The following is a 72,089-nucleotide window of genomic DNA, read 5'->3' as shown; positions in this document are numbered from 1 at the left end:
AACGCGCATCGCTCGGCACCCGACCACCCATCGTAACCAAGAACTCCCCCGATATTTTCCTTGCCCTCGCTTCTACCACGGTTTTCTCCGTCATGGATGGCCCAAAGAATGTCATGCAGGTGCGTCTCTGGCCCGCCCAGGACGAAAAGCCCCATTTTCTGTCATGATTTTTTGTCATAGAAGTAGGAGCCCACCACATCTATGATGATATCGGGTTTTGCCATGAGTAGCATCATGTAGCCTTGTCATGCATCATACTTGGTTGAGCATCTTGTCATGTTTATGTGCTTGTGTGTTTACCATGTTGTTTGCTTCTATCCGGTTGTGCTTCTTCTCGTTAGTTCCTGTTTTGTTGCAATCGTGAGGATTCGTCCAGCTACGCTTGGTTCGTCTTCGTGGCTTCGTCTTCTTCATGGACTCGTTCTTCTTCCTAGTGGGATTTCAGGCTAGATGACCGTCACCTTGGATCTCACTACTATCTTTTCTATGCTAGTTGTCTCGATGCTATCGTTATGTCATGCTGCCTACCACTTGTTTATCAAGCCTCCCAAATTGCCATGATAGCCTCTAACCTTTTTACCTTTCCTAGCAAACTGTTGTTTGGCTATGTTACCGCTTTGCTCAGCCCCTCTTATAGCGTTGCTAGTTGCAGGTGCAGTTGCAGGTTGTTCCATGTTGGGACATGGATATCATGGGATATCACAATATCTATTATTTAATTAATGCACATATATACTTGGTAAAGGGTGGAAGGCTCGGCCTTATGCTTGGTGTTTTGTTCCACTCTTGCCGCCCTAGTTTCCGTCATACCGATGTTATGTTCCTTGATTTTGCGTCCCTAACACGGTGAGGGTTTATGGGCCCCTCTTGACAGTTCGCTTTGAATAAAACTCTTCCAGCAAGGCCCAACATTGGTTTTCCATTTGCTCAACATAATAACTAAACTTGATATTAAATTTGACGCATAGGGAGTTAGCACTACCCGAGGAGTAATTCCACATAAATAGGGGGGCCAGTGCTTATGGTGTTGGTCCCAAACTAGAGCACTGTGCGGGGCCGCCCCGGGGCAACCTGGGTTATTTTCTTGGCACCTGTAGGCGTAGCTCATCCGGATGTGGCCTGAGACGAGATATGCGTGGCTACTATTAGGGTGTCGGCACACCAGGAGGTCTTGCTAGATTAGTTTTACCATTGTCGAAATGTCTTGTGCGCCGGGATTCCGAGTCTGAACGGAGGGTCCCATGATGGAGGATTGTCTCCGCTGATCATGAGCTTCTCATGGGCTAAGTTGGGACACCCCTGCAGGGTTTAAACTTTCGAGAGTCATGCCCACGGTTATGTGGTAGATGGGAATTTGTTAATATCGGTTGTAGTAGACTTGAAGTAAACCTGATTGAAATACACCAACCGCATGCGTAACCGTGACTGTCTCTTTTCAGGGAAGTTCGAGAGGAGAACACGGTTGGGTTATGTTTGAACGTAAGAAGTTCAGGATCACTTATTGATCATTACTAGTTTGCGACCGTTTGCGTAGTTTCTCATCTTACTCTTGTACTCGTAACTTAGCCACCATACATTGCTTAGTCGCTTGTTGCAACCTCACCACTTATCCTTTCCATACCCATTATGCTTTGCTAGTCTTGATACCCATGGTAATGGGATTGTTGAGTCCTCGTGGCTCACAGATTACTACAACAACAGTTGCAGGTACAGGTTATGCGATGTTCATGACGTGAGAGCAATGTTTACTTGTTTGGAGTTCTTCTTCTTCGTCAACCTTGGGTTACGTTCCTGGTCAGCAGCCTGGGCTAGCAGGGTGGATGTCGCTTGAGTTTCTGTTTATGGTTCATCCGTAGTCGTATGTTGGTCTCATGTATGATGTTTGATGTATTCATATGGCATTTGTATGCCTTTGTATGTATCCCCAACTATTATGTAATGGTACGATGTAATGGTATCCACCTTGCAAAAGCGTGTCATTATGCAGTTCTATCCTTGGTGGGACCTTCAAGTTCCTTTAGGATAGAGTCGCATATTGGGCGTGACATAAGTGTTATTGTGAATATGGTTAGTTCATAATCTTTGCTGAGAACCTGAACATTGGCTAGACATATTTGCAACAACAAGATCAAACAGAGTTTGTAAAAAAGTTTCTTTGTCACTTTCTGCTTGTCAACTGAATTGCTTGAGGACAAGCAATGGGTTAAGCTTGGGGAAGTTGATACGTCTCCATCGTATCTACTTTTCCAAACTCTTTTGCCCTTGTTTTGGACTCTAATTTGCATGATTTGAATGGAACTAACCCATACTGACGCTGTTTTCAGCAGAATTGCCATGGTGTTATTTTTGTGCAGAAATAAAAGTTCTCGGATTGACCTGAAAATTTACGGAGAATATTTCTGGAATATATAAAAAATACTGGCAGAAAAAGATACCAGAGGGGGGCCACCCAGGAGCAACAAGCCCTGGGGGAGTGCCTACCCCCTCCCCCCCTCCCCAATGCGCGCCCCCAGGGTTGTGGGCCCCCTGGACCGTCTACAACCCTAATTCCAACTCCATATATACCTATTCACGGACAAAAAAATCAAAGAGAAGGATTCATCGTGTTTTACGATACGGAGCCGCCGCCAGCTCCTGTTCTTCATCGGGAGGGCTGATCTGGAGTCCGTTCGGGGCTCCGGAGGGTGGAATCCGTCGCCGTTGTCATCATCAACCTTCCTCCATCACCAATTTCATGATGCTCACCGCCGGAAGTGAGTAATTCCATCATAGACTTGCTACGCGGTGATGGGTTCGATGAGATTTATTATGTAATCGAGTTAGTTTTGTTAAGGTTTGATCCCTAGTATCCACTATGTTTTGAGATTGATGTTGCTATGACTTTGCTATGCTTAATTCTTGTCACTAGGGCCCGAATGCCATGATTTCAGATCTGAACCTACTATGTTTTCATGAATATATGTGTGTTCTTGATCCTATCTTGCAAGTTGTAGACATCTATTACGAGTTATGATCTGCATACGCTAAGGTGACAATAATTGGGATTCTTTCCGGTGATTACCGTAGTTTGAGGAGTTCATGTATTCACTAAGTGCTAATGCTTTGTTCTGGTTCTCTATTAGAAGGAGGCCTTAATATCCCTTAGTTTCCTTATGGATCCCACTACCACGGGAGGGTAGGACAAAATATGTCATGCAAGTTCTTTTCCATAAGCACGTATGACTATATACGGAATATATGCCTACATTACATTGCTAAATTGGAGCTAGTTCTATGCCACCCTAGGTTATGACTGCTACATGATGAATATTATCCAACACAATTATCCATCATTGATCCAATGCCTACGAGCTTTTCACATATTGATCTTTGCTAAGTTACTTTTGTTACTTTTGCCACTGTTACCGTTACTTCCATACTAGTTTGCTACTAAAAACTTTGCTGAAGATATTAAGTCTTTCGGGTGTGGTTGAATTGACAACTCAACTGCTAACACTCGTGAATATTCTTTGCTCCCCTTGTGTCGAATCAATAAATTTGGGTTGAATACTCTACCCTCGAAAATGGTTATGATCCCCTATACTTGTGGGTTATCAGTCGGCGCCGCCAACAGATCGCGGCCGCTCCTCCCCTCCCCTACTCCCCTCCGTCGCCTCCCGCGTAGGCGACCGAGGGGCCCTAGCCCTAGCCGCCGGTCGTCCACGCCCTCCCCTCCCCCTCCTCCACCCTCGGTTGCCAATGCCGGCAAAGCCTGTGCGTCCGACGGTGGCGGCGGAGGTACTGCCTCCCCTCTCGGTTCTATGGGTGGCGCGGGACACCTCATCTCGAGGGTGTGATCCTGATCTGGATCATGGCGGCGATGATCTAGACGATGGCGCCCGGATGGACAACGACGGCGTGGCAGCCGGCCGACGTCTCGGCGGTGGCCTTGGCAATAGGGCTGGCGCAGTCGTTCCCGATCTGGGGTGGAGGGCTTGGGTTAGGGGCGGCGGCCCCTGGGATGGCCTCCCTATCCAGCGGCACAACGGAGCTGGAGGGCTGCCAGGGATCGGACCGGATGGTCGGAGATTCACCGGCGGGTTGGTGCTACGGCTTGTTGCACCGGTGGCCAATGGCGCCAAGCTGCTTCTTCCTCCAACCCATATTGCGTGCACTGCGTCTTACCGAACATGGTCGCGCTACTAGCCGGTTATCGGGTTGGCACGAAGCGGGAGGTGGGGATACGGATTGGGATAGTTCACATGTCCGTTCATGCCGGCCGCGATAGCGACGACACCTGATGGTGCCGCTTTTCTTCTTAGAGATGTCGTTCGGATTTGCCCTACCTTTTCCCACCTCAAGGTCTCTCGGGTGAAAACCCTAAGGTGGTGACGGCGCTCTTGGTGACGTGTCCTTCTTAAAGGCATCGTCTTGAGAGCTATGTGCTTGGGTGAGTCGGTAGTTGCAGATGGCGTGCCCCTCTTCCTCCAGGTGGTAGCTATTAGGAGGGAAACCCTAGGTCTAAGTCTCCCGGATCAAATGATGACGGAGACTTTGGTGTCGTTCTCTCTCCTGGGGGCATCATCTTGGAGTAGTGATTCACTAGAGAGGCCAATAGGTGGAGCAGTGTTACATCGACCGCAGTGAAGACGGTGGGTCTCAGTGGCATGGAGCAGTGGAGTCTCCGAGTTGGACGCGGCTTGATCGACACGTGTAGGTTGGTGGAGCTATCTGATGTCGTGCTGATGTCGATGGCAGATAGGACTATCAAGATCTATGCAGTGATTCCTCCTGTAGACGGGGTGGCGAAATATGGCGGTGGCGGATCCTTCAGCATGCGCAGGCGGTGGCCTGTTTATCATTCAACTTCTTAGAGTACCTTTGACCTTCAACAGCTTGCATGCCTACAACCAATTTGTAGGAAACACTGGACAAACGCTATTTAATTAAAACAGGAGGAATCATATAGTACCTCCATAGGCAAATATACAAGCCGAGAATCAATTCCAGATTGTAGTTGTATATGTCCTCGAAGTACTGAACGACTGTCATTCTTGTTCCTCTCTCATCAACAGGAAATCTAACAACAACAAAATAACATGAGTAAAATAACATTAGAGAGAGAAAGTAACCACCATGCATTAATGCTAAAAGGACACTATAGGGTAAACATGCATATGGGAAATTCTGCAGGTATCATTTTACACACTAAAGAAATATCTAAGATGTTGTAAGATCAATTAATACAGATAGACCATTGCTATGTTACAAAAATCAAATGCATGGGCCTCACGTAGAATGTTGTATCCAAAGCTATTCACCTACCTAATTCCTCACACACCAACATCAACAAACAAGCAACGAAGGCCCCAAGTCTACAAGCGACATCTTTCCATCAAGACAATGGGCTGATTTGTTGTTCTAGAACATAGAGAGTAATGACAAAATCGAAAATATAATATCATGCGAAAAACATTATTACTTCGGCTGGCTCTTTAGATGAGTAATCCCTGTTATCTTCTATTTTCTGATTTGGTCTTTCTGGTGGTTTGTTTCAACACGAACACCACGCGGGCTTTGTTTATCTGCATACGTTGTAGTCTACATAACATGGCTCCTTTTAAGTTGTTGAGTTTAAAGAAATAGTACCTTCGCATGGTCCATGTCCGTTAGCGGCCATGAGGCTTCACGTAAGTCGAGTTGCTCTTGCACAAATGGGATCATAGTCACATGCTTGAAACATGATGTAGCAAATATATCTAAATAACAAAGTGTGGATTAGACAAATAAGGCAAGAGTCCTCACGGTAGATAAAACCATGGTTTGTAAGGCGGTATGGCGACCTAAGGCGAGCACCACCCACTCTAGTACCTAGTCGACGCCTAAACGCCTAAGGCGGGAATATTTGTAAGGCGTTGCGCCTTATTGCCTAAGTGTCTAAGGCGGAACGAGCAATGTATAAAACCCTACAACTCTCCAAGTACTAACAGATGTGGCATTATAGTAGATAAAACCCTAGAAATCGCCATGTCTCAATGGCTAGCACACAGAAAAAATCACCATGGCTCGACACGTTGAGGCACACCCAGGAGTTGGTTTTGGGAGGGGCGAAGGGATCCGTACCTCCTGCCTGCTCAATCGCCATGGCCAAAGCAGGGCTAGGGTTGGGGTTGCTTCATGATCAGAGAGAGATGCTCTCCTGCAGCAGAGAAGAGAGGGAGCTTCACAAAAAGAGAACCAACTCTAAATCAAACACACAAACACAAAGTGAATGGGAACCAATGGATGGAAGAATGGGCACGGAGTATATTAGTACCAATTTTCAAGAACAAGGGGGGTTTTCAGAGTTGTACTAATTGTCGTGGAAGTAAGCTAATGAGCCATATAATGAAGCTATGGGACAGAGTCATTGAGCACCGTTTAAGAAGAATGACAAGCGTGACCAAAAATCAGTTTGGTTTCATGCCTGGGAGGTCGACCATGGAAGCCATTTTCTTGGCACGACAACTTATGGAAAGATACGGGGAGCAAAAGAAGGACTTACATATGGTGTTCATTGACTTGGAGAAGGCCTATGATAAGATACCGCGGAATCTCATGTGGTGGGCATTCGAGAAACACAAAGTCCCAGCAAAGTACATTACTCTCATTAAGGACATGTACGATAATATTGTGACAAGTGTTCAAACAAGTGATGTCGACACTGATGACTTCCCGATTAAGATAGAACTACATCAGGGGTCAGCTTTGAGCCCTTATCTTTTTGCCTTGGTGATGGATGAGGTCACAAGGGATATACAAGCAGATATCCCATGGTGTATGCTCTTTGCGGATGATGTGGTGCTAGTTGACGAAAGTCGGACGGGGGTAACTATGAAGTTAGAGTTATGGAGACAAACCTTGGAATCGAAAGGGTTTAGTCTTAGTAGAACTAAAACCGAGTACATGATGTGTGGTTTCAGTACTACTAGGTGTGAGGAGGAGCACTACCGGAATCGCCCCCTATGCCGACGGCCAGGGCCGTCGGCATAGCCCTGCTTCCCGTCGGGACAGACCTATGCCGATGGCCCCCGTCAGCATAGAGCCGTCGGCAACATATATGTCGGCACAGCCAGGGAGGCCGTCGGCATAGAAAAGTCGTCGGCATATATGCTACGCCGACGGGGGCCGTACATCTATGCCGACGGCCCCGGCCGTCGGCAACGATCGCGCCTAACGGCGGCCGCCGTCAAGTTTGCCCAATGACAGGTCGCCATGTGGCACCCCTATGCCGACGGCCTAGCTGTCGGCTTAGTCAAGAACTACGCCGACGGCGAGGCCGTCGGCATAGGTTTGCCACGTGGCGACTAGACGCTGCTCGTGGATCAGGGCTATGCTGACGGCTAGGCCATCGGCTTAGTTTGAAACTAAGCCGACGGCCTAGCTGTCGGCATACTCCTTCGTACAGAGCTCCCAGTAGCTGACACGTGGGACCTATGCCGACGGCCTAGCCGTCGGCTTAGTTAAAAAATTATGCCGACGGCTAGGCCGTCGGCATAGGTGCCACGTGTCAGCTACTCGGAGCTCACGCCAGCCCTATGCCGACGGCATAGCCGTCGACATAGTTTGCTTTTGAATTTTTTTTCTTTTTTCTGTTTGTTTTCAAATCAATTCAATTCAAATAATAGCACATATCAGCAGATATATGATGGAATAGACATATAGAACACAACGAACATAAGCATAAGCATCATCACAACAATAATTGCATAAGCGTCATCACACACAAGTCTCTAAATGATCATCATCACAACCAACATAAGCATAAGCATATAGAAAAGCACAGAAGTGATCTAAATGATCGTCACCACACACAAGTCATCTCAAGCATCATCACCACACACAAGGCTTAAGCGCCAGGACGTCAAGCACCGCGGAGGTCGTCACTGCCAAGATCGTCGAAGCCCAGGTCGTCACTGCTAGCGGCAGTGCTACTGCCAAGACCGCCTCCACCTCCGCCTCCGTGGATCGGAGTGGTCGGGCTCCGTGTCTCCGGAGTGCTCCGAAGACCACCGCCAACGGTAGATCCACCTGTTCCCTGGATGTTGAAAAGACATATTAACAGGATATATGACTATGTTGAAAGGCATGACATGCTTTGGGTGAATAGATTGGGGATGAACTAACCCGCGAGGGGCCAGCGTTCTGTGCCACAAACTCCTCAAAGGTCAGCAGCACTGGTTGTGCTGGAGGGCATTGTGCTAGAGGGAACTGAGGACACCTGCCGGCCGCCATTTCCTGAAAAGCCTGCTGCATCTGGCTATCCCTCTGCACTTGGCGTTCATAAAGCCTCTGATGCCACGCCATGGTCTCCTGGTGTGTGTACTCCAGGTAGGCCTACTGTATGCCATGATGGAACTCATAAAACTACTAAATGCGGAAAATAAAGTGAGCAATGAAGATAAAAGGGAAAATACTTACAGATTGTTGCTCCTGAAAGAGAGACTGTGCACTGGTCACTGGCTGGCTCGTGCGCTGGCTCAGGCTCGGGTCGATCCGACAAAGCTGTGTGTAGGAGATAGTAGGAGTGATCACAGCATCGAGAACCGCCTCCCGACCGTGCTCCTTGGGCCCCATGCTCACCACCGCCCTTTCATCCAGAGCCGTCGCAATGGGGTCAGGTGTGCCAGGATGTAACTTCAGATATGCTGTGGAGTAGGCCTTCATGTTCCCCGCGGTCTTCTTGCCGTAGTACTTGGGCTCGCCAGGCTTGGAGTCCTTTCGCGTATGGGCGATCTCCCACGCCTGCATGTCTGAGAGCGGCCGCTTCAGTTTCTCCTCCTGCACCACCAAACAGAGGTTAGTCATACATAAGAAAGTGATGGTAAATAGAAGAAGAAGAATGTTTAATGGGGTTAGTCATACATTAACTGCCTTGTGGAGATAGTGGTTTCAGTTTCCCTGAGCATGTACTCCCTCCGTCCCTCGGTTAGCCTTATTTTTGGTTCTCATAGCCGCCCAGGCTCCAGCCTCATCACACCAAAGATCCACCAATGCCGCCCAGGACTCGTCTTTTCCATAACACCAATTTGGACACACCTACATAATAAAAGCATAATGGCATGTAGGTGTGTCCAAATTGGTGTTATGGACGCATAAAGCATAAAGCATAATGTACCACAACGTAATGAAAGCATAATGAAAGCATAATATATGAAAGCATAATGAAAAATCTTTTATACTTACCGCCAAGAACTCGGGCCTCTCCAAGGTAATGCCCATCCTCCGCGCTTCTTCCTTGGTCATCTTCACACCAAGAACGTCGTGGTAGTATGTGGAGATGGCCACATAGCGCACCTCGTACTGCATCTGGCGGGCCTTCTTCTTGCATTGGCGCAGCACGATTTGGTCCGCTCTAGCCCTGTGCTCCGGAAGAACTCGATAGAATTTCTACAATCATGCATGAAACAAGAATGGAAGAAGCCATGAGTTAAATCATTCATGAAACTAGAATGGACTTGTGCTTCTGAAGAGAACTCGCCCAGAAAGTAGTGATCACGGCCTTGGCATGGGTCTCATGGTCCGCGTGGTGGGCCGCTTCCCAGTGGTCCCAGCTCGTGGCCAAAACCCGACGATCCGGCTGCCTGACTGGATCCGGAAAGTACAACCCCGACCAGTATAACTTCATCAAGACGGTGATGAGGCCGTTGGGAATACGGACCCCTTTAGAATATATCCAGTTGCTGCAAAAGAATGAACTATTAGCATGTGACAAGCAAAATAAATAACAACCGGAATAAGCATGTGACAAGCAAAATAATGAAATTATTACAAAGTGGCACTTACTCTTTTCCCGTGGGCTCAATGAGCCACTTCTGCTCCTCAGTAGCAGGAACCTGCTTTGGTAGCTTTGCGTTACCGCGCAGCCACCCCTTGTTGTCAACCCCCTTCCCGTCACCACCATCATCCCCGCCACCACCCTCCTCCTCGCCTGCCTCCCCCTCCCCAACCTCCTCCTCCTCGCCTGCCTCCTCCTCCACCTCCTCCTCCTCCTCGTCCTCCTCCTCCCTAGAGTGTACCTCACTAGAGGAGGGCCTCGAAGACAACACCCCTAAGTTGGTGTGGGTGCGCTCTTTCTGGTCGCGACCCCCTGTAGTGGCTCTCCCCCCACCACCTCGCCCTCTAGAGGCTCTCCCCCCGCCCCCTCCTCCTCTAGGGGCACCTCTCCCTCGACCTCCCTGTGAGGAGTTATCGTCAAGTAGCCAAGGGGGAGGATTACGTGCTCGACCACTCCGACTAGGCAGGCCGACGACCTTGTATAGGAAACCCACGTTGTCGGCCTTCCCCTTTCCCATGTTCCACGAACCTGCATTGAAAAGAGAATAAGCAATTAGTAAATTAATGAAATGAAGGAAAAGGCATGATAATAAACACATTAATAAAAATGCATAAAAAGGCATATTCCTAAACTATAGAAAAAAAGACTTGAAACGTACATCTGCTAGAACCCATATGAATCATCACTGTTGTAACCTCTTTCTCGGTCCGTCTCATCATCACTATCAATCATATCATCTTCGTTGTCCGAAGGAGGTGGAGGCTCTTCCTCGTCGTCAGTGTCTTCGTTTAACTTTTCTAGCATAAGTATGTCATTTTCATTGACAATGGTCTCACCATCATTCCGTGCATCATCGACGTTTGGATCCACATCATCATCACCCAATGGTCTAGCGTCATCGTTTCTAACCACATCATCATCATCATCAGGTTGCTCTTGATAGAACACTCCCTCGTATGTCATGGGGTTAATGTTGTAGTAATCGTCTTCATTCGGGTCTGGTAGCTTACCATGTGGCGACACCTTGAACACAACTTCCCAACCCTTTAGATACACTTTCTGGCATGGGTAAGGCAGATAATATACTTGTGTGGGTAGCCGCAATGAAGAGATCGGCTCCGGCATAGACGGTTGATGGTTTAACTTCGACCAAACCAATGGAAGGCGTATGTTTTACCCCCTCCCGCGGATCGAACCATCAGCATTTGAACACAGGTAGACATGGGGTCTCACGCCCCTGGCGGAATTTAACCTCGTATATATTTTGTACCCTTCCATAGTAGTCTACTGAATTTTGACCGGGGGTGTACACTCTGGTATTTATAGTTTTGGGGTCGGGCCGGCGGTTTTGGTGCTCCTCTGTATGGAAGCGATACCCATTCTGTCAGGACCCCGATCCTAAGTCACACCGATCTAGCATGTAACACATCATATCACTTTGCGGCCTCACGCACGGTATTCCCACGGGTGCCACCTTACCTGGCTTAGGACCGTTTGCGCCTTTTGGCTCACGTATATGATAGTGTCGCTAGCATCCATATGACAAAGAACCCGGGCCGACATGCCTAGTCGTGAACCCAAAGCGGCACTAATCCATGGGGACAGGCATACATGAATCAACTTCGAGCATGCCGGTCAACAGCGTGTGAATCCGGGCTGTAGCACTGGGCTAACAGGACTCCGGATGTCACCGCGTGACATTTCCCCGAAGGGACAGACACAGGAATGAAGTGAAACACACGCCGGCCAGTCAAGTGTCCTGAGCAGTAGTGCTGGGCTAGCAGGACTCTGGTGAACCAGGCTGTAGCGGACTACTATGGCTCATGGAAGCACTAGACTACATTTCCCATAAGAGAGGCTGCCAAGGATAAACAACAAGATTGTCGGATCCCACGCATACCAAGCATTTCAATCATACACACAATATGCTCGATATGTGTAAATACAACATGGCATCACAACATAACTCTACGACTCAAAGTATTTATTCATTAGGCTCCGAGGAGCGAGATATTACAAACATGGGTCTCATGACCCAAAAAACAGAGCATACAAGTCAAAGCACAGGTGGAAGCTTAACATGTCTGAGTACAGACATCTACAAATGAAAAGGCTGAGAAGCCTGACTATCTACCAGATCCTGCCGAGGGCACAAGATCGTAGCTGAGGTATCAAGCTAAACGTCGAAGTCCACACGGAACTACTAGCGAGACTGACGTCTCTCTGCAAAACATAAAATAGGCAAACATGAGTACAAATGTACCCAGCAAGACTTACATCAGAACTAGCTACATATGCATCAGTATCAACAAAGGGGCGGTGGAGTTTGACTGCAGCAAGCCAGCTTTGACTCAGTGGCTATCCTAAACTATGACTGCAAGTAACTCTTTTGAGGTGGCGCACACGAGTCCACATATTCGCCATATCAATATACCACTATGGATCCGCTCCCGTCTTCCTACGAGAACGCCATCCATAGCACTCACACTTATCTTGCGCATTTTAGAGTATCCACTTTCACTTGTCTATGAACTGTTATAGGCAACCCAGAAGTCCATTACCACGGACATGGCTATTCGAATAGATCATTTATAACCCTGCAGGGGTGTACTTCTTCACACATGTTTCCACCACTTAGCGCCTGCACACGACATGTGCTCGGCAGACTTCAAGCGAAAGCCGACGTGGGTGTAGACCATGACCTAACTAACCACACAAGTCTATAGTCCAGGTTTATCACCTATTCGGATTCCATCCATGAGGAGATCCGGCCGGAGTTTCGCTCACAGCCCCAAACGATGTGTGCAGGGTTCCCGGGACACCAAACGGGCGCCCGGTACACCGTGCCACGTGCCTACCACAACACATCCCACCCCTATGGTCAGCACTGCGTGCGGCCCCCAGCATACTACAAACACCAGAAACTACTTGCAACTCCTGGACAGAGGACGAGAGGGGTCAGTAAGTCGAGCGGGGTCATATTTCAGGGCCCAAGTGTGGTAGTAGTTGTTCCATGGATCACAAACACAGAACTCAGTTCCTGAGGATGGTTTCAATGAGACAACCCACCATGTACTCCTACATGGCCTCTCACCGCTACCTTTACCAAATCGTGTTCACACACTTAGCTTATACACAGTAGGACATGTTCAACACCATTCCAATTCATTCCCGATGAATCAGACCCGACTCAACTCTAAGCAGTAGCAGGCACGACAAACAAGCATGAATGAGTAGGCACATCAAGGCTCAAACAACTCCTACTCATGCTAGTGGATTTCATCTATTTACTGTGGCAATGACAGGTCATGCAAAGGATAAAGGGGTTCAGCTACTGCAGCAAGTAACAGATGAATCGCTGTTGTCCTAATGTAGTAAAAGAGAGCAGGAGCGAGAGAGTGGGACTGTATCGGAATGAATAAGGGGGTTTTGCTTGCCTGGCACTCCTGAAGATAATATAGTTCTTCATCGGTGTCATCGAATAATCGTCGGAACATCGTCTACTGAGAGGGGACAGTTATCGGCAACAGAGAAAGAACACAATCAATGCAATGCAACAATATGATGCATGGTCATGACATGTCAAAATGCTATGATTTGAGCTAATGTAGCTGGCAATGATTTAAATGGAGTTGGTTTGAACGCAAGATTCAAATTCAAACTCCACATAAGGCATTTCAAATGCCATTAATTCAAATTGTCATATACAGTAGCTTTAGGTTGCTCAAAAATGCATGCAAATGCCATAAAGAGATTCTTTGGATTTTTCTGATAATTTTTCATATATAAATCTTTTCAATCTGAGTTATAGATTAATTTCTATGATTTTTAGAAGTTTTAGCTATTTTCTGGAATTTCTTGAATTATTTAAATTCCAGAAAATCATTAACTGCGTCAGCATGATGTCGGTGTGACGTCAGCAAGTCAACATGGGCGGCCCAGGTCAAACTGACCAGTGGGTCCCGCGTGTCAGTAGCTAAACTAAACTAGCTAGGTTTAGTTAACCCTAATCTAGGTTAGTTAGCAGGGCGGCCCCACCTGTCATTGAGCCAGGGGAGGTCAAACCCCTGGTCAGCGGGGTCAAAGCCGCCGGACTTGGTCCACGGCTCGACGCCGGCGATGACAGACACGGCGGAGGGCGTCGGGTTTTGCCGTCCGGTGACCAAACAAGCGGCGGAGAGGCTCTACGTGTAGCTGGCGCTCTTCCGCATCCAACGGGACCGGAGTCAGCGGCTGGGGTGGCCGGAAACGGCGGCGGCGACCTCAACAGCGGCGGCCGGAGCTCGGGCGCCGACCGACTCAACGCTACGGTGCACTAGGGGAGGAACTGGTGGGTGCTACGTGCTCCTGGGGAAGTACTGAACACGGGGACATGCTCAGGCACGAGCTATGGCATCAGTAGCCGTGGTGGCGCCATGGCCGGCGATAGTGAGGTCTCGGGCTTGACGGAAGCGACAGCCAGAGGGGGCAAATGAGCACGGGGAGAGAGGGGTTCGGCGTAGTGGCTCACTGCGGTTGTAGGGGGCGTCGAAGTGGGCTCGGGGAAGCACGGACGGCATCATGGTGTTGCCGGCGATCTCGGCGACCGGAGGGAGAAGAAGGTGATGCAGGCGGTGATGCAGAGCGGCCGAGCTCACGTGACTCATCGAGGAGGAAGAGGGCATCGTGGCGGAGCTTCTTGGCGCGTCGGCGGGGCATGGGGTGGCCGCGGCAGCAGCAAGCGGCGGCGACGGGCTCGCTCGGCTTTGGGAGAGGGAGCGAGAGAGGCGAGGCAGGGAGAGAGAGGAGCGGTCGAGGGGGGTCCAGGGGTCTGCGTGGCGATGCCAGAGTCGTCCAGAGCATCGGAGGGTGCACGCAGGCAGGCAGGAGGTGGCCAGCGCGCGCGGCGACCACGTGCCCTGCCTACTGGCGTGAGGAGGAAGACGACAGAGGGCTGCGGTGCTGGTTGGGCTGCACAGTTGGGCCGCCAGGTGGGCTAGGTGAGCTCTTCTCTCTCTCTCTTTTCTAATTATTGATGTTTTCTATTATTCTGTAAACTTTAGGGCATTATTAAAAATGCCAGGGCATTACCAAAAATCATGAAACTAATCATGGCTACTGTTTAGAATATATCCAACAGTAAACATTTTAGTTTATGATTATTTGAGCATTTAAAATATTTTATACCATTTAAATGCCCAAATGCAAATACAATATGAATTAATTCAAAAATCCAGAATGGCCTAGAAATATGTGCATCATTTTTGGCAAAGGTTCTAGACCAATTCAAAAATGATGGACATTTATGAAGGGCATTTTGGGTTCATTGAAATATTTTTATTTTGATCCTAGTTGAAATTATTATCTACTAGGGCTTGAACAATCCCCAATTCAAATTTCAAACAAATATAGACATGATACATGGATGCTTATGCAACTAGTTGCAATTAGGTTCTAGGGCTGTGACACATTCACATCATACTTTTTACATGTCATGAGGGCAGGGTCAAAACCCATGGAAACCCATCTCAATTCATCATCCATAGATATGTTCGGATCTTTTCCCTACAAGTATAATGGAAATTGTTGCGTGCATTAGTTCGGTTAACTAATAAATGTTGAACTAGGTATTTAATAGGGGAGTGTGGAAAATTACTTTCTCCATGAACAAAGCAACAAAAATTTTACGTCCAGGGTTTCCATGACGGAGAAGAGTAAGTGTCTCTGCCTCAGTAGGAGGATTCACTCCCGTCCATTCCTCTTGAACGAAATCACTAAAAAAATAAAAGCGGTGTTAGACCGGGACTAAGTGAACATGGAACATGATGATGTGGAAGACATAAAGGAATGGTGTAGTGGTATTACCTCATCCACACTTCCTCAACTTCCTTGATGTTGTGCAAGATATAGAACATGAGGTCCTCCCACTCTTGTCATGGCATGTTATAAGATTTCGAGGCCCCGGCCCTCCCACCTTGCGCGTTGAATAGATCGAGCCTGGGTTGATACTTGGGCTCTTCTATATTGTATCGAGGCACCTTGTTATGCAGATGGGGAACGTGGTCTGGATAGTATGATGTCCTGAGGTCTGACACCTCCTCTAGGATAACTGCCTCAGCTATGGAAGCTTCAATCTTAGCTTTGTTTCCACATTTCCGTCGGAGATGCTTGTTCTGCCTCTCAGGGCCGTACTGCCAGCGATTCTGCACAGGCCCCCCCAACAATACCTCGTTCGCGAGGTGCAGAATGAGATGTGTCATCGGAGTAAAGAAGCCTGGCGGAAAGATCTTCTCTAGCTTGACTATCAACTCCGGTGCCTTCTTATGCAATTTTTCAATCACCTCTTTACTTACTTCTTTAGCACAAAGCGTGCGGAAGAAATGGCTAAGCTCGGCAAGCACTTGCCAGACATGCTCGGGGACATAGCCTCGCACCATCACCGGCATTATCCGCTCAATCCATACATGGTAGTCATGACTCTTCAGGCCGGTCACTTTTCCCGTTGAAAGATTGACTCCCTTACTTATATTTGATGCATAACCATCGGGGAACTTCAAAATTTGTTTCAGCCAGATAAGTACTTCTTTTTTTCCTGGCGGTTTAAGGACAAAGTCAGCATCTGGCTTGAACCAGTTTTTTCGACCGCCTGTGGGAGGCTTCATGTTCAACTGTGGTCTATCACAAATTCTCTATTGATCGGCTCTAGCTTTAACGTTATCCTTCGTCTTATCAGGAATGTTGAGGATCGTTTTGAAAAGGGACCCTGCCACATTCTTTTTGGTGTGCATCACATCAATATTGTAAGGAAGTTTGAGGTCCTTGAAATAGGGAAGCTGCGAGAAGGGGGTAATGTGAGTCCAGTTGTGCGTCTCACCATATCCCTCGAAGCCTTTGGCTTTGCCTTTGCCTTTGCCTTTGACTTTAGGCTTGAGAGCTTTTAGCTGAGCAAGAACATCTGCCCCTGAAAATGTTGGAATCTCGGTTACTTCATGAACAACCCGGCCTTTCGTGAAGTTCTTCTTGTCTTCCCTGTCTGGATGGTCTGGAGGGAGGAACTGTCGATGCAGGTCAAAGGCTACATACTTGCCACCCTTACTCAGCCAAATCATTCGCAGAGCCTGCATGCACACTAGGCATGGCATCTTCCCACTTGTACACCATCCGCAGAATAGAGCATAGCCGGGAAAATCATGCATGCAATAGTGCAAGCAAACTTTCATCAAGAAATTTCTCTGCAGATCCCGGTCATATGTCAACCTCGGAAAGTACCAAGAATGGTGCAAAGCATCCACAAGCGGCTGCATAAACACACCCAATTGCTTCCCCGGGTATTCAGGCCCCGGAATGATGAGCGACAAGAACATGGTCTTCCGTTGCATTAGGGCACCGGGAGGAAGATTGAGCGGAATTAGAAACACAGGCCAGCAGCTGTATGGATTGGACGACATACCATATGGATTCAACCCATCACCTGATATGGCTATTCTGACATTCCCAGCCTCGGCTACTTCCTCGGGGTATTCTTCATCGAACGACTTCCATGCTTCCCCTCCTGATGGATGTACGATTTGTTTTGGATTGTACCTTATACCTTCCTTGTGACACTTCATCATTTTGGCAGACTCCTTCGTGATGAAAAGGCGTTGCAGTCTTTTTATAAAATCAAGATACCGAAGAACCTTAATGGGGATGGTTAGCTGCTTTTTCTCACCATCCTCACCGACCACCTCAATGTACCGAGACGAACCGCACTTCCTACAGTACTTGTCATCCGCATACTCGTGCCTAAACAAAAGGCAATTCTTCGGGCAAACATCTATTTTCTCATAATCCATAGAGTGCCTTCATGATTTTCTTTGTATCGTACATGCTTTTCGGCAGTTCATGACCCTCAGGGAGGCTGTTAGCCCATACTCCCAGGAATGCTTCGAAGCATTTCTGGCTAGCCGTACTCAGCCTTGACTGCAATCAGTTGCGAGATGGCATCCAGCTGAGATATTTTCGCACCCACATAAAGAGGTTTCTTCGACGAGGCCAAGACCTCCAAGAAGGCCTTTGCGGTTGCCTCTGGCTCCTCCAGTTCATTCTCTGAAGGTGTCGTATTTGCCGTTTCTGCAACAATGACATCATCTAGCATGTCCCTGACCCCGTCGTCCTCATATCCATCGATGTGTTTTCGCATCACCTCCTCTCTACCACGGTCCTGCTCGGCTATGTTTATCAGCGGCATGTCAAAGTTTGGCATATATCCGTGCGTGCGAAGGTGCTCACTCATGTCCGTCTGATTTCTACGGTGATGTCTAGCACATCTCGCACAGGGGCATGGTGGGATAATTCTCATTGGACGATGGAATATCTCCTTCAACTATACATCGGTTTTCGCGATCCACTCTGATGTTACTCGATTCCGACGGATAAAACCACTGTACATCCACTGATTATCTGCCATCCTCTGCTTTTTTGCAAGCCACACAACATAATTAAGGATTCACTTAAATTAATCACATCAAATTTTCAGTTTCTACTGCGTTGAATCCACCTACATCTCTAATAGGTAAAGATGGGTCCTAATCCCACCCGAGGATGTGTAGATTGAGTACGTTCTCCATTCTACCCTGTTCCGAGACAAAATTTCAGCAGCACCTCCCCGTTGGTCTCCAAATACACGTCTCGGCAAATAGCCGAGAGAATGTGCTCCGGAGAACAATGGGGAGGCGCCGCCGAAATCCTGTCTCAGAACGGGGTAGAACAAGGAGAACATACCCAATCTACACATCCTCGGGCTATCCATGGAAAAAGCTGGACAATCTGAAAGAGCTGCGGTGATAAATATGCAATTGAATGCATATTTATCGATGCAACCCTTTCGGACGGGAGACGCCTAGGTTACGCCACTTGACTTGAGAATGAAATCTAGTAATATGAAAAAATGGAGGAGATGGACTTGTAGCTCACCCTCGGTTGTAGAGGAAGTAGTCGAACAGCAGAGGGATGCTCAGGGGGACCAACGCGTCAGACACCAGTCACTCCAATGAATGCAACACCACAAAGCCTGCAAATTCCATCGCGACAAATAATTAGAACATCACAACTCATAGAGCATATTTAAAACATTTAAACATGCATTCAATTATTTTTGCATCATGTAGGCAAAAAAACTAGAGGGACTCATCATCTATTCGTCACATATTCATCATCATCATCTATCCATCTATATATCATGATGTAGTATCCACTCATCTATCCATCTATATATCAACAACAATTTTTTTCTCAACTAACCTATCAACAAAATTTTTATATCTTATAATCCATCTATCTAACTATTTATATATCTAACTAATCTATCCATCTAAACCCTGAACTAACAAACCTAACGTAGCAGCAACAAGTAGCAAGCAGCGGCAGCAGCAGGAAGCAGCAACCAGCGGCTGCAGCAGGAAGCAGCAACCAGCGGCAGCAAGCAGCAAGCGACAGCGGTAGCAGCAAAGCAGCAGCAGGGGGCTCACTGGCGAAGCAGAGGCGGGGCAGCGACGAGGTCGGGGTGGAGAAGGGCGGCGACGGGCGGGGTAGTGGCGTCGGCCGCTGGCGCAGTCGGGGACGGGGCGGCCGCAGCCGGGGATGGGCCGCCGGGGACGGGCGGCCGAGGACGGGGACGGGCCGGCCCAGCGGTGTCGACGGCGGTCTTGGGGCGCCGCGGCCACTGGGGGCGGTGCGGCGGTGGTGGGGGAGGGGATGGGGAGCGCCGGAGTTGGGGGAGGGGATGGGGGTGACGGCGCGGCGAGGGTCGGGATAGGGCGGCGGCGGCAGCGAGGGTGAGGCAGCGGCGAGGGTCAGGATAGGGCGGCGGCGGCGGCGCGGGTGGGGATCGGGGTCGGGCGGGGGAGAGACGGTGCGGGGGAGGAAGAATGAGTGGAGGGGGTGGGTGCGGCTGTGGATAAGGTCAGCCTATGCCGACGGCTTAGCCGTCGGCATAGGTACTTTGCATTTTTTTTTATTACGGCATATTTTTATTTTTATTTTTTATTACGGCATATTTGTGAGCTCCGGTATTCATTAGACTTGTGCTAAGAAAATGGACAATTATGGTGAAACGTTCAGTTACCGGCCCGGTGCCCGGGTGTAAGCTGTGGTGGCCGTTTCCCCCCTCCGAGACATGGCGGCAGCGACGCCCGTGAGGGGGGCACACCCCGAAGCCACATGTCGGGTGCCTGAGCGTGCCACCATGCTTCCACAAGCATAGGAGGGCCCACTGCAACACCTGGTGGCATTGCTACCCCCCCTCCGGTACCCCGTCCCGTCTAACCCTGACACAGACGACCGCCGGATCTAACTCTTTGACTTCCGCCGGAATGGGTCTGACCGGTGGACCTTTTCACCTGGTTCTCATAGCCTAGCCCATAGCTGCACCCCCCAACACCATCCCGACCCAACCCACCCAAAGATACCCTCCGTGTCAGCCCGACGTGGCCGTGCACCTGGAGGGGGAAACGGACGCGTCGGGTCTACACGGAGGGGATCTTGTTGTGGGTCTGCCCCGGATGTTGCTCCAAAGTGTTCCTATGGGCTGACCTAACACAATCGGGTGGAGAGGTCCAGTGCTCAAAGCCCGTCCGTGCAAAGTCAAAGGGCTAGATCCCGTGGTCAAACGCCAGAGGGTTAGGCGGGACGGGGGCCCTGGGGGTAGCAATGCCACCGGAGCGTCGCACCGGGACCTCATACATGCGGGGTGGTGTGGTGGCATGTCCGAAGAGGCGGCATGCGTCTCCGGGGTGTGCCCCCCCTCACGGACGGCGATGACACGGTAGTAGACGTTCTGCGGTAACGATGCGACGTGAATATTATTAAATACTCGGAGCGCGATAAAATCATGAGTTTTTAACACGACATGGGCACATGTGCTATAGGACTGATGGTAATTTTTCATAATTTTTCATGATGGAGAAGTATCTGAACACTTCCCTCTACGCGGATTGCTCTTCGCGTGTCTACGACTGTGGCCAGTGGCCTCCGGGGGCTAGCATGCCGCCAAATGTTACGTAGGCGGCCTATCACAAGTCTGGAAGTGTTGTGGCGGGTGCAAACGCCCAGCACGCATCTCCGGGGTGTGCCCCCCCCCTCTCACAGACGGCGCCGCCGCCGGCACCTGGAGGGGGGAAACGGACGCGTCGGGTCTACACGGAGTGGATCTTGCTGTGGGTCTGGCCCGGATGTTGCTCCAAAGTGTTCCTATGGGCTGACCTAACACAACCGGGTGGAGAGGTCCAGTGCTCAAAGCCCGTCCGTGCAAAGTCAAAGGGCTAGATCCCGTGATCAAACGCCAGAGGGTTAGGCGGGACGGGGGCCCTGGGGTAGCAATGCCACCGGAGCGTCGCACCGGGACCTCATACATGCGGCGTGGTGTGGTGGCATGTCCGAAGAGGTGGCACGCGTCTCTGGGGTGTGCCCCCCTCACGGACGGCGATGACACGGTAGTAGACGTTCTGCGGTAACGATGCGACGTGAATATTATTAAATACTCGGAGCGCGATAAAATCATGAGTTTTTAACACGACATGGGCACATGTGCTATATGACTAATGGTAATTTTTCATAATTTTTCATGATGGAGAAGTATCTGAACACTTCCCTCTACGCGGATTGCTCTTCGCGTGTCTACGACTGTGGCCGGCGGCCTCCGGGGGCTAGCATGCCGCCAAATCTTGCGTAGGCGGCCTATCACAAGTCTGGAAGTGTTGTGGCGGGTGCAAACGCCCAGCACGCGTCTCCGGGGTGTGCCCCCCCTCACAGACGGCGCCGCTGCCGGCACCTGAAGGGGGGAAACGGACGCGTCGGGTCTACACATAGGGGATCTTGTTGTGGGGCTGGCCCGGATGTTGCTCCAAAGTGTTCATATGGGCTGACCTAACACAACCGGGTGGACAGGTCCACTGCTCAAAGCCCGTCCGTGCAAAGTCAAAGGGCTAGATCCCATGGTCAAACGCTACAGGGTTAGGCGGGACGGGGGCCCTTGGGGGTAGCAATGCCACCGGAGCGTCGCACCGGGACCTCATACATGCGGGGTGGTGTGGTGGCATGTCCGAAGAGGCGGCATGCATCTCCGGGGTGTGCCTCCCCTCACAGACGGCGATGACACGGTAGTAGACGTTCTGCGGTAACGATGCGGCGTGAATATTATTAAATACTCAGAGCGCGATAAAATCATGAGTTTTTTACACGACGTGGGCACATGTGCTGTAGGACTGATGGTAATTTTTCATAATTTTCCATGATGGAGAAGTATCTGAACACTTCCCTCTACGCGGATTGCTCTTCGCGTGTCTACGACTGTGGCCGGCGGCCTCCGGGGGCTAGCATGGCGCCAAATCTTGCGTAGGCGGCCTCTCACAAGTCTGGAAGTGTTGTGGCGGGTGCAAACGCCCGTCACACGTCTCCGGGGTGTGCCCCCCCCCTCACGGACGGCGCCGCCGCCGGCACCTGGAGGGGGGAAACGGACGCGTCGGGTCTACACGGAGGGGATCTTGCTGTGGGTCTGGCCCGGATGTTGCTCCAAAGTGTTCCTATGGGCTGACCTAACACAACCGGGTGGAGAGGTCCACTGCTCAAAGCCCGTCCGTGCAAAGTCAAAGGGTTAGATCCCGTGGTCAAACGCTACAGGTTTAGGCGGGACGGGGGCCCTGGGGGTAGCGATGGCACGGCAGCGTCGCACTGGGACCTCAACCGTGAGGGGGGAACTCCCCGGAGCCGTGTGCCGGGTGTCTGCGCCTGCCACCATGCTTCCACAACCGTAGGAGGGCCCACCGCAATGCCTGGCGGCATTGCTACCCCCCGGGTACCCCGTCCCGTCTAACCCTGACACAGACGACCGCTGGGTCTAGCCCTTTGACTTTCGCCGGAAGGGGTTTGACTGGTGGACCTTTTCACCTGGTTGTCATAGCCCAGCCCATAGCTAGACCCCCCAACACCGTCCCGGCCCAACCCACCCCAAGATTCCCTCCGTGTCGGCCCGACGTGGCCGTTTCCCCCCTCCGTGACACGGTGGCAGCGTCGCCCGTGAGGGGGGCACACCCCGGAGCCGCGTGTTGGGTGCCTAAGTCTGCCACTACGCTTCCACAACCGTAGGAGGGCCCACTGCGACACCTCGCAGCATTGCTACCCCCCAGGTACACCATCCCGTCTAACCTGACACAGACGACCGCCGGGTCTAGCCCTTTGACTTTCACCGCACGGGGTTTGACCGGTGGACCTTTTCACCTGGTTGTCATAGCCCAGCCCATAGCTACACCCCCAACACAGTCCCGGCCCAACCCACTCCAAGATTCCCTCTGTGTTGGCCCGATGTTGCCGTTTCCCCCCTCCGAGACACGGCGGCAGCGACGCCCATGAGGGGAGGGGCACACCCCGGAGCCGCGTGCCGGGTGCCTGCGCGTGCCACCACGCTTCCACAACCATAGGAGGGCCGACCGCAACACCTGGCGGCATTGCTACCCCCCCCCCAGGTACCCCGTTCCGTCTCCCCTCTCCGTAACATGACGGAAGCGACGCCCAAGAGGGGGCAATCGATATATAGTAACATTATTCTGATCCTGGGACCAGAATAGTTATTCTGATCACAACGTCGCTATATAGAGATCTCGAACGGAGGAAAATAGAGGTACATGTCGGCCCGTTGTGCACAACCCGAACGGCCCACTACCACAATCACGACCTTCTCCTCTCCCTCGACGACGCCTCACCGTCCCCCGATCCCTACCAACCAGACCACCACGCCGCCCCTCCCCTGCCTACCGCGCCGCGTCGCCCGTGCCTGCCGGACCACGCGGCCCCTCCCCACCGGCATCTCGTAGCCACTCCTCGCCGGCCTCGCGCCACCGTCCACCGGCGAACCCCCGCTGCCGCCCATTGTCCTTGCACGCCGTGCCGCCGCCCCAAATCTCCACCGCCCACAGGCCTCGCGCGCCGCCACGGGCCGTGGATCCGGGGCGCCGACGCCTAGATTTGGATCGCGCCCACCGCCGCCATGGTCCCCGACTGAAGACGAGCAAGCCCGCGGCCCCCTCACTCACGTAGCCTCCTCCCGATGGGGATCCACCGTCGCGGTGCTCATGCCGTTCGGCACCACTTCCGGACGTTCAACGACGGAGCTCCTGGATGTTCACCACTTCAGCGGCCAAAACCCAGCCATCCAGGGATCTCTGACACAACTACTCCACCCCTCTCCGCCCCTGCATCACCTCCTCCGCCAGCGTTGAAGCCGTCGTCGGCCCTGTGGAACAAACGCCAGCGCCGCCCCCCAAGAACCAGAGCCGCCGCCCGCCACCAAGATCCTGCACCGCCGCTAGTGGCTCCTCCCGAACCCAACGCCCTGCACCCCCATCTCCTCCATGTCATGGTCGTCGCGCACACGTGAGGATGGTGCTGGCCTCCATGCTTCGGACCTGGAGAGGAGCTGGCTGGCTCACACCTAGGACGGCTTGGCATCAGTCCAACTACACTGTTAGTCCCCATTCAGGTTCTGCCTTTTCTGTACATCCCCTCCTGTGATTGCTGCATGTGTGAGCGGCTACTCCCCTAGTCCCCTGTTTCTTTGGAGATTTTTTTGCACAAGTTTCATGAAAGTTGTGCTGATTTGATGCCCTCAACATGTTTGTGGTTATGTCTCTGATAACTAACATCAGCTTTTGTCCTTTGCCCAAATTATTGTGAGCAACGAATATTCATACATGTGTATTATATCAGTTCGTGTGGTAATACCTCTACAGAGCAAGTTCAGCTGGAATAAGATTCACTGGAATTCGAGAACCTTTATCCAGATTTCGTCCTTCGTTCGCCACAAACTTCCAAGCATGATAGCCCCGAAAGCTATTTCCATAGATATGGGTTGTGTGGTGTTTCCAGCGCCTTTTGTTCATGCAAACAACTCTGAATCTGAGCTCATAGCGAGCTCTACGACAGCTCTTTCGATTTTTGCTGTAACCAGTGGTGACGGTTTGTTTCTACCATTTGATGTTTCATCCAAACAGAGCCTTACAACAAGAAAAGGATTACTTTTGGATCCCTTTTGAATCTGGAACTAAACGAACTATGAAAATTTAGCGGAGTGTCCAACTATGAAAAAGGCATCCATTTCTGTTCTTTTCCCTATTGTAAACATATGTATCTCTCTTCTCTCATCAGTCCTCCATTCAGATTGTAGCTTTTGCTTTTGAGTGCAAAATTCTAGCTAGTATCAGCTAGTTAATTAGTGGGGAATCTGATCTAATATATAATATCAAGTAGTGTAATCTAAGGTATCACCTGGTGTTTTGTTTTTTCACATGACTGTTTTTTTTCAGACTGTATGTATTGGAAGGGATGCATGATGCATCACGTCGTTTCGCTATGTAGATTCATCACTTCACCATTGTAAGCAACTAAAAATACTGACATATATAGTAGGATGCATGCATACATATCTTGCTTAATTATAGTAGTAGTGATCAGCATGTTTCCTGAAACTGATCCTACTTCCTCCTTGACAGCATTAACAGTAGTTTTTCTGTTCAGGTAAAATTAAGATAGCTTTATTTTTTTTCTCTCATATATGGCGTTGGATTGTTAGATACTGGTTACATGAGATTGCCACAAACAAGCCAGAGCCACGTTTTTACATTTAAATTGTTGTTCGAATGGCAGATACTATATGTGAATTCAAAGAATAAAAATTATGGAGTTTCATGAAAAAAAATTAGTAGCACGCGAAGTTCATGTTTCAGAAAATTTCGAAGTTCACGTGTACGATGTACAGAAGAAAAATGACCAAATGAAAAAAGGGACCGCCTAACCCGTTTCACCGAAAAGCAAAAAATGCATAAAATGTCGCGACAAAATTCTATAAGAAGTTCAAATTTAAAAACCAAAGCAGGTCAACGTTAAAAAAATGAAGTTTTAATATCATAAAGACAAATTTGGAAGTTAAAAATAAATTGAGCGAGAAGTTAAAAAAAAGTAGTTCAAAAATCTTTATAACGGATTTTCCCCGTTTGTAAAAATATCAGAGAAGTTCAAATTAAAAAGAGGAGCATTTCAAAAGATTGTATAAAAACTGATTTTCCCCATTATATAAAAACTAGAAATTCAAAATTCAAGTAACCGCGCGGTATCATTGTTTTATATAAAAAAGCATTTTCCCCATTACTAACCAATAAAACTAAGAAGTTCAAATTTAAAAATGCTGAAGTTCGATGTCTATAAAACATTCGGATTTTTCACATTCTTAAAAAAACAAGAAGTTCAAAATTTTAAAACAAAGAGGTTAAAAACTCGAGTTTCCTCGTTACTAAATAATAAAACTAAGAAGTTCAAATTAAAATAACAGAGAAGATTTAATTTGATAAAAATCTCAGATTCTCATTCTAAAGAATAACTAATAATTTCAAATTAAAATAATAAAACAACAAAAAAAGTTTTAAAAAGATTTTCCCTGTTTTTTAAAAAAATTGGATTTTCCGCAATACTAAAGATTAAACCAAGAAGTTTAAAAATTAAATAACAAGAAGTTCAACTTTTAAAAATAGAGTGCTTCAAAATTTCATAAAAAAATTAAGAAATAAAACCAGGAAGTCCATATTAAAAAGATGGAGAAGTATAGAAAACTCATATTTTCCTCGTTATTAAAGAATGAAAACAAGAAGTTCAAAAATTAAATAACAAGAAGTTCAACTTTTAAAAATAGAGCGCTTCAAAATTTCTTAAAAAAGATTAAGAAATAAACCAGGAAGTCCATATTAAAAAGATAGAGGAGTTCGATGATTATAGAGAACTTAGATTTCGCTCGTTATTAAAGAATGGAAACAAGAAGTTCAACTTTTAAAAATAGAGCGCTTCAAAATTTCATAGAAAAAAATTAAGAAATAAAACAAGGAAGTCCAAATTAAAAAGATGCAGAAGTTTGATGATTATAGAAAACTCAGATTTATCTCGTTATTAAAGAATGGAAACAAGAAGTTCAAAAATAAAATAACTTCTAAAAAAGGTGTTGCTAGAAGTTCAAGTGCTCTGTCCGGGGAAGTTCAAAAATTCTTGTGAGAGAGGTTGAACAAAAATACATGACAGAAGTTCAAGATGAAAACAGCGGGAAGTTCAACTACTACACGAAATGTGTTTCAGATAGGAAAATAAGAATAGAAAACAAAAGGCTTAAAAGATTTTGTTGCTAGAAGTTCGCGTGCTACTCCCGGTGAAGTTCGAGATCTCTAGTGTGAGACGTCCGATCTTCAGTTACATGTAAAAAACAGGCAAAAACAACGTTGTTTTATGCATTCAAAAATATATTTTGAACCGTTGCGAGTATGAAGAACTCATCAACACAAAAAAGTTGCGTGGTTTTAATAGCTTTCCATCGGTATATCATTCGCTCAATTACGGTAAGTGGTTTGAGAACTGCGGGCGAAAAACATCACGTCAAAAAACAGAGTGAAGTTCAAACAGAAGTTCAAGTACTTCACGCGATTCATTTTCGACGAATCTGTTTCGCGATAAAGGCAGAACGAATGATCTCGCTGTTTTTGTAATTACTTGAAAACGGCTAGGAATTAGAGAAATTCGTCAACATGAAAAAGATTCGCATTTTCCGTAGCTTTTCAACGGTATATTATTTGCACCATTCCGATAAAGTTCGTAGAAATTAGTGCGAAAATACGTTTTTAGCTATTTTCAAAATCGACTTAAAACCGTAAAGAATTGGGAGAAACAATACATATAAAAAGTTTCACATTTGTTCAAGCTTTCCAACTCCATATCATTTGCTGCATTCGGACGCAAGGTTAAAAAATGAGCTCGAAAATACGAACTCGGTAGGACTTGTACTGTTTTCTAAATTACTCTTAAAATGTTCAAAATTAGCTAAAACTTTCAACATGAAAAAGTAGCGTATTTTCATAAGCTTTCCAACGCCATATCATATGCCTTAATTGGATTAGCCGTTTAGAAATGACATCGAAAATACGAACTCGGTTGTTCGGTTTGCGAAATTTTACGTTTTTCCATATTACTCTTTCACCATAGGGAATTAGGGAAAACTTTCAACATGTGGAAGGAGCGGTTTTGCAGCAGCTTTTCAATGCCATATTATATGCCTCATTCCGATAAACGGTTTAGAAATGCGATCGAAAATACGATTCACATTTTTTGTATGAAGAAAAAACGGTTTTCAAAACTGCTCTTAAACCGCTTACATTTTGCCAAAATTTTAACTTAGGTCATGATACGGGTGTCCATAGCTTTCCAACGGTATATAGCAAGCCCCACTTGGGCAATATTGGCAGAAGTTCAACCTAGCACAAGGGGAAGTTCAGGTCGAACAACTCAGGCAGTAAAATTGCAAAAAACGTGAGTTCATCACGACCCGAGTGCAAAATTCGCCTATGAGTGAGATTCCTATTTATAAGGTGTATTTAGTTGTTAAAAATTGTTTGTAGATTATACTAACATCATATAGAACACGACTAACAAGAATAATTCGCGGGGGAAGCCACGGTTGCGAAGATAGCCCGAAGGTCGGGTTCGTACAGAGGGATATGTTTTATGTACATAAGGCACATTTAAGTTAATCTAATTATTTTGGAAAAAAATAAAAAGGAAAAAGAGAAAACAAATAAAATATGAAAAAAAATATTAGAAATATATGCCTACGGCTATGCCGTCGGCATATCTACAGCCACAGAAGGGTAGACCATGGATCGATGACGTGGCGTATGGCGCGGATCGATGACGTGGCATCGTCCATGGGCCAAGCCTATGCCGACGGCAAGGCTGTCGGCATAGATATGCCACCCCACGGACTGGTGAGCATTTCGGATCATTGACGTGGCAGATCACGCGGATCGATGACGTGGCAGATATGCCGACGGCCACCGTTAGGCCCCGTCGGCGTAGGCTTCACGCCGTCAAAGGATGTCGCCGCCTGGGCAGTCGGGCCCACAGATATGCCGAAGGCAGCCTCTATGCCGCCGGCCGCCGTAGGCATATTTATTGGGATGCCGACGGCCCATCTGTGCTGACGGCCCCCGTCGACATAGGTGGATGTATGCCGACGGCTTTTCTACGCCGACGGCCTGACCTGGGCCGTCGAGATAGATCCGTCGATGCCGACGGGGGCCGTCGGCATAGATTTGGCCGTCGGCAATTGGGTAAATTCTGGTAGTGGAGGAGGTTAACCTTGATGGGCAGGTGGTGCCTCGGAAGGACACCTTTCGATATTTGGGGTCAATGCTGCAGGAGGACGGGGGTATTGATGAAGATGTGAACCATCGAATCAAAGTCGGATGAATAAAGTGGCGCCAAGCTTCTGGCATTCTCTGTGATAAGAGAGTGCCACAAAAGCTAAAAAGGCAAGTTCTACAGGATGGTTGTTCGACCCGCAATGTTGTATGGTGCTGAGTGTTGGTCGACTAAAAGGCGACATGTTCAACAGTTGGTGTGGCGGAGATGCGTATATTGAGATGGATGTGTGGCCATACGAGGAAGGATCAAGTCCGGAATGATGATATACGAGGTAGAGTTCGGGTGGCACTAATTGAAGAGAAGCTTGTCCAACATCGTCTGAGATGGTTTGGCATATTCAACGCATGCCTCCAGAAGCTCCAGTGCATAGCAGAAGGCTAAAGCGTGCAGAGAATGTCAAGAGAGGTCGGGTAAATCAAATTTGACATGAGAGAAGTCAGTTAAGAGAGACCTGAAGGATTGGAGTATCACCAAAGAACTAGCTATTGACAGGGTGTAGTTTCAGAATTCAGATCCATTGTGCACTCTTGATTGCAGTGATTTTGGTAGGTGTACTCCACAAACTAACAAAAAATGAGATGCAGTAGCAACGACATGTAGATACACAAACATTTCAGATCCTACTACTCCAGATGTACTCTAGAATCACAAGCACAAGCAACTTCAGTCAAAATCTTCAGTCAAGCAACCTTTTCAGAGTACAGTACAAATATTACTACAAGCACAAGCAGTACAAATATTACTAGAATTTGCTCTGAATTTTGACAGTAAGAATATGAATGAAAATGCAAGGAGTAAATAAAAATTATGTTTTTCTTAACTAAATATTCCCCCAGAAAACTAGATTCTCTTTCAAAATCTATCCTGAAGGCCATTTGACTTGGATGTACACTGAACCTGAATTCGAGAACATTTCAAGTGCAACAAGATTAAAACAAGAACCTTCCACCAATTGGTTGTACACTGAACAAGCTCTACTTCTGTCCCAAGTTGACAGCATACTGAACTTGCATGCTCAAGTTGATCAGCTCTACTTCTGAACTTGCATGTGTTGCTGCACACTTGTCTTTCAGTTCAATGTGCTCAAGCTCGGTTCTTCCTGAGACTGAGAACAGCACAGCAGTCCCTACTAGAATGCCACATTAATTCAGTCTTTCCTTTTTTTTATTCCCTACTAGAATGGTTATGGTTGGTGTTAAAAAATTCAAAGGTCTGTGTAGAGTTGCATTCCTATCTTAGTGAAGCTGCTGGGAGATGTTTTAAAGATGTTTATGTCACTGCAATGAAAGAGAACCGGGCAAGCTGGGATGGAAAGACTACTGTAAGTGGGCATCCATTGATTTCAATTCACTTGTTAGGTTGTTAGTTCTACTCCTGGGTAAATGTTCAATGTAAACTCTTACAAAAATTAGTTTTTGCAATCAGCACCCATTACATATCCTGTTGTTCACTAAGTCCTCTAGTGGATTTTGTTATTACTCCCATCTTATGCAGTACTCCTTGGGATACAATATGTTGTGAAGAAATCTTTGGATGGACAAAGTGGGGAAGAAGTGGTAACCTAGTGGTCGCAGTTCCCGCAGGCCAAGAGGAGCACTTTCTGGTCCATATTGTCATGACGGATACAATATGTTGTTGCGTCCCCAAAAAAGAGAGAATGAAACCAAGTTCCGGTGATCTGCACGACTGCACTAAGATCCATCACCCAAACAAAGCTGCTGATTCAATGGAGTAGAACTAACAAGGAAAACAGGGAAACATTTCCATTCACGACCACACTAAGTGGTTGTTTGGATAGCTAGTATTTGAGAGTAGTTTTAGGAAAACCAGTTTTAAGAGGATTTTTAGGAAAAACCAGTTTTAAGTTGTTGTTTTCGTAAAACTAGCTTATAAAATACTTTGTTTTGACGTGATTGATCATGCTGCAATATCACACAACCGAGGCTTTCATGCCAACGCTACTTCGCGTCATCCTCAACATTAAAGAACTAGGCAAATAGCCCAAGTGGTTCACGCGAGAGGTGAGGACTGAGGAGATCGAGGAAGGGAGGCACGATCACGCCTAAGACGCCTACAATGGCAGAGTTCGTGCTGCTCCTGATGGGCCTGTCACGGACACGGACCTGGGCGTGCTCGGCCTCGTCATGTCCGGCAACTTCCAGGGCGTGCGTGCATCCAGCAGGGAGATCGGGCACCACAGCGATGCGCGTCAACCTCATGTACCCAAGTGGCATCGCCATGCCGCTGAGCTGCCTCGTGGTGGGCATCAACGCCGAAGAGATGGTGGCCATGACAGAAGGTGTTGCGCGCGGCCAACCTGAGCAGCATGACGGTACATAGAACGGCTGAGACACAGACACGACGGCCACGGCGGCGCTTAGCACGCCAATGGTTAGGAGCAACGTGGGCGTCGTCCTGGCCGAGGAGCACAGCAGGGTACCTGGAACAACTGACATACAGACACAGCGGCCGTGGCGGCGCCTAGCATTCCAGCGGTCCGGAGGAACACGGCCGTCGTCCTCGTTGAGGAGCAACAGCCACGGCGGCCATGGCGGCGCCTAGCATGCCAGTGGTGCGCCTAGCATGCCAGTGGTCCGGAGGAACACGGCCGTCGTCCTCGTCGAGGAGCAGCAGCCACGGCGGCCGTGACGGCGCCTAGCATGCCAGCGGTCCGAAGGAACACGATCGTCGTCCTCGTCGAGGAGCAGCAGCCACGGTACCTGAGCGGCTGATGAAGGACTTGCGATCCAGCTACTGGTTTGTGGAAAAACGACTAATAGGCATTTTTCCATATACTCGTTTTTTGGTTTTTGGAAGACCAAGTTTTTCTTATCCTGAGATTTGTTGGGCTAAACAAACATGGTTTTAGGTGGTTAGACTCCTAAACGTGATTAGTGGAAACAGGTTTGGTATAAACTCCTTATCCAAACAACCCCTAAGATCCATCACCCAAACAAGGAAACAAGGAAAGCTACTCTATCAGGCTAAGAATACGACAGAAAGTAAAGAAATATTTTTGTCCCTATTCAGTTATACAGTGTGAAAGATAACTACAGCAAACGTTCTGAAGATTTCTGTTGCATTGAGATACAGTATGAAAGATAACTACAGCAAACGTTCTGAAGATTTCTGTTGCATTGAAATACTGTACAATGATCATCCAAGAAATTCAGAAACAGGATATATGCATTGTAACAGGGATAGTGTACGACGATCGTGCCAGGCTAGGAATATGACATAAAGTAAAGAAATACTTTTGTCCCTGTTCGGTTATACAGTATGAAAGATAACTACAACAAACTTTCTGAAGATTTCTATTGCATTGAGATATTGTAGAACGATCATCCCAGAAATTCAAAAACAGGATATATACATTGTGACAGGGATAGTCTACAACGATCATGTGCGTCTGCTGGAAGTACTTGAATTGATCAAAATTCTGCATTGTGACAGGGATAGTGATGATATGGTCAGATGAACTTCTTGAGAGCAACATAGATGAGGACTGTAACCCTGTGTCCTTGCCTGAGCAGCTAGCTGGACTGTCTACGACGGACTACTGCGTGCAAGAAATGCAAGTTCAAGCTGACCAGACCCGTGTGTGTTCAAGCTCAGTCACTAGTTGATTCCTTAGTTCCCGCGGCTGCAAGAAAGATATCAGCCGGTATACAATATCAGCAGGGTCCCAGAGGATCTTAGCTTGAAAGATCAAGTAATTGTGAATGGTTCATAAATGACAATAGCAACTCCCACCCAAACAACAGAAGAAGAAAAATTCAAACTCCCCACGTCCAGCAGTGAGGATTGGTCACCCACCCATCACATAAAACGCACATACCATTCACATAAAACTCCCAGGTAGGCAATCTATCCTCAACGACTTGTCATAGATTTTTTTTAGTTTTCATAAGAATCCTTAACTTCCAGATTTTCTGCAGCTTAAGGATTAGAAACTCCCTTATAAGCTAACCAACAACATTGATACAGTAGAGTACTCATTTTTATCAAATTCCCATATCACACAGATGACCATCAATGTGTAACTAACTAATTAAGAGATTCATATAAAGTGTTTTGACAATACCTCTCTCTTTCATTGAATTGAAACGATTTCTCGTCATCGGACCAACAAACGGCAGATCTTCAAGAATAGGAATGTCAACGTGTTGATTACGTATTGAATCATCTGCAGTTTGCCGTGCCTGCACGGTCACTCTGCGACCTAACTGAACTTCCTGAGTTTGAGGTCCAACTCTCCCAGCTTCTGCATAATTACTGCAACAGAAAAAAAAAGGCCACTGTTATGGTATATAAGTAGTTCTTCGCAAAGTAATTATTTCTCTACATGTATTTTTGTCATAGTATTCTGAATTAATCATGTACAATCTCATGTCAAAGAGCTATTACTATTTGCTTAAATAAAAGAATTACCTCTTCTTTTCTTCAGCTCAAGAGTACCCCAAAAAAGCAATCCTATTAGCACCACAGCCAGTAAGAGCACTAAAAGCCAACGAAGAGATTTGACATTCTTTGGTTTGCTAGCAATAATAGCCACTTCAGGTATCTTCTGGGTCGGAGCAACTTCAGTCACTGTCGCTGTTGGTGCCGATGAGCAATTCTGTGCATCTTCAAGTAATTCCGGATGTTGCCCTCCACACGACATATATTTCATGAGAAAGTTATCCAATTCTGTACCGTCATTCATCAATTTGCAAATACAGCCTTTAAAACTATTAAAAATTATAGGGACATTTACATTTTTTCCCTAATTTCCGCCCGGCCTCATCTTTACCCCAAAATAAAAACAGTGCTCAACTATACCACTCTTCCGTCTAGTGTTCGTATGGAAATACCCTCCGTGTCGTTTCAATCCGGTCAAAGGCCTTTGACCGTCTACTAGACGTTTTCTAGAGTCTAGACATAGTTGCCCTTGTGTGCATATGCCACTGACATGTGGGACCCACCCTGGAAACTCTCTCTCTCTCTCACACACCTCTCCCTGACATGTGGGCTACCCTGGAAACTCTCTGTGTCACCTCTATGTCTCTCTGACATGTGGGCCATAGGACCCACGGTCAGAGTCAATTGAGATTGAAGTTAGTTGGCCAATTAAACATGGGTCCCACATGACAAACTAATGGTTTAACTAAATGGGTAATTAACCTAAACTAGTGGGAGGTCATCGCCGAACTACGCCTATGTTGTCTCAACATAGCCAGTCCCAAGCCCAGGTAAAGGTGAAGGGTTGTGATAGGCTTGGCGAGCCAACATAAAAACTCAGCCACTCTTATGGAGATGAAACCCAAAAGATTTTCATCGGGGCGTAACCCTCTCAGCGACGCGCCACATCGGAACCCCCTGGTGGCGCGCCGTATCTTGATCTGGATACGGTGGCAAGTGAGCGAGGATCGGGTCGTCACATCCTTAGTGGCGCGCTACATCGGCGCACGGGTGTAGTGGAAAATGAGCAAGGGTCTTCGCATTTGACTCGACGAGTGCGAAGGGTAAGGAAGCTAGCCAAGCCTAGGAGGATTCGCTTAGGTAGCTGGAACGTAGGGTCTCTGACAAGGAAGCTTCGGGAGCTAGTTGATGCAATGGTGAGGAGAGGTGTTGACATCCTTTGCATCCAAGAAACCAAATGGAGGGGTCAGAAGGCGAAGGAGGTGGAGGATACCGGCTTCAAGCTGTGGTAGATGGGGACGGCTGTAAACAGAAATGGCGTAGGCATCTTGATCAACAAGATCCTGAGTGGTAGACGTCAAGAGACGTGGGGACCGGATTATCCTAGTCAAGCTGGTAGTTGGGGACTTAGTTCTCAATGTTATCAGCGCGTATGCCCCGCAAGTAGGCCATGATGAGAACACCAAGAGAGAGTTCTAGGAAGGTCTGGAAGACATGGTTAGGAGTGTACCGATTGGCGAAAAACTCTTCGTAGGAGGAGACCTCAATGGCCACGTGGGTACACCTAACACAGGTTTTGAAGGGGTGCATGGGAGCTTTGGCTATGGAATAAGGAATCAAGAAGAAGAAGATGTCTTAAGCTTTACTCTAGCCTATGACATGATTGTAGCTAACACCCTCTTTAGAAAGAGAGAATCACATTTTCGTAGTGATTTTTAACAATTGTTTTCGTGAACAGAAAGTTTCTGGCTTTTTCAGCAAGATCAAATAACTATCATCCAAGAAGATCCTATAGGTTTTACTTGGCACAAACACTAATTAAAACATAAAAACAAATCTTACCAGAGGCTAGATCAATTATTTATTACTAAATAGCAAGGATAAATATTGGGTTGTCTCCCAACAAGCGTTTTTCTTTAAAGCCTTTTTAGCTAGGCATTAAGATTTTAATGATGCTCACATAAAAGATAAGAATTAAAACGCAAAAAGAGCATCATAAAACACGTGACAAACAGATCTAAGTCTAACATACTTCCTATGCATAGGCATTTTATAAGAAAACAAATTATCATATCAAGCAAAAATTAGCATATGCAAGAAAGAAGAAAGAGACGATAGCAATCTCAACATGACGAGAGGTAATTTAGTAAAATAAAAATTTCTACAACCATATTTTCCTCTCTAATAATAATTACATGTAGGATCATAAGCAAATTCAACAATATAGCTATCACAAAACATATGCTTAACACGATCCACATGTATGCAAAGTTGACACTCTTCCAAAATAGTGGGATTATCATTAACTAAAGTCATGACCTCTCCAAACCCACTTTCAATATTATTGCAAACACTATTATAAATCTCATATTCATCATGGGACTTAAATAAATTTTCAAGATCATAAGAAGAATCACCCCAATCATGATCATTGCAACAAGTAGTAGATATAGCAAAGCTAGCATCCCCAAGCTTAGGGTTTTGCATATTATTAGCACAATTGACATCAAGAGAATTTATAGTAAAATCATTGCAGTCATGCTTTTTATTCAAGGAGCTATCGTGAATCTCTTCATAAATATCTTCATCATAATTTTCAGATTCACGAATTTCAAGCAAAACTTCATAAAGATAATCTAGTGCACAAAACTCACTAGCAATTGGTTCATCATAATTGGATCTCTTAAAAAGATTAGCAAGCGGATGAGGATCCATAGATCTTAGGTTCTCTATTTAGCAATAAATACTCAACTATTCCAACCAAACGAGCAAACGAGCCAAGTAAGACATCAAGGCAAACGAAAAGACGAACGAAAAAAGGGCGAATAAAACGGCAAGGGTGATGTGGGGGAGAGGAAAACGAGAGGCAGATGGCAAATAATGTAATGCGAGGGATAAGAGTTTCTGATGGGTACTTGGTATGTCTTGACTTGTGCGTAGACTCCCCGGCAACGGCGCCAGAAATCCTTCTTGCTACCTCTTGAGCACTGCGTTGGTTTTCCCTTGAAGAGGAAAGGGTGATGTAGTAAAGCAGCGTAAGTATTTCCCTCAGTTTTTGAGAACCAAGGTATCAATCCAGTAGGAGGCCACACGCAAGTCCCTCGTACCTACACAAACAAATAAGAACCTTGCAACCAACGCGATAAAGGGGTTGTCAATCCCTTCACGGCCACTTGCAAAAGTGAGATCTAATAGAGATGATAAGATAATATTTTTGGTATTTTTATGATAAAGAGTGAAAGTAAAGAACGCAAAGTAAAATAGATGTAAACTTGTATGATGGAGAATAGATCCGGGGGCCATAGGTTTCACTAGTGGCTTCTCTCAAGATAGAATAAGTATTACGGTGGGTGAAAAAATTCGAGCAATTGATAGAATTGAGCATAGTTATAAGAATATCTAGGCATGATCATATATATAGGCACCATGTCCGCGACAAGTAGACCGACTCCTGCCTGCATCTACTACTATTACTCCACACATCGACCGCTATCCAGCATGCATCTAGAGTATTAAGTTCATAAGAACGGAGTAACGCATTAGGCAAGATGACATGATGTAGAGGGATAAACTCAAGCAATATGATATAAACCCCATCTTTTTATCCTCAATGGCAACAATACAATACGTGTCGTTTCCCCTTCTGTCACCGGGATCAAGCACCGCGTGATTGAACCCAAAGCTAAGCACTTCTCCCGTTGCAAGAAAGATCAATCTAGTAGGCCAAACCAAAATAATAATTCGAAGAGACTTACAAAGATAACAAATCATACATAAAAGAATGCAGAGGAGATTCAAATATTGTTCATAGATAATCTTGATTATAAACCCACAATTCATCGGATCTCGACAAAAACACCACAAAAAGAGTTACATCAAATAGATCTCCAAAAGAATCGAGGAGAACTTTGTATTGAGATCCAAAGAGAGAGAAGAAGCCATCTAGATAATAACTATGGACCCGAAGGTCTGAGGTAAACTACTCACACATCATCAGAGAGGCTATGGTGTTGATGTCGAAGCCATCCGTGATCGGTGCCCCCTCCGGCGGAGCACCGAAAAAGGCCCCAAGATGGGATCTCACGGGTACAGAAAGTTGCGGCGGTGGAAATAGGGTTCATCGTGCTCTTTGATGTTTTTGGGGTATAAGAGTATATATAGGCGAAGGAAGTCGGTCAGGAGAGCCACGAGGGGCCCACGAGGGTGGGGGCACGCCCAGGGGGCAGACGCGCCTCCCTGCCTCGTGGCCTCCTCGGTTGTTTCTTGACGTCCACTCCAAGTCCTCTGGATCACGTTTGTTCCAAAAATCACGTTCCCGAAGATTTCATTCCGTTTGGATTCCGTTTGATATTCCTTTTCTACGAAACACAGAAATAGGCAAAAAAACAGCAATTTGCACTAGGCCTTTGGGTTAGTAGGTTAGTCCCAGAAAATAATATAAAAGTGCATAATAAAGCCCATTAAACATCCAAAACAGAATATATAATAGCATGGAACAATCAAAAATTATTGATACGTTGGAGACGTATCACGCCGCAAGCACTCTTGCAAGCGTCGTGGCTTTTAGTACGAGTATAATTTAGTTTCGTAAGGCGATCTCATTAGTTTTGGGACGCAAGTTATAAATCCCGAACGTTCAGGAATTATTAGCGTCCTTAATTAAGTATGTAAAAGGGAAAGTTTGGAAACCTTGTGTATCCGTACGCATTTTGTAAGTACGTGCATATAGCACAAACTTTACTATATACTATCGCACTACACGTCTCTCTCTATATATGCTTGCAGACTGTGCTACTCCCTCCGTCCAGGTGAATAAGTCATCTTTGGTTGTGCACCGTGACCAAGAAGGAGGGAAGACTTATACACCTAGATGGAGGGAGTACTACTATTACTTATGTACGTGCAAGTGCTCGTTTTAACATTACGATGCGGTTTTTGTAAAAGTAGAAAAACAACACTAGTCAAGCTTGTGAAACGGTTCAATGCAAAACAAATGCAAAAATGCTCGTTTGATTGTTTACTTTTAGCTTCCTTCTCTATGGTTATTTCTCTGTCGTACTTTGTACAGAGTATCTCACTGGTCAGAAAAGGCATGCAAATTCCCAAACCGCTTCCTACACCCTGTATTGAATTTTTTGCCTAACAAGTTGTGTCGTGCAATTGGAATCCCAACTTGAGTACTACTACTAGTAGGAGTATGAGGGGCCAGTTCTTTTAGGCTTCTAGATTAGTAATCCCATAACTACTACCTCCGTCCTGGTTTATTGGTCCCCATTGTAATCTGTGTCAAATTTTGATCATAAATTTAACTAATGAAATGTTAGTGCATGTCACATGCACTAACATTTTATCAGTTAAATCTTTGGTCAAAATTTAGCACAAATTACAATGGTGACGAATAAACCAGGACGGAGGTACTAGTGGTAGTTTAGAAGCCCAAATAAATGAGTGAGGCACCTTAATGTTACTCTCCACTGTGACTAGTCTTATGGGAAAAGCTGGGGAAGTGACTAGTCTTAGAGCAAGTATAATAAGTCCTACTCAGCAGGCTACAAGAATTGCCACATCATAAGAATCCTACATGGAAGAGAGAGAGAAGTGAGGATAGAGAGCAGAGCCGGCTCTTCACTAGTCGCTCGCCTATACGCACATTACGAGGTGCAATAGCTGGCTTGCAGCCCGGGCTGCTGCCTATAAACCAGCGCTTTGCCATTCCTCCCAATCCCAGCATGCAAAGATTAATACTTAAATCCAACCCAACAGCCAACCTATAGTCTGAGGTCAATCCTGGAGTCTGAGGTCAAAGAGGCTTTAAAAAGGATGAAAGGAGGCAAGGCGATGGCCCCTGATTGTATCCTCATTGAGGTGTGGAAAGGCCTCGGGGACATAGCGATAGTATGGCTAACTAAGCTTTTCAACCTCATTTTTGGGGCAAACAAGATGCCAGAAGAATGGAGACGGAGTATATTAGTACCAATCTTCAAGAACAAGGGGGTGTTCACAGTTGTACAAATTACCGTGGAATTAAGTTGATGAGCCATACAATGAAGCTATGGAAGAGAGTTATTGAGCACCGCTTAAGAAGAATGACAAGCGTGACCAAAGATCAGTTTGGTTTCATGCCTGGGAGGTCGACCATGGAAGCCATTTTCTTGGCACGACAACTTATGGAGAGATACAAGGAGCAAAAGAATGACTTGCATATGGTGTTCATTGATCTGGAGAAGGCAAGATACCGCGGAATGTCATGTGGTGGGCCTTTGAGAAACACAAAGTCCCAGCAAAATACATTACCCTCATCAAGGACATGTACGATAATTCTTAGACAAGTGTTCGAACAAGTGATGTCAGCCCTGATGACTGCCCGACGAAGATAGGACTGCATCAGGGGTTAGCTTTGAGCTCTTATCCTTTTGCCTTGGTGATGGATGAGGTCACAAGGGATATACGAGGGGATATCCCATGGTGTATGCTCTTTGCGGATGGATGTGGTGCTAGTTAACGATAGTCGGACTAGGGTAAATAGGAAGTTAAGAGTTATGGAGACAAACCTCGGAATCGAAAGGGTTTAGGCTTAGTAGAACTAAAACCGAGTACATGATGTGCGGTTTCAGTACTACAAGTTGTGAACCATCGAGTCAAAGCCGAATGGATGAAGTGGCGCCAAGCTTCTGGCATTCTCCGTGACAAGAGAGTGCCACAAAAGCTGAAAGGCAAGTTCTATAGGACGGCGGTTCGACGCGCAATGTTGTATGGCGCTGAGTTTTGGCCAACTAAAAGGCGACATGTTCAACAGTTAGGTGTGGTGGAGATGTGTATGTTGAGATGGATGTGTGGCCACACGAGGAAGGATCGAGTCCAGAATGATGACATACGAGATAGAGTTGGGGTAGCACCAATTGAAGAGAAGCTTGTCCAACATCGTCTGAGATGGTTTGGGCATATTCAGCATAGGCCTCCATGAGCTTCAATGCATAGCGGACGGCTAAAGCATGCGGAGAATGTCAAGAGAGGTCGGGGTAGACCAAATTTGACACAGGAGTCCGTTAAGAGAGACCTGAAGGATTGGAGTATCACCAAAGAACTAGCTATGGACAAGGGTGTGTGAAAACTTGTTATCCATGTTCCGGAGCCATGAGTTGGTCGCAAGATCTTATGGGTTTCACCTCTAGCTTATCCCAACTTGTTTGGGACTAAAGGCTTTGTTGTTGTTGTAGTAGGAGGTCATCGCCGACAACCAAACCACATGACGAACTCCGCATAGCAGGCCACAGGAGCATAGTATAAGCTCAAGCTCACGCGCATCCAGTGGCCACAAGGGGGGCGAAAGTGAGTTGGCGGCAGACCTAACTGGTGGTAGCTGGTCGGGCACGACGGCGGCAATGCTTCAAGGCACGGACGAGCCGGCTGAGGGTCTCATTAGCCTACTAGAGATGGCAGCAACACATCGACGGGGTCAGAGCCGACGAGCACGAGTTGCGCAACGCTGGCGCGCGGCATGGAAGGCGACAACAGAGCTCGGCCATCGTGGGGATCATAGGTCTGGGTTGAAATTGAGGAAGGGAGAGGGGAAAGATTCACGAGCTCAAAGCAAAGCTTCCGGTGCAGTTTGCGAGGCCGGGCAGGCTCTACACATGACGAATCAAGCGACGGTGACGCTCAGATAGCAGCGGCAAAGATGAAGTCGATTGTCTACTCTCGATGAAGCTCTGGATGCATACGTAGTCCTAGAAGCTCCTCAGTCCTCATGGTGTGGCGGTTCTATTGGACGTGATGGATAGGCAGAACGACAACAATGGATACACGGGCGCGGGACGGCGGCAATGGCTGCGCACTAGCTTCTCTCTGCTGGGCTAGAGATCGAGTGAGAGGAAGGGATAGTGAGCTAAGAGAGAGGGGAGTGGTCTATGGTTTGTGCTCATCTCCTAGGCTTGTCACGCTGGCTGGGGAAGCCGCAGGGAGGAGGTGGCCGCGACGCACGCACGCTCGCGAGGCAGAGTCCTCCTAGCGAGGGGTTGAAGACGGCCCCTTGTTGGGCTGGGCTGCTACATGGGTCGCCTACTCTCTGCCTTTTTTTCTTCTTTTGTTTTAGTTTTCTTGTATTTTCTTTAGAAGGGGTAAAAATGTCCAGAAAACGTCTGTAGACGGTCAAAGGCCTTTGACCAGACAGAAACAGCACGGAGGAGTATTTTCATAAGACACTAGACGAAAGAGGGGTATAGCTGAGCACTCTAGGACACTAGACGGAACAGGGCTATAGCAAAGCACTCTTTTTATTTAGGGGTAAAGATGAGGCCGGGCGGAAATTAGGGGGGAATAAAATTGGCCCAAAATTATATGAAAAGCTAACAAGGTCATATCATTCAAATGAAGAACCATACCTTATGAATCATTAATTTTTTTGTTGCCCAAGTGATACATAAGTGCCACTTGATAACTGAGTGCTTTCCACTTTTGATGATGAAAGATTCTGTGAAGAACATACATGATAAACTCAGATAATAGAAAAAACAATCACACCAAAACTGCAATACGAAAATCAACCCAAAACATAGAAGTATCCTTGGTTGTAACGAAGCTCTAACATAAACTTTGCCCCTTGTTTGTGTGGTTGTCAAATTTTGTCCATTTGCCTATGCTAGTTCATTTTTTCTTGCCTACATGAGCAAGCAAAACCTTGGCCAGCTTAAAAAATTGTAGAGTAGACTTAGGGATGTAAACGGATCGAATCGGATAACGCTTTTACCATATCCTTAACCATATTTTTTTGGTCGGATTCGGATCAGAGTGAATAATGATCGGATGCGGATTCGAATGCGGATTATATCAGATTACGGATTCGAAGCGGATTCGGACAAGAAACGGACAAAAAATATTGATGTAGATGTTTTTCGTAATATATTTCTACATGTGATCTATACAGAGAAGAACAATACGAATATATGTAACCAACCAGTTTTTATTTACTGCTTATAATGGGATTACTAGCTTACAAGCTGCAACAAGCATGACCGCCGGTTCTTGTACGTGCAGTTTTAGTACAGTACGTGTTCTTAATGGGATTAATAGCTTACATCACAGATTTATATAATTATGTTGTTCTCTAACCTGCAATAAAATTGGTTTAAATAATAGCTAAGTTAACTACTAAGTAGTACAGTATGATGTTCTTAAGTTTATTGGATGTGCTTGTACGTGCATGTAAGACTCTAATAAGGAATTAGTTATATTATATTTATATGTGATTCTAAAAAGTGGACTATTTGTGTATTTGGGCTAGACTTATCGGATAATCCTATTTGACAATGTCGGATAATCCTAAAAAAAATACCGGATAATCCTAAAAAAATACATGATACATGTAAAAGGTGGGTTATACCGAAGATACTGTTTTTGTGCCATCTTCAATGGTGCTTGCTTTTGCATCACTTGTTGCAGCAGCCTTTGTAGTAACACCTTCAGCGAAACCATATTCTTCACACTTTGAGATTATACATGCATATAAAGATGGTACACGACATTAAGGAATAACTCCAGAATTATTATAACTTTACTAATTGATAAATTGTAGGCGTTGATATTTTTCATATAAATATAGTCAAACTTTAAACTAAAAAGGACCGGAGGGAGTACCGTTTCATCTGAAGTGATGTCTGCTTCTATTTGATCAGACATAACTTTGAGAGCCTTGTCATTTTGTAACTCAGCTAATTTGGTGTACCTGGAGAATGGAACATAGCAAATGGACAAGTTAACTATAATTAAGTGTAGAAAGTGATAATAAAACAGAGAGAGATTAAGCTACCAACTTGCGAGGAAGCATGTCGAAGAGGCTAACCAGCCTTTGAGATGCATATGCACTCAGCCTATGCGCATGAGGACCCATGATTGCTAGAATTACAAGACAGTTTGTGTGAAGGTAGACATCCTGCAAGTACAGACAAGCTTGCCATTAGACAGTTATGAACCAGTAGTTTCACATGCAAAAGGGAACTTCTAGAGGTATGATCGGAAGTCCTCCTTGCAAATGGAAACTTCTACATAGGCAAGTGTGACATGCATCATGAAAGAATTCATTAAATAAACTAAACCTAGTTAATTTTGGTACCAATTTGTGCACATTAGCATTGAAGGTTGAATCTTGACTGGGTATCAGGAGAATTATCAACAGCATGTAGATCTGATTGGAAGTCTTCCTTGATGCATCATAGAGCATTTCAAAGGTAGGCATAAGCTGTCGACAAAATCAAAACTATAATAACTCACGATATTGGGGAAAAACAACTCAGGCAGTCGATAAATGGTATTTGCTAATATATGTAATCAAAGGCTACCTTACATGTATAGAGTATGTGTTGGATCATTACTTTAGATATTACTCCTAATAATGTTTCATGCTGACTGAGATAGTCACTGATTTACTATGTGTTTCACCAACAGATAGAATATGCCAATTCATGGAAGTATAGGAAAAATAAGTCATGGTGCAGCTCTTACTAATGAAAAACATATTAACCACTGATATATTCTCTCACTAAAAGGGGAAAATAGTTTAAATGCAACTGTCTTTTTAACTCAAAGCATATTTTGTTCGACTATTAAATGCCCACATGCTCCAATGCTCCAACAAGAAGGGTTGTAAAAGTAGTTACAAGAAAACATACCAAAGTATCCAAGTCTGTTCGAACCAGAACATACTCCTGAAAATCGCAGTTCCCATGGACCAGAGAATAGAGCAACAAAACTGAGCTCTCATCTTTTAAGCATCTGTATGGATAGTGGAAAAAAATGAATTACACACCACAAAGGTCTTTTGGTACATAGTAACTTACATCCTGAAACAAGATGAACATACATGATCCTCGATCTTGAATAAATAATGATAGGTCCTAGATAATGGGGTCAAAATATATAATTCTAAAACATTAGTTTCGAATTACTAACAGCAGTCTCATTACTACCATCAAACCCTGCTACATGACCCCATTTTGCAATGCAGCGTTAACTGTTCAGTGTTATTCATAATCTATAGATCACCAAAATCATCGCTGAGTGCACTGTTGTTTTTATCCATCAAATTTGATATTAGACCGGAATAATTGCTACATTTTCATTTGTTAAGAAAAAGGAAATAATCTCATTGTTTTCGGCCCCAGAAATATTTTGTGAAATTGTACAAATCTAATAAATAAAGTACGAGCATATCACTGAATTAGCATGATGATGTATTACTTACGTGCCAAGAGCATCAAACAGCGATGCAAAAGACAGCCTGACAACAGGTCCATTTTGAGCATTTCCCTCAACATCAGCACGATCAACTGCAGCATAATTCATTTCTGCAATTGTTTAGTGATACATATGAGTATATCAGTGCCATAATTTCTCTATATTGCAGGTGTATCTTACATTGAATATCCTTAGCATTGTTTAGCGCCTTACAGTAAGGGTTCTCATGAAAAGCTGGTGCATCCTTGACATTGGTAGGGCCTAGTTGGTTAGCATACTAAGGTTACCAGCATTTGCCACACTTATTTATGCCAAACATGACTAAGGTTAGGCGATCAAAATGGGTGCCACACTTTGCTAAACTTGGGACGATCAAAATGGGTGCCACACATTGACAGGCTAAGGTAAACTTGTCAGACCCGTGTTGCAGGAAAGGAATATTGTTACAAGTGTGGCTCTGAACCAAACATGTGATTAAGGGGTTCTGTTCCCAGCCTAAGCCTGCAATGCCTAATCCTAGGCACGCAACAATTGCTTATGTGGGTATTTTGGTTGGTGCCACGGTTGTGCCTTGCCACCTCACATTCAGTCAAAACTTACCGACTTGTGGTGTGGCAAAGTGTGGCATGGTTAGTCAATCAAACAACCAGGCCCTGAATTTTGGCATCACGTGAGTGAGTTGCATTCACATGATCACGTGAGTGAGTTGCATTCACATGACGTCAATCGTGAGGATACATAAACTATAAGCATGTTCTGTGGAAAATATAACCCGCACTACCAGCTGCTGAACCAATTCGTTGCATAACACCAGACCCACCATCATCAGAGAAAACAGGGTGTGAACCATTTGAAGGGATTTGTGGCCATCTTACAAAATTAAGTAGCAACTTTTGAACAACCGAAGCTACTATGGAAGCATCCTGCAGAAGACAGATGTGGCAAAGGAACACATCCCCAATTTAGCTCAATAATATCTGTAAATAAATCATCATGCATAATGCATCAGCAGATTCCATTTTTACCTGAAGCATAGCCACATCAATGAAAGGATGCACATCTTTTGGTTCTGGAGATGGTCCAGAACATAACTGAGTCGACAAAAGGACTAGCATCAAGTTTAGAAGCTCCTGATGTAGGTAGCATGACTCCGGACTGCATATAGAGATATTAAAGCAGTGGAATTCAAATGGCAAATAAGAATTCTAAAAATGAAAAACTAGATAGATATACACCATCCAACAAGATACCTTATATTACACTACCAATGTAGTTCCGCACCCCTTTCATCAGAAAATACTCCACACTTTGGTCTAGGAGGAGCATGGAAATATGAAATATCATTAGAGTTTACTATATCAGACATACAACAAACAATTGTAGAGCATTTGGAATTTGAATTATCATTTACCAGAAGGAAAATTATCCAGCCCCTTTTCATCTTTGTTCGTGTCAAGGCATAGCTCTTGCCAATTATCTGCCTTGGCGTTCTCAGTAATGAGCTTGAGAAAAATGGATGAGATGTAGGCAGCATTAATAGCCTTTCTATAGACGCTAGAAGATACAGAAGAAGCCGATGTGCACTCTTGCAAACACCAAACCAAATGAATCAAGATCTTTGCAAGATACTTCGTATGGTAGTTGTTTTGTGCTGCACATACACATAACCCAGACTGTCAGACCAATGAGCCAAAGACAATTATGATTTAAGTACAGGAACTAATAATACAAATTCTGTCAAAGCATTAGAACCATAAGGTTAACACTTAACAATTGGTATAATCAAGTAAAATATTTAGGGATGAACTATAGCGTGACGGCATGGCGTGATGCGCGCCATACCGCGTGATATGCCCGCATCACTTTGCGTCATTCACATCACAGCCATGCACTCAGCCGTGTGGGGCCTGATCGCACGTGCCGAGCACACCACACTGTGCAAAGGGGCAGCGAACATTCACGCCCTAAAAATATCAAAATATTTATATCATGCAAGTGGCTCCGATAACATGAAACTACTTAGAAAGATTGGGTTGGTGATCGTGGTATGACACGCCTTTCCCCTTTCAGCTTCCCAGAAAATATCTAACATGTTGCACTTCTATCCATATCAATGTACATAAAAGTGTTAAGTGGAAGGTAGGCATACCATACTAACAGGTAGTTAAACATACAACTCAAGCATCCATAGGATATGCCTACCTTCCATTTTAACATTCTGAACACAACAAACAGCAGATGGACAAAAATGTGAGTCATAATATACACATTTAACTACCAAAAATAACCTATGGGCAGATGTTGACAAAGGCCCACGTACATAAGTGATTCCTTCATACCATTTTTTTGTCCTGGTTTTTTTTCCTGTTTTTTGTTGCTGCATTATATATTTGTGGGAGTTTAGATGTGACATCCTTAAAAAACATCTAGATGTGAATTAGACAAACTGAATCTCATAACCCCCCCCCCCAACTGATTTCCAGCTGTGGGGCCCGTGACATCCAATAAAATCACAACACGTCAGCTTTTTTCTTAGAAGTCCCATAGGCTCTACTTAGGTGTAGCATTGCTCTTTAACTACCTATTAATATTCTATCTTGTTTACTACAAACCAGACTAAGTTAAAAAAATCATCGATTCCATCACACAGGCCAATTCACCAATGAAGTCCCTCACTGCTGGCAACATGAATCGCAAATGCAGGTCTCAAGCCCCTAGTTTACACATTGATGCTTCACCAGAGTTAAACTCTGGAACCAACAGGTCATTGCAATGTTCAATACACTATAACAAGCACTTAAATCCTTCGCCCTAACTACAATTAGCCAAATCATCTATTTGCATTGTCACCCACCATAAAGAATTTCAGGACAAGAATCCATAATTTGCCTTTCTTACTTAAAAGGTAAGATTTCTCTCTTGTTCAACAAAGTACCCAAGCACTAAATTAAAGTAGGCCCAGGAACTCTCATGGTATAAATTAAAATTACAAAAGTTTCATATATTGCAACGCACTAAGCTCAGTCATCCTTCCAATCTACTAAGCTCGCCACCTAAATTCCCATTCTAAGCACCAATGCAGGTCGCAGTCAGACAGAAATCAACGCCCCTAAAGACACAGTAAACACGGCAAAAGTGCCCGAAATGCCACATCAACCCTGCCATCTCACCTCAACGCAGCACATAACCGTGCGAGAGATCCACAGTCGCGCACGCATAAATCACATGATCCGCATTGCCCCCGCAGATCAAACCCCACAAAACAGAAAGTAATCACCACCCGAAGCAACAGCGAGAACGGGGGGAAACGGAAGCGATCAGAGCTAACGCAGGGAGGAGGCGTGGCGTGGATCTCGAGCCGTCGGTCCTTACCGAAGGGGTGGCAGGCCTGCAGCACGCGGTCCCGCGGCCCCTGCAGGGTGAGGGGCAGCTCGAGCAGCTGCCTCCAGAACTCGGAGGAGATCGGGTAGGCCTTGTCGCCGACGAGCGCGGCGAACATCTGCTCCGCCGCCCCCAGCGACGCGGAGCCCGCCTCGCGCAGCCTCAGCGTCGACGGCGCCTCCCCCGGCGACGCGGAGCCCGCCTCGCCCAGCCTCGGTGTCGACGGCGCCGCCCCCATTGGATCTGAGAGGGCGCCGCCGAGCGCGTTGGGCTCGGCGGGGGAACTAGGGTTTGAGGGCGGCGGGGATTGTGCGAGGGAAAATGGCAAAAGTGGAGGCGGGACGACGCGAAGGTTTTAGATGGAGACTTCGGGCGGAAGGAAGGGGAGGAGGAAGAGGGGAAGGGGCGCCGGTCGGGTTTGGGAGGTTTTGATGGGATTAAGGATGGACTGAACTGCCCATGGGTACTGGTGGAGACCCGGGAGGTGCGTGGCTTGGCATGCCTGGAACGGGAGGGGCCGAACGGTCTTTTGCCGGGGCTCGTGGGGGTGCCTGCCGTCGGTGGAGGTGGTGGAACATTCGGGAGGGTGGAGGCTGGAGGGAAGGGGACGGACGGGGGCGTGCGAGGTGCGACGCGTACCCCGACGCTTTGGCCGTGTCGCACTTCGTCGCTTCGTTCCAAACTTCTGGTTTGGCGCTTTTGTTTGCTGGCTCCAATTTTCGCTTTTGTAGGAGTAAATATTGGCGTTAAATACGTCGCGCAGTGCGAAAGACCATAGTTTTCATAAAAGTTTGCTGAAAGCACTAGACGCTCGCCGTTTAATGCAAAATATGACATGCTGGAACCGCTGTCAATGCTGAAGTGGCATCAAAATCAAACGCGTTTGCTGGATCGTTAAGTTACCAAAGGGCCCACCCGACAGTAGACTCCAAGTACACTTCACCGATGCATTTTATCGACAAAAATGTTACACTTACGGAAAGAAGTTACGGGACGACATGTGCCAATGCAATCGACCGCCTCCCCTGCATTTAACTGTGGAGACCGGCCCGTGATTAATCCTTGCGCCTCCACCTCAGCCCCGTAAGTGTTTACTGTAGAAAATTCCCGTAAGTGTAGCATCACTGTTTTATCGAGCATGTTGTGGGCAGCACGTCCACCGCAGCACACTCGACCGCTCGGGCTGCTCCCGCCGGCGTGCTTGCCATCGGAGCACCGCCCCACCGCTGACCCTCCCTCTCATCCTTGCTCCGAGCCTGAGCCCTGCTTTGCTGGATTCGGTCGTCCACCCGGCCGCTGCCACATCTCCTAGTGTGGACGATACCGAAGACCGTCGCCGTCGCGAGCTTTTGAGCTGGTTGTCGACGGCTCAGGGCGGCTTTTTGACGTTTCTCCTCCGCCCTATATGCGCTTCGGGGCGATCGAGTTCGCTTTTTAATGAGCAGCGAGAGACCGAAGGCGGTCTTCCTCGACTCATACTGCATCGGGGAAGATATGCACGGATCATCACACGGAGGGAGAGGGCTGGGACTTCCTCGACCTACAAGCCCTCCAACGAGTCCACGGTAGACATGATCTTTCCAGCGACCAAAACACACCGAAAATCATAAGCTCACACACTGTGCGATCTATGCGGCGGAGAAAGCAATCAGCGAGCCCCTCGCTTGGTCTGAGGAGACGGTGACGTTCAGCATCAACGATCTCACCGAAAACATTGCTCACCCAAGCAAACATGCCTTGATGGTAGATCCAATCGTCGGGGGCCGCCGTCGCCCACGTGTCCTTATGGACGGGGGAAGTGGTCTCAACCTCGAGCATTCTTCGCCGACACTTTGAGCAAGATGGGAGTCTTCCTATTCGGCCTGCAAAGGTTGGATGCGGGCTTCCACGGCAACGTACCAGGACGTCCAGTCCGCCCTCTGGGGTGGATTGAGCTCGAGGTCGTCTTCGGTGACGAGGACAACTTTCACATCGAGTCACTCCAAATCAAGGTCAACCCTTTCCACAACGGCTACAACGCCATCTTCGCGAGGCCGGCGTACATAAAATTCATGGTGGTACCATCATATGCATACGGCGCGATTGTTGCCCACAGGAGCCTAGAGAGAGCTTTCAAAGCAAAGGTTGCCAATGTGGATCTCGCAGAGGCCGCCTTTGCCTCCATGAAACTTGGAAGGATTAAGCGACATGTAAACCTGTCACACACAGAGCTCCCAGTAAAACCCAGACCAGGACCAGTGTTCTAGCCGGCTCGAGATACGAAAAAATTTCAAGTCCACCCGGAGGACGCCAAGAAAACAGTGACGATCGGAGGAGACCTCTTAGAAGAACAAGAAGCAGAGCTTTTGGCCTTTCTTCGAGCAAATTGGGACATATCCACCCGGAAGCCCGTCGATATGCCAGGAGTACAAGCCGAAAAAGTTGAACAATCGCACGACTAGTAAAGCAAGCCCTATGTCGCTTTGCCACAGAAAAGCGGATGACTATAGGAGAAGAAATAGCCCGGCTACTAGCCGCCGGATTCATCAGAGAGGTCGCGCACCCAGAATGGTTGGCCGACCCAAGCATGGTACGCAAAAAAACATGCCATGGTGTATGTGCATGGACTACACCGACCTCAACATAGCCTGCCCCTAGGACCCATTCCCACTTCCAAGTATCAACCAAATCATCGACTCTCCCCCGTGCTGCGAACGTCTATGCTTCATCAACGCATACTCCAGATACCATCAGATACGAATGAAGGTCTCTGAATCAAGAGGCGACCTCCTTCATCACATCTTACGGGCCTTTCTGTTACATAATGATGCCTTTTGGACTCGAGAACGTCGAGGCTACATACCAGCGAACGATGCAGAAGTGCTTTAACAAGCAGATCGGCGTCAACTCGGAGGTCTACATCAATTATATTGTAGTCAAGTCACGACAGGGCTTCAGCCTCCTTGGATAACTCCAGTAGATCTTTGATAACCTTCGCAACTTCAACATGAAGTCGAACCCTGAAATATGTGTCTTCGGGGTCTCTGCAAGACAACTCTTGGATTTCATAGTATCTCAAGGAGGGATCGAAGCAAACCCAGAAAAGATCCAAGAAATACTCAACATAAAACCCCCAAAGACAGTACGAGATGTATCGAAGCCCGCGGAATGCGATCAGCAGGTTTATCTCTCGTTTGGGAGAGAAAGCACTTCCCATGTACCGCCTCTTACAGCGTGTTTGGCAAAAAATGGAAAGGGGAATGGGAGTTTAATGTAGGGAGTTGTATTGAGATTAGACATGGGATGAGTCGTTTTATTCCCAATCCTCTGTTTGGCGCATGATGAAAATTATGTGTGAGAGTTTGATGAGAAATTGTATTCCCGTGTTTGGTTCGTGGGAATTGACAAGGAAATAGACAAGGAAAATTAACGTAAGTTATGATGAAGGGTTAAGATTGACTCACTAAAACAATTCCCTTCCAACTCCCACCCCCTCCCCTGTTAATAAAACGGTGGGAGTTGGAGTCTCAAGTCCCATGACTATTCCCTTATCAATTCCCAATCCCCTTAACCAAACAATAGATTTGAAATCTCGTACCCCTTCAATTCCCATTCCCTAGCTCTAACTACCCCCAACCAAACATGCTGTTAAGGAAAGGAGGCAACTTTTACTCGAGCGACGAGGCCAAGGCAGCTTTCGAAGACCTTAAGAGGCTACTACAGTCCAACCTGCTCCTCGCTTCCCCGGCCCAGTCCAAACCAATGTTGTTGTACATATCGGCGACCACCCAAGTGGTAAGTGTGGTCATTGCGGTGGAAAAAGAGGAGGCCGAAAAGACACAATAGGTGCAACACCCGGTGCAGTATGTCAGTGAGGTACTAATGTCATGCAAAGCGTGATACGCGCACTACCAGAAGATAACCTACGGAGTGTTTATGGACGCGAGAAAGCTATGACACTACTTCCAGGCCAACCCGATCATGGTGGTCAGCAGCTCTCCGACATCATCAATGACAAAGGCGCAACAAGTCACGTGGCTAAGTGGGCAATCGAGCTTTTGTCGTTTGAGATCTCCTACAAACCACGCTCGACAGTCAAGTCGCAGGCGATCGCCGACTTTTTGGTTGAATGGACCGAGGCCTAGTAGGTCCCTGATATATCTCCGACGTATCTATATTTTTTTATTACTTCATGCTATTATATTATCAATTTTATATGCTTTATATGCAATTTTATATTATTTTTGTGAACTAACCTAACCGAGTGTTTAATGCCAATTTTTGTTTTCTGTATGTTTTGGGTTTTACAGAAAATCCCTACCAAACAAAGTTCAAACGTGATGATTTTTTTTTGATTTTTTCTGTACCAGGAGAGACCCTAGAAGCTTTCGGGGAGGACTAGAAGCGCGACGAGGAGACGACAAGGCAACAGGACGCACCCTGGGGGTAGGCACTCCCTGATGTCTTTTGGCCCCCACTTGGCTCCGTCTGACCTAATTTTAACCCTATAAATTTCCTAAAATCCCAAAACCCACATAGCAATACCTAAAACTTTTATTCCGGCGCCGCAAGTCTCTATTCTTCCACTATCCCATCTGGAGCTCCGTTCCTGCGCCCTGTCGAAGGGGGAATTGATCACGAAGGGTCTCTACATCAACCTTAGTGCCTCTCTGATGATGTGTGAGTAATTCCTCACAGGAACTATGGGTCCATAGCAGTAGCTAGATGCCTCTCTCTCTCTACACACACACACTTTTTGTGATATGTTTCTTAGGATCCAATGAATTGTGGGTTTTATGATCAGATTGTTCATTGAAAGTAATTGAGCTATTTGTGAACTTTATTATGTCTGATTGTTATAGTTATGTAATGATTTCCGATCTATGAGTTTTCTTTGGCCAAGTCGATGATTAGATCTTTAGTGGAATATGATACGTCTTCGTCGTATCTATAATTTTTTATTGTTTCATGCCAATATTATACAACTTTCACATATTTTTGGCAACATTTTTTATGATTTATTGGACTAACATATTGATCCAGTACCCAGTGGCAGTTCCTATTTTTTGTTTCGCAGAATATTCATATTAAACGAAGTCCAAATGTAATAAAATTTTACGGAGAATTATTTTGGAATGTTTATGATTTTTGGGAGGTGGAATCAACGCAAACGGAGGCCCACAGCCACCACAAGACACCTGGGCGCGCCAGGTAGCCCTGGCGCATGGTGGTGGGCTGTGCCCTCCTCCTAAGTCAGTTGGAGCTCTACTTAGAATGCAAGAAAGCTTATATCCGGAAAAAAATCGTGTTAAAATCTCAACGCAATCGGAGTTATGGATCTCCGGATATTTAAGAGACGGTTTCCGGTCAGATGTGGGAACACAAACACATAAGAGAACAGAGAGGGAGATCCAAGGGCTCCCGCCCCTCCGCCGCCATGGAGGCCATGGACCAGAGGGGGAACTCTCCTCCCATCTAGAGGGAGGCTAAGGAAGAAGAAGGAGGGGGGCTCTCTCCCCCTCTCTCCCGGTGGCGCCGGAGTCCCGCCGGGGCAAGGATCATAACGATGATCTACATCAAAAATCTTGCTACCGTCACCACCAACTTTCCCCCCTCTATGCAGCGGTGTAACACCTCATCTCCCCGCTGTAATCTCTACTTAAACATGATGCTCAACACAATATATTATTTTCTAATGATATATGATTATCCTATCATGTTCGAGTAGATCCGTTTTGTCCTATGTGTTGATAGATGATCATGATCGGTTTGAGTTGTATATTTTATTTTGGTGTTGTCCTACGGTGCCCTCCGTGTCGCGCAAATGGAGGGATCCCCGATGCAGGGTGTTGCAGTACATTCATAGTTCTCTTATGATAGGTGACGTGAGTGACAGAATCACAGACCCGAGTTTGGGGGTTATTGCGTATGGGATATAGAGGACTTGATACTTAATGCTATGGTTGAGTTTCACGATCTTAATGATCTTTAGTAGTTGCGGATGCTTGCTAGAGTTCTAATCATAAGTGCATATGATCCAAGTAGAGAAAGTATGTTAGCTCATGCCTCTTCTAGTCATATAAAATTGCAACAATGATTGCCGGTTTAGTTATCGATCACCTAGGGACAAATGACTTTCTTTTGTGACAAAAGCTATCTACTTTAATTATCTTGCATTTATTCATAGTTTTATTCTCGCAAAGTACTTCTAGTTTTATTCGTGTTATAGGTAAAGCAAACATCAAGTGTGCGTAGAATTGTATCGGTGGTCGATAGAACCTAAGGGAATATTTGTTCTACCTTTAGCTCCTCGTTGGTTTCGACACTCTTATTTGTCGGAAAAGGCGACAAACAATCCCCTATACTTGTGGGTTATCAGAATAATACTGCAGGAATGCCTAGCAGTGGTGGGTGCAAAAAACCTAGTAGCTAGTGTCGGGCCAGGCTCTCAGGGCCGCCTGCTACCGACCTCCTGCCACTGTATTATGGCATCAGTGGCGGGCGGACGGCCCGCCACCGGTCGATCACTGAAGTGGCGGGCACGCGAACTTGCATCCGAGTCGAGATGAATGGCATCCGAGTCGTTCGGATCTATTGCAAACGTCCAACCAGTCGGATTTTAGCTTTGTTGTTTTCTGAATTATCTGAATATGTTTCTGACATTGTATAACACTAGCAAAAAGTTCCCGTGCGTTGCAATGGGAAAAAATCATTTCATATCTCTAGCTTGATAAGTTGGACAAACTGTGTGTGGCCGGTTTGCAGGTTATGAGATTGAACCCTCTTATCGGCTTTTTTTTGCCAGCTCCCTGGACCTGGACCTCAGTGCGCCGCCAGTGGGCTTTTTCCATTTGGCCGAAAACGGATGGCAAGTAAGGAAGCTAAATAGCGTACGTGAAATTAACTGAAGCAGGACTAAACCAATAATATCACCTCCCTTTAATAATACGAAATAGCAAAAAGGCCCGTGCGTTGCAACGAAAAAAATCATTTCATATCTCTAGCTGGGTCAATTAGATAAACTATGCGTGGCCGATTAGCAAGTTATGAGATCGAACCCTCCCATCGCTATTTTAGTTTTTGTCAGCTCTCCGAACCTGAGCCACAGTGTGCCGTCAGGTGGGCTTCTTTCGTTGGGCCAAAACGGATGGCAATTAACGAAACAAAATTATCTCCAGCTGGGTCAGTTAGATAAACTGTGCGTGGCCGGGTTTGCAGGTTATGAGATCGAACCCTCCCATCGCTATTTTAGTTTTTGCCAGCTCTCCAGACCCGAGTCATAGTGCACCGTCAGGTGGGCTTCTTTCGTTGGGCCAAAACGGGTGGCAAGTAATGAAACAAAATAAGGTACGCGAAATTAATTAAAGCGGGACCAAAGCAAGCTGGACGAAACCAAAAATATCATCTCTCTTTAATAGTAGGTATAAATATAGATATAGATATAGATAAAAGTATAGACATAGATTTTTCAGAAAATGTCAGGTAGACATTTGTGAAACGTGCGAACATTTTTAAATGGTAGAAACAATTTTTAAAAGTAGGGCGAACATTTTTTACATTGCATTTATTTTTTAATGCGCAATGTACAATTTTTAGAAAAATATTAAATTATTATTTTCATATATATGTATTTTGTATTTTCCAAAGTACTCCCTTTGTTCCGAAATATTTGTTTTTTTAGAGATTTCAAATGAACTACCACATAGGAATGTATATAGATATATTTTACAGTGTAGTTTAACCTATTTTGCTTCATATGTAATTACTTGTTGAAATATATAGAAAGACAAATACTCCCTCCGTTTCAAAATAGATGACTCAATTTTGTAATAAATTTATAAAGTTAGTACAAAGTTGAGTCAACTATTTTGGAACGGAGAAGTATAATAATAAATAAAGAAGAGTAAAAGAAACACGTGGCGTCTGTATGACGTCAACGTGGCGATACTGCGTGGTAACTGGGCCAGGCGACGGCCGGTTGGTTGCGGGATTGGCCCATTATAGTCTCTCCCGCAAAGTTATGGATTGGCCCATTATCCGATGCCTGAACCGCTAGGAATGGGCCAGCTGAAGGGGACCAGCTTCGCGCCGTCGCGGGAAAAAAGAGGGCGGGAGAACCGAATCCGGCGGCGGCGGCGAGGCGCGGGTCCAGGGAGCGGAGCTGCGGGGATGAGCTCGTCGACGACGTCCGGCCAGGGCCAGGGCGACGACGCGCCGGACCTGGTCTGCGTGGCGGACTGCGTCCACGGCATGGTCGACGCCCTCTCCTGCGTCCGCTGGAACAAGCATCAGGTCAGCACCCGCCCCCCTCTCCTCTCCTCCGCACGCTGGCCGCCCGATCCCAAGCGAAAATCCTTGCCTCGTCCCGCAGGGCGCGGTGGTGGAGCTGTCGGAGCACGGCATCGTGGTCACCGTGGAGGAGAGCGGCTGCCTCCAGGCAAAGGTCTACCTCAAGACCGAGGTTCGTGCCCACCAGGTGTTTGCGTCTATTCCTACCCGCGCCTGGTTGTTAAGTTCTTGTGGGGATTGACCGTTGCAGCTGTTTGCGGAGTACGACTATGGTGCGGAGGGGCGTCCACGGTTCGGCCTCAGCCTGGGGCTCCTCGTCGACTGCCTCAACATGTTTACGGTCCCCGGGTTCGCCTCCCCTGTCGAGATCCGGTACCCTGGTCCCGACATGCAGCTTCTCCTCAGGTATGTATCTTCTCTGTCTACTAGGTTCTCTGTTTGTCTTTGCTTCTTAATGCTGTCAATTGATATCGTAACCCATTAGACATTTGCATAATCGTGATACTGTGACTGCGGTGGATAAAATATAAATAGCTATTTGTTCATCTTTATATTGAGCATGTAACTCACTAGGCATTTGCATAGTCCTGGGGGATAAATTGCATATCTGATTTATGATATTTGGAAAGTTGATCTAGTGACTCACTTAGCGTTTGGATACTGTGGTGGATAATACTAAATAGCTATTTGTTCATACTTCGGATTGACTCTACCCTCTTCTTTATATTTAACCTTGATGAGATCAATAAATAGTGCTCCTAAAGTTCACTTTACTACATTCCCACCATCGCCCAAAACAAATAAACATTTCAGCTTCATGTTTAGCTCAAAATTTAAGTTAATTCTGGAGATGGATGTAACTTAGTAATGTACTAATGTGAAACAAATAAAAAGGTTAACTACCAGGAGGTTCTCGTGGGACTTTTGTGTTAAGTGTATGCATCATTACATTGATTCAGTGCTGTACTGCAAGGGGCTGTTAATTGTATACATTGATTCAGTGCTGCACTGTTACGTTAGCTTGTCATGTTCAGTTATTCCGTGACTTAGTCCTAGCCTGTACTAGCCCACGATGCATGATTCATTACACGTCTGGTTCTGTAACTGCTACAAGCAGAGCTATATGTATCCCTCTTCTGAACTTCAATGAAAGCAAGTCAATCATTTTGCTCATGTTTTTCATCCTGGTAACACAAGTGCAGGTCAGTGGGGTCTCCAGATGCATGTATACATGCAGAAATCAGAACCAGAATTCCTGATACTGTCGCCTGGGATTACCATTTTGAGCATGCAGGGAACACTCCAGTCACTTTTACTGTTAAGGTACCTGCAATACTTCATCCATTCTTTTCTCGTTGCACTCGTCGCTACGAGTTCTAACGTTTAATTCCTCAGAACTAATCTTTCACCTTTTACAATGCCAGTCTGCCATCCTGAAAGAATCAATTGATGATCTTGAGTGGCCAGGCTCCAGCATTCAGATTCATTTTCATCCAGACCCCCCTTCAGTAATATTTAAAGGCGAAGGGCATGGTGACTTGGAGGTGTGTCATGAATTGCTTTCTGTCATTCAGATAGCTTCTGTTGGTCTCCATATCTAAATGCTACTTAATCCATTTGGCAGATCGAATTCTCCTACTATGCAAATACTGATCTTCTAATTGCATTCCAGTGTGACCAAGAATTATCCTACAGGTAATACTCTTGCGCCTAAAATCTACAGCATGCTTCTTTGTGCTGAACTTACGGTTCTCTGCAAGGTATAAGTACAAGTTTCTTCGTGCCACTACCTCGAATGTTCCAAGTAGCGTCCTGAAGGAGAATCGTGGGAGTAAAGTGACGATTGGGAGGGGAGGGATGCTCAAAATCCAGCACTTGGTTTCAGTTGCAAGGCTAGGTACGCAATCTTACCATAATTTTGCTGGAGGGGCTCAACAGCCAAGCCGGATTGCTTTTATCGAATTCTTTGTCAAGCCGGAGGAGGATGATTAAAGGACAAATGATTCCTAGCATGTATTGTGTATAGGTTATTTTGCTGGGCCTGTGTCATCTATGAGGCCTGGCTGTATCTTCAGTACTTATGGAACTGAAGGTCATGGTATTCTTTTCCTTTCAGATGACTTGTCGTAACCTACTAGTCTTAGCTCTGGATCTTTCTTTTATGCTGATTAGTTAAATTATATGGAAATGAAGAAAGTCCATGCCATCGTTCTTCTTCCTTCCAAATCAGCTTCATTTAAATTGTTACCATTTTAACTTTTTGCAAAGTGGCAAGGACATACAAAGCAAAAATATGTGGATTACAAAAACTATTGACACGAACTGAATTTGAGCCCCAAATATGTGGATTATTTCTAGATGTTTATCCATGGCTAGGTTAATGACTATGAATACTATTTCATGAAACATTTGATTTATCAATGGACTATTTGGGCATTAAGGACTGGTGGTCCAAGTTTGGGAGCAAATGGTCTTGTTACACCGCAACTACATCGTATGTTGCCCGAAAATAATCCAGAGTTGGTACTGCAAGCTAGTTGAGCTCATTATGTCTCTGTCTCGTCGTAGCCTCGTACTGCTCTCAACAGGCCACCAATTAATCTAGCTTAGTGCTGCAAATAACCAGGCCACTATTGAGTGGCCCATTGTTCAATTGCTAGCCATTCCCAAGCAAGGCTTGTGTACGGTACGTTTTCGCTCCTGTTTATTCTGCACCCTGTACATAATGTGCTTGCTGAAGTTGATAAACTTGCACATCACACCAACTTCTTACCACGACAAACACTTAAAATAGACAAAACGTGTGGATTGGCTGTACATTAACTTTGAGAGGAATGCCAGCTAAGGGAAGTTCTTTTTATCTGCAACGGTGAGGGCAGAAGAGATATATTTTCCATTCATTTATCACCAACGAATCTTCAACAAATAAAAAGTACAGGAAAAAAGACTGCATCCTGTTGGAACTATGTTTCTTTGTGGTCAATTATAAGAATGTGTCCAGTCAAGACCTTAACTTAGCAACAAAGAAGGGGAGCCCCCCAGAAATAAAAATGGATTGATGGCAAAAGTATGTAAACCCTAGTTTTGCTAAACCCTAGTTTGCTTTACCTTGAGACTGCAAGGACCTTACCAAATCTCCATTGTTTTTAGCAAGCCATTCTCCTGATGGAAGGTAAAATCTTCTGTATCTGTCCAGACAACTCTACTGCATAAAAGAAATTGGCTATGCTAGCTAAGCGAAGAGAGGTGTGTTTTGTGCTTACTTGTGAATGTGACATTGCCCATTGAGTACCATTAGATGACTAGAAGGGCCTGAACGCGATATATATTATTATCATTGTTTGCTGTACCTAATGTTGTTTGCCCATTCTTATGACTGCGAAATGGCGTCTTAATGCACCCAATGTCCTCTGCTGCCCATTCTCGTGACTGCGAAATCGCGCTTAGATGTTTACAAGATATCCACCCTTGAGTGAGGCGCGTGCATATCCGGTGCGGTAAGCAGCCCCTATTCTATGCAATGAAGGTGATGTGGCTCTTTTTCAAACCGCAATTAACGAGACATGACGGTGAACGCCGTACTAACATAAACCGCCGGTTGGTTACCGTTGTATAATTTTAGAATCAAAGTGTGCCCTTTCCATTTCAAAACTTCTTGTTAGTGGTCTCCACTACAGATCATCCTATCCTTTTCCAAAAAAAAACAGATCATCCTATCCTTTTCCAAAAAAAAAGATCATCCTAGTGTATAATAAGTACTGGTGAGAGCAGAATCTGCATTTGGTAGGACTTGAGCATATAGTACAATGCTCTGTTGTCAAACTTTCCTTTTCCCTGCCAGCTTCTTTAGAAAGAAACATGACAGGATGAACAGAGAGTTGGGTGAAGAAATGGCCACCTTCTCTGCATTTGTCATTGCCCCTTATGAGAAAAATACTACTCTGAACTAAAACCACGACACTTGTTATTGATCGGAGGGAGTAATTATTATGTGTGGTTCTAACTGAAGAGTATTTTCTAAAAGAAAAATATTTGTGTTGCTAACTAAAGGGGTCTAGGTCCTGAGCATATGTTATATGGAGTATAAACTAGGAGACAGTAGGTCGCTGTCGCCCTATAAATATCTAGTTTCAGTGACCACACAGTTAGGTTCCGGTGGGCTCCTGTATTTAGACCAGAAACCAATAGTCGTCGTCTCATAGATGAAGACAAGCACGGACTGCCGTTAACCTGTCAGGATTACCACAACAACCATCGTCTGTTAACTAGGTCCTCAACTAACCATCCGATTGTACCAACCGTTGCGATGTAACTTTAAAAGGCACTTTTCATCTCTTTTGTTAGCATATTTGTAATTTGTTGAAAGACTGTAAACAACAAAATATTACCAGCACTTGTGAAGCACTCTCCCCCGGAGTAACTAACTGGATTCCCTTTCTCGAATGGAAATAAACTTACTCCCTCCATCCATATTACTTGTCCTTGAACCCCTCAAATTTGATAGTTTGGTAGTCGCAAACTAAACTTTATTATACTACTCGGAGAGAGCATCGTGGTACTATTTTTTTTTGTTGGTGAAACGCATCAATAATCGGAGTAGAAACAAACTTGAAAAGCAGCACCATTTGGAATATCGAAAGTTTGTGTGCTTCCTGCATGATCTGAACATGCAAGATCCACCGCTTTTCAAGGAGTGACGTCTACATCCACAACTCAATGCCCACCCTTTTTTTTAAGGACAACCGGTGTTCATTCATTTTGGTGACGAAGGAAGGTGCAGGCCTACGTGCTCGTGGGATCGTGCGGTTCATGCAATGCAATGCAGTGGGGGGAGTGAGTGAGGTCCTGTGCCTACTTATCACCTCCATAGTTTGCTAGGGCATCTCCAACGGCAACCTGCAAATTTTCTCCCGCATCCGTCCGTGGAGGGAGATCAGTCCACGGGTACAGATGCGGGAAATCGTCATCCAACCATAGCCGTATATATTTTGACAACAAATCAAACTAATAGGACGAAATTCATCCAAACACGACCGGATTTCGCGTAAACATGATGGATTTCATACAAACACGATGAATTTTCATTACATTTTGAACATCTAGAACAAAAAATAAAAGACCCGACCCTAAACCTATCCTACGGCAGCGGAGCCCGGTGTTCAAGCCCGTGTCGTCCCCCATCCGCCGTATCCGTGAGCACCGGCGATAAGACCAATGAAGTGAAGGTGCGGTCTTCGACGAGGAAGAGTAGAACACGGGAGACGGACTGACCCACATAGGACACAAGGTACCACCGCCTCCCGTGGCCTACTCATCCTCGGAGGAATCTGCGACCTGTCCGTCACCGGTGAATGTGAGGTTCACGGTGAAAATGGTGGCGCTGACGTTGTCTTCATCCAACCGGGCCGGCTGATGGTTCGTCGACAGGGTGTAGCAGGCGCGACTGCCGTTGTTCTCCTCCGCGATCGCTTGCAACTGAGCTTCCGCGAACGGCCTTTTCCTGGCGAGTGGCGGCTAGAGCGCGGACGCCAGGCACGCTACTCTGCGACGAAGTTGGGGTTCGCCGCAGGTGACGGCGGAGGGATTTTAGTGGGTCAGGACGGCCAGAAGAGGGCGTAGGATCGTTCCGGACTCCCGTAAAGCCCCCCCCCCCCCCCCCCCCCCCACACACACACACATTTGTAGAAGAAATCGCGTCTGGACCACTCTGCGGACCGATAAAGTACCGAGTTGAATGAATTACGCGACCCTTGCCGGAACTTTGCCGGTCCGCCTTGAAGATGCCCTTAGTACAAGAGATTGACGCGTCGAGCTGTGCAGCCGTGCAGGAGTACAAGTGAAACGCATCAATAATCGGAGTAGAAACAGCATTTGGAGTACAGAAATTTTATGTGCTTCCTGCAGGAACTGAAGATACAAGATCCACCGCTTTTCAGGCAGAGTAACGTCTACGTCGAGAACTCAATGCCCACCCTTTTTTTTAGGACAACCGGTGTTCATTCATTTAGGTGACGTACTCGTGGTCATGGGCTCGTGTGGTTCATGCAATGCAATGCAGTGGGGGAGTGGAGTGAGGTCCTGTACGTGCCTACTTGTCACCCCCACGTGCAGTTTGTCAGTACAAGTGATTGACACGTCGAGCTGTGTAAGGGTACAAGTGATTGACACGTCGTGCTGTGTAGGGCAAGCTAGCTCCTACTCCGGACGAGACCCCATTCGTGTGTCCAAGTGCTTGCTTGTTAATAAGGTCAGAGTCGGACCGGGCGGTCCCAGGCCAGCAAACCCTAGTTAACCAACCTATTCGGGTGCCATTAACTAGTGCACACATGACCGACGACGCCATCGCCAGGCAAATATAGTACGTACTAGGTGCTGCGGTCCAAGGTGCACAGCGCGTAACCGAGTAATTAGCCGCCCCTAAGTCTTTATGCTAGTATCAATGTCGCACATTTCCGGAAGAAAAAAACCCCCCTTCTTTGCTTATTCTTAATATATACAGTGACATGCTAGTCTTTTGCATGTTCTGAAGGAACAAAACATCGCACATTTCTGGCATTGTCTTGTTGCAGAGACCCGAATAGTACAACATTTCCTTTCAAAAATGTTTTAGCCAATGCTTTGGGCTTTGGGCTTTGGATGGAGTGGCGTGCTCGATTTCTATAGTCGTTGTAGTGTTCTGACTGAGTTTATGCAATAATGTCAAAAATAGCACAAAGCTCTTTCCATCCATCTTTCCTCGCATGCATTCACCGGCTGCTGCCCGACGTACGCCGATCGATCGACCCGTCTTTGCTCACGGACGGACAGGTTGGTTGGACGTCGGTGGGCGGCGAGCCATGTGTTGCATTGCATGTAGTATTATCCATGGAGCCATCGCCATCGCTCACCCACAATTCTGTTTCGGCAAATCAGCGGCCGAACATTGCGCCCAGTATAGCTACAACGATGAAGCACGGCCCGGCCATTGATTCGTCGCCGTCTGCTCCTCCATATTAGCGTAAAGGTCACTGTTGTTAGCCTCCTTCATTGCCCTCAATAATGGTGCAAATAGTACCGTGCTTAATTAACACCCAGAGGCGCAGCGCCGCTGATCCAGCAGTAATGGCGCGCCTCAAAGATAGCAGCCGGCCACCGCTTTTGGCATGCGAGGCCTATCCTTTTTGGTCGTCCAGGGTTGTGGGTGGATGAGACAGCGCATATTCTTTTTTAAATAGGTTTTTAAATGGTTTTAATTGCTTATCGCATGTGCCATGTGGTGAAACAACGCAGATTCTGCACTACATGTTTTTCTACTCCATTTTTTCCAGTTCAATATACACCTGGTTCTTAATACTCTCTCCGTTCCAAAATCAAATTTAGCAAATTTCAACCAATTTTATAGATAAAATTATCAATATCTAGAATACCAACCATTATGAACGAAGGGAGTACTGCCCTTTTCTAGTCCTACGTGGACACCATCGATCTTTGAATTCGAAAAGGAAAACAGCTTCTGAGTGTCTCGCTCCCATTTCTAACTGTTCAATAATCTGTTAGCTAACACCGCAAAAAGAAAGTTAGCTAAACCTTATGTTTTCTTTTGATATTTTCATTCAAAATGTTGGTTCCATTTCTAATTACTCAGTAATTTCATAGCTAAAGTTATGTTCTTATTTTGATATATTTTTCCTGAATTTTTATTCAAAATACCTGGTTACATTTCTAGTTGCACAGTAAAATTTTAGCTAAAAAGTTATGTTTTTCTTGATAATTGCATATTTTCCTTTAAGATCAGATTTCATTTGACATTTGTTGGCTAAAATTATATTTTTCTTTTGATATTTTTACTTCTGTTTTCCTTCGAAATATTTGGTTCCATTTCTAGTTGCCCAATAATTTTTTAGTTTGTATTCTTTTGGATCTTCTTACGTGTGCAAACAACGGTCATGCATCTGTAGTACTACTTCTGACGGAGATAGTAGAAGTTATAAAACTTCTTTTTATGTTTGATCGTATTTATACAATAATACATCAATATTTATACTATCAAATTAGTAGCATTAAATTTATGATAAAATATGTTTTCATCTATACCTATTTGGTTTCACAAACATTGATATATTTTTGCACAAACTCGGTCAAACTTTAAGATAGTTTGGCCCCTGAACCAAGTTGAAAGTGCACTCTTTTAAAGATGGAGGGAGTATATCGAGACTGTTGAGGGATAAAAGTGATCTTTGTTAAGAGCCAGTTATAACTTTTAGAAGTTACTTGTATCCAGCTTCTTTGGGAACATCTCCGCAGTTGTTTGTTCGTGCTAGCGATCAGAGTCGACCAATGTTAGAGATGCCCCTTACATGGGAGCGAGTGAGAGATGGTGGCTCGTCATTTTATTTCACCATCATGCGTTTGCGATTGCTGGCCGGACCGACAAATTGTCCCGCCGAGACAACAGCCGGCCCCAAACGGCGAACCCCCACCCAAGTAGCAGCGGTTGAACCATCGACCGATGAGGTTGTTCAATGAAAAGTCAGCACGGCTTGACCATTGGGCGCCTGAGCGTGAGCCCCCCGCTTCCTCCTGCGTGCCCTCCCGTCTGCAATTTTTGGCTCTTAAATGGAAGGACGCCATGATCACGGATGAGAAGATGAGGGAAGGCAGAGAAGAAAGGGTCAATCCAGCCGGCTTGAGAGTTGAGACAAGGGTGTGGGTGGGGCTCTCCGTAGCAAATCAAGTACCGATGGCCGATGCACGCGCCGCGCACACGACGCAACAGCTCCGGCCGGCCCTGGCGGTGCGGCGACCCCTTCTTCCTCCTCCACCTCGCTATCTGTCTTCCTGGCCAGTGATCCATCATGAGTCTACATACCACATGGACTTAGCTATCATGACATCATGTAGTAGTCGTATCTGCATAATCGCCACCGCGCATGTGTGTCCATGCCACATGCCAATGTTCTTTGTTTCCGTTGATTGAAACACTACATTCCCTACATGTGTCCAGCGTCTTAAACTTTCTGGCTCAACTGCTGTCGATAGCTCTCAAAGACAAACTGGGCATGACGGGTAGGGAGATGGCGCTACATCGGTAGGTTACTGTGAAAATTGCTGTCGTGACCGGATGGATTCAGGCGCATCTCCAACGCCGCTTCCTAAAACAGACATACTATTTGTTCGTGGACTTGTTGGACAAGTGCATAAGCACGGATATAGGAGGCGGTCATCCAACCGCATCCCCTAAACGTTCGTTTGGTCTAGTCAATTTCATTTCAAATGCATAGTATATGAGCAAATTAAAATGCGGTGTTCATAACGCCCGATCATACCAAAAAGAAAAGGTGGATGTTCATAGCTTTTACATGTGTCCCATCACAGAAGTTCCTGTCTGGTAGTCCATTAAAAAATGGCAATTTTGCCCTGCCAGACCGGTTGTCCGAGCCTTCTCGCTCAGTCTGCCGCCGGCTCCTCCTCACCATCCGCCTTCTTGGCTACCCCCATCACGGCCGCCAAGCACTTGAACATCTTGACACGTATGACACGCATGATCATTGCCACACCGGTCATCCAATTTTTCCATTCTCATGGTCAACACCCGAGTATCCTTCGAAGCAGCCGCGAGCTCAATCTTTCTCTCTTCGAGCTTGGCCTCCTTCTCTTCGAGGTTGATCTTCTTCTCGGTCACCACCATCAAGATGTTAAACCTCTTTGTCTTCTTTTTCTCCTTCATGTCGGAGCGCTTGACACATGCCTCCTTCTTCTTCGTCAAGATGCCCTTGAACATCTCCGTCATCTTGGCCGCCACCCCTTCTCACTTCTCCTTTTTCTCCTCCAACTTTTTTGCCGGAACGCCCTTCTAACCTTCTTGGGCGGCACTTTTGTTTGGGTCGGTTGAATCACCAGACGGCGGCGGAATAAAAAAAACCCGCAAAAATTGGGGTTAAGGGTGGGAAAAAAGAGGCGGTTTTGGAGCGGAAACATTGCGGACCGCTAAAAATGAGCGGACTCTATCTCAGTTTTGGGTGGGCCGGGGGTGTCGGAGTCCAACGTGTCGGAGGTCCGAACTCCCGTAAAGCCTGCCTAGTTTGTCTCCGGTTTACGGGCAAATGACGCGGATGCACCCGCAAACAAATACGGTCCGTGTTGCATGGCTTGCAGCGTACGGATAACTCGGTCAGAATGTTTGAATGTTTGTGGGTGTTTAGAGAGTCCGTGTTGAAGATGCCTTAATATTTTTCTCGTCTCGAGGGACGAGGGGAATGCACCTAATGCTTTTTCATTATATTTTTGTTACCTGTGCCATACACGTGTGACGGTGTGCTTATATATTAGTGGACAATATATAAGTGCATTTTTTCGGACAAAATAAAAAAAGGTGATCTCTCACGATCAGCAGGGAGCAGTCGACGTCACCGGAATTAAATGCCGCACCAACAAGCAAGAATCGGTTAAAACATGGCTGTTCCCCGTTCAATCTGCTCGCGTTTTGTCGATCATTTTTTCCAAATTGGTCTGAACGCATCTCACCAAGTGCATACACATATCCAGTATCCGATCTCTCCGTATCCGATCGATATATCATGTAGTCTTGAGTGTCAGCACGTATCAGAGCGATCGATGGACGACCCGGCCGCAATCTAGCAACAGTTCCGGCAATGAATCGTCTGGAATAATCTTGATCAAACATCCAGATTAACAACAGTATTGGATTAGCGGTGCAATTACATTCCTAGACAAAATGATTAGCAACACAGTGCAATGAACCAATTCTTCATATTTTCTCTCTTACTGTGCATAGAGTACAAAGAGCACTATTTGTATTTGCTCAGCAGTGCCACTCGTCCAATGTAGACGAAAGTTAGTTTGTGTTAGACAGGAATAGAGAGAGATTGGTGCAATCGATTGATTGTACTGCTTGAGCCTCTTGAGCATATATATATATATAAAAATACATGATCATCTTGAAGTACAAGTCAAGGTAAGATAAACCCTACGCTATCCTACGTTTCCTAAATAACCATTATACTCAACATCCCCCGCAGTCACAACGGTAGCGACGCAGATGACGAGCTCGCACCGGGTTTGCCATGCCCGAGGACATGTCGTAGACGAAGGCACACGTCGGTGTTGCCAGCACCGGGTATGCATAGACGGACAAATACGAAGTGACGAAGCGCCGCACCAGGCTTTCCAAGCCCGGGGACACGTCGTGGACGAAGGCACGCATCGGTGTTGCCAGCATCAGGCATGTGTAGAAGAAGGACCTGCACGTGTTGTACGACATGTCGAGGAGTCGGAGGGGCCAGCATAGAAGGAGACTCGACGACGGTTATGACGCCAATCGGCGTGGGATCGATGTCACAAACGGTGGTCGAGGTAGACGAAGTGATCGGGGTAGCTGACGGCGACACTGGCGACGGGCTAGTGCTAGACGAAGACGAAGGAGGTGGACCGACAGCGGCTACGGGGGTAGCAGCGGCGGCGGCGGCCAGACGGCGGCGGCTTGGTTAGGAGCGCGTCGGTGGTGCTCGAAGTAGGCGAGGAACCCGACAGCGTGACGAAGACCGGCGCGGACGATGGCGTTCCCGCGCCGAGGGAGGCGGCGTGACCCATATCACAGGAAGTCGACACGCGGTGACAGCGCAGTGGACCGCGGGCCGGGACGCTACGACCCAAGGGGGGACACAGTGACGGCGGTAGATCGGGGCGACGGCGGGAAGACCTCGAGGCGGCGTGAACCACGTGCCGCGTCGCTACGGCCCGAAGGGGCGGCGCAGCGGTGGTGCATGGGTCGGTGATGCCGCGTGGTTGGCCTCAGGCGGCGGCGGTGACCGCATTCCGCGGTGCTACAGCCCGAAGAGGCGGGGTAGCCGCGGGGAGAACCACTGCCCGGGGGCGACGACCCGATGGGAGGGGGCGTCGACCGCGTACCGCGGCGCGTCAGCCCTAAGGGGCGACACAAAGGCGGTGGCGGCTACGGGGCTAGCTGGCGGGATCTCGGGGGCGACAGCGTGGACCGTGGGCCATGACACGACAACCTGAAGGGGCATCGGCGGGAGCGGCGCGCGGATCGAGGTAGCCAGCGGGAAGACCTTGGGGCGGCGACGCAGCGGTCCGAAGGGACGACGCGACGACAACTTGGGACTTGATCGGCGGTAGGCGCGTGCTCGGGGACGTGCTTGGCAAAGACAAGCGCGTGATCGGTTGATTAGACCAATGACGGCGCTGTACACACCATGGCGGGGGACGACGCATAGATCAGAGTCGATGGCGACGTTGTCGATGGTGTCCTGGGCGAGGACGATGAAGACGGACCGGCAATGGAGACCGCACGGACGAGCATCCGGCAGCAACCACGAAGGCGTCCCTTGGGCGGCGCGTCTAGTCTTGCCGCACGGTTGATGACGAAGTGGCCGGTGTAGTCCATGCCGATGTCGGAATAGAGGCGCGGGGGTTGACGGCGGCGACAGGCGACGCAAACTGATCTTAGATCGAAAAACCAAAAAGAGGACGCCGATCAAGATGATCAGCGGGAGAGAGAAAAACCTAGAGCAAGGGCTCGAGAAAAAGACTCTCTAGGACAGCCGGTCACCACGACCGGCGGATGAACCCTAGGTACGGGCGGCGCGGCCCCCAGCGGTGGTCATGACGGACGACCGCCACAAGGACGGCGCGCGGGGTGGAAGCGACGGGCGGCGATTAGGGTTTGGATCAGTTAGCCTGTTACCATGTTACAAGGGAATAAAGAGAGATTGGGGAAATCGATTGATTGTATTGATTGAGCCTTGTGTGCATATATATAGGGAAATATTAACGCCCACACGTGTGGGCGTTCACAACACCGTCCAAACGCGTCCAGAGCCATCAGATGAAAAAAGCACGAATCTTGAAGCGTGTCCCAGCCACGTCATCAACTGAGCATGTGGCAGGAAGGACGAACATGCCGCATGACTGAACGCAGCTCAGTTGCCTCCCATCGCCTGCATAGAGCCCACTTCCCCACCCAGAGCCGTATCAGTTCCCTACCCACATCCGTATCTCCCCCCCACTCTTCACCACCACATCTCAAATCCCTCATGGTGAGCTCCTGGACGGGGACCAAAGCGAGGGTGACGGCGAGGGGATGCTGGGTCGGCTTGGCTCCCCATGGCCGCCGAGGGGACGAGCAGGCGGAGGCCCTCAACTACCTCAATGACGACGACAAGGTCGGGGTTGAGGGGACGTCCTCGACCGCGCCCGTAGAGGAGAGCCTCGTCGTCGACAGGATGGGAGGCCCATGGTGGCTGATGCTGGAGTGGGCGGATCTGAGCTCGGCTGATGGAGCACGCCGCCATCGGGAGAGACGACGGGCCCAGCATTGGCGAGCTCGACGGAGGAGCCGCTCCGAGATGCGGCGGCTGCTTGGCGGTGCCCGGAGCGACGCAAACGGGCGTGTCCCGCGCTGATGCGGACGAGGCCGTCATGGCCTAGCTCGAGCGGCGCCCGGCCACAGGGCCGAGATGCGGTGGCCATTGGCGGCGCTCAGCGCAACGTGGACAGGCACGTCCCACACTGATGCGAGCGCGCCGCCATGGACCATGACCCTCCCATCCATCTTCAGGGTAACACTCCTTCCCTCCTTGTGTGCACCGACCCATAGATCTCTGTTGTTGCTACTGAAATCCTCATGTGGGTTTACTATTTCTGTAGGATGTTGCTAGATTATTGCACTATGTGATTCATCTGGTACCTTTGATTAATTTCATATAGCACCGAAACTAGTTAGAATCTGCTTGTAGGGTGATGAACTAGAGAGCACCAGGTTTCAGATCTGTGAACTTTTTGTGGTTGCAGACTTGTATCTTTTTTATCTTTACATGGCAAATATGACAAAAAATTCCATGGCAATTTTGTATATGCATTAGCCATTGCAAGTTTTATCTCTGTCCTTGTTCGTAAACAATGACATTTTGCCACATATGACTTTTTCATGTGATTTGCCATGGCACATTCTTTATATAAAAACATGGCAAACTTGCCATGGCAACTTTGCCATGTTCGAAAACATCGCAAATTTATAGATATTCCAAAAACATGGCAACTTTGTATGTTCAAGAACACGGCAAACTTGCCATGGCAACTTTTGCCATGTTCGAAAATGTGTCAAAGTTGTAGATGTTGAAAAAACATTTCAACTTAATATGTTCAACAACACGGCAAACTTGCCATGGCAACTTTGCCATGTTCGAAAACATCGCAAATTTATAGATATTCAAAAAACATGGCAACTTAGTATGTTCAACAACACGACAAACTTGCCATGGCAAATTTTGCCATGTTCGAAAACATGTCAAAGTTGTAGATGTTCAAAAAACATGGCAACTTAATATGTTCAACAACACGCAAACTTGCCATGGCAACTTTGCCGTGTTCCAAAACATGGCAAAGTTTGTAGATGTTCGAAAACATGGATAAGTTGTAGATGCTCAAAAAACATGGCAACTTAATATGTTTAACAACACAACAAACTTGCCATGGCAACTTTGCCATGTTCAAAAACATCGGAAATTTATAGATATTCAAAAAACATGGCAAGTTAATATGTTCAACAACACGACAAACTTGCCATGGCAACTTTTGCCATGTTCGGAAACATGTGAAAGTTGTAGATGTTCAAAAAATATGGCAACTTAATATGTTCAACAACACGGCGAACTTGCCATGGCAACTTTGCCGTGTTCGAAAACATGGCAAAGTTGTAGATGTTCAAAAAACATGGCAACTTAATATGTTCAAGAACACGGCAAACTTGCCATGACAACTTTGCCATGTTCGAAAACATCACAAATTTATAGATATTAAAAAAACATGGCAACATACTATGTTAAACGACACGCTACACTTGCCATGGAAACTTTACCATGTTCAAAAACATGGCAAAGTTGTAGATGTTCAAAAAGATGGATACTTATTATGTTCAAAAACATTCAAATCTTGCCATGTCAAACTTAACGGGCATGGCAATTGTTGTTCACGGGGCACGGCAAAAGTATTTAATTTCACAAACCAAAAGTGGGATTTTTCTACATTTTATTTGGAATGGGAACTTTTTACTTTTCTTTGACATGTCATTTTTTACTATTTTTTTGACATGGCAAATTTATTATATAGGGCATGGCAATATTAATTTTAATACGATGGAAAATTTTACATTTTTCTAGAACATGATTTTTTTAAATATATAGCATGGCAAATATACTTATTTAGCCATGGAAATTTTTACTTTATTCCCATGGCAAAATTACTCTATTTTTGCCATGGCAAATTTTAATCCATTTTTGCCATGGCAAAATTTACTACAGTTTTTTCCATGGCAAATTTTACTCTATTTTTGCCATGAAAAATACCATGGCATTTTTAACTTATGAATTTGCCATGGCAATATAATCTTTGTTTGTATGATGGGAGTTTCCATGTCTTGTTTTCTTCTGGGTCATAAAAAAACATTTTCACCAATGGCATTTTTCTGCTTTTTATAGGGGCTGGTATTTTATTTTTCATATCATAGCGAAAACTGGGCTTTTTTTTGGTTACTGGGCTCTTTTTTGGCTTGACAAGGAAACGACCTGTATGGCGATCTGGAGGCTGTTCGAGCGCTAGGGAGATCGTACGCAACGAAAATCGTTCGGTAGTTGCCCCTCCAGACCGGACGTGCGGGCAGCCTCCTCCCCTGCCACACGTGAAAATCATTCGGTCGTTGCCCCTCCAGACCGAACGTGTGGGCAGCCTCCTCCCCTGCCACACGTGTGGCAGATAT

General features: G+C 46.5%; 1 long non-coding RNA gene and 2 pseudogenes across 2 annotated transcripts; 1 reads left to right on the top strand and 2 right to left on the bottom strand.

Moving 5' to 3' along the window:
* Window positions 1-32,242: 32,242 nt before the first annotated feature.
* On the bottom strand, window positions 32,243-36,407 carry LOC125521487. Of its 2 annotated transcripts, XR_007289304.1 has the most exons (4): window positions 36,355-36,407; window positions 33,470-33,688; window positions 33,123-33,313; window positions 32,243-32,681 (listed from the first exon to the last, which is right to left on the bottom strand). It is a non-coding gene; the product is annotated as an uncharacterized LOC125521487 (long non-coding RNA). The 2 variants fall into 2 exon arrangements; XR_007289303.1 differs by lacking the exon at window positions 36,355-36,407 and having other exon boundaries at window positions 33,470-35,673.
* A 3,857-nt stretch (window positions 36,408-40,264) lies between these two features.
* Window positions 40,265-48,473, bottom strand: LOC125524770 (annotated as a pseudogene).
* Window positions 48,474-56,086: 7,613 nt separating this feature from the next.
* LOC125520547 lies at window positions 56,087-58,535 on the top strand (annotated as a pseudogene).
* The last annotated feature ends 13,554 nt before the right edge of the window (window positions 58,536-72,089 follow it).

Source organism: Triticum urartu, chromosome 7 (genome assembly GCF_003073215.2).
Source record: "Triticum urartu cultivar G1812 chromosome 7, Tu2.1, whole genome shotgun sequence".
NCBI classification, from domain to species: domain Eukaryota; kingdom Viridiplantae; phylum Streptophyta; class Magnoliopsida; order Poales; family Poaceae; genus Triticum; species Triticum urartu.
The sequence above is the reverse complement of the archived record's forward strand: the minus strand, read 5'-3'. Positions and strand labels throughout refer to the sequence as shown.